This window comes from Pseudoliparis swirei, chromosome 7 (assembly GCF_029220125.1).
Source record: "Pseudoliparis swirei isolate HS2019 ecotype Mariana Trench chromosome 7, NWPU_hadal_v1, whole genome shotgun sequence".
NCBI lineage: Eukaryota > Metazoa > Chordata > Actinopteri > Perciformes > Liparidae > Pseudoliparis > Pseudoliparis swirei.
In genome coordinates, this window is record NC_079394.1 from 17608812 (window position 1) to 17680900 (window position 72089).

The following is a 72089-nucleotide window of genomic DNA, read 5'->3' on the forward strand; positions in this document are numbered from 1 at the left end:
TCTGCCGGTCTGAAGCATCCGTGTTCTGTTAGGCGTCTTCCTCAAAAGGCAAAGACGATAATGTGTGTATTCATAATGTGTGTATTTATAATGTGTGTGTTCATAATGTGTGTGTTCTGCCACCATGAGACACACACACATTACCACTGGACAACATGGACGTCCTTTGACTTGTAAATTCACCCCAAATAAAGCACACAGACTCTCCGGGAGTCACTCTGCAACCTCTGACACCTCGCAGCAAGAAGTGGACCTCACACACACACACACACACACACACAGGAGCAGGACTCACGTGGTCCTCCTGCAGGCGGTGATGCTGGCCACGATGACGCTCTCCAGCCGCGGGCTGGCCACGGCCTTGAATGTGCCGCTCCAGAACTTCTCAAACAGCTGCTTCTCCCCCAGCAGCTGGAAGCCGGCGGTGGAGGAGAAGGTGGAGGAGGAGGTGGAGGAGGTGGAGGAGGTGCTGCCCGGCGGCCCCAGGGACGCGGGGGGGACACAGGGGTCCGGCTGGAGGGAGCACACGGGCTCCATCTACCTCCGGGTTCTGGGTTTCAGAGTCTACTACGCACTCATGGATAAACACACACACACACACACACACTCTCTCTTTCTCTCTATCTCTTCCCCTGACACAATTTCTCTCGCGCCGGAGCTCTCCAAAGTACTGAATCCAAGCCGCTCCGCGCGCCCGGCAGCGGGTCAACCTGTCCACCGCGTGGGGGGGGGGGGGGGGGTGACCCTCTCAACCTGGAGGCTGTGTGTTGTTCTCCCTGATGGTGAAGGGGGGTTGAGGTTCTTTCTCCCCGCCTCTCCTCCACGGTCGCATCTGCCGCTCTTGGAGGGCGCGGGGGTCCGGGGGTCCGCGTCTGTTCGCTGCCGGTCCGCCGCTTTCAGTCCAGAGGGGGGAGAGAGAGAGAGAGAGAGAGAGAGAGAGAGAGAGAGAGAGAGAGAGACTAAACTGGGTTGTCTTTTTCTTTTTTTCTTCTCCTCTCTTTTCTTTTCTTAAGCGCAATGTATTTCTTGTGGGGGGGGGGGGGGGTAGAGGTAGAGAGGAGAACCGCTGAGCAGGTGTCGCGGTGCCGCCGCGGCGTGTCTGAGGAGGGCAGGCGGCAACTAACGTCGGGTCGTTGTGCGCCTGCGCGTGTGCGCGCGTGTGGAAATCGAGTGAAGAGCTCAGCTGAGAGCGGCTGGTTTTGAGTCTCCTAGCTGGTGACGTCAGAGCAGGGGGCTGGACGCTGGGGAGAGGGACCCCCTCTCTCTCTCTCTCTCTCTCTCTCTCTCTCTCTCTGCCTCTCTCTCTCCCTCTCTGCCTCTCTCTCTCTCTCTCTCTCTCTAATCACTCTACTCTACTCTTGATTAGGGTCACGGTCACTTCTCATCCTGACTGTCCCCGGCTCCACTTACTTTCTCTCTTCTTCTTCTTCTTCTTCTTCTTCTTCTTCTTCTTCTTCTATTCTTTGTGTTCTTTGTTTCCTATTTCTCCCTCCTCCGTCCTCCCTCCTTCTGTCCTTCATTTCTTTGTGCCTCCCAACAATTCGATATTTCTTTCAGTAGTGAATCGATTTAAATATTTCTCGTTTTGCAGCTTTTCCAAAGTGACAATTTTCTGTTTTATTTATTTATTTATGAAGAAAGTTTTTTATTTTTATGTGATACGTTGTTGGCCCAATAAGACATTTAGAGAAGTCGCCTTCGGTTCATGAAAACTTTTTTTGAATTTTAAGATATTTGAAATGTTGACGTATTTCCTCAATAGATTAATAATGTTGTCCATGGATTCTGTCCTGTGATGTTACGTTGACTTGTCGCTGCTGCCAGTGACGTCATCATCATGCAGCTGACGACGACTTCACCTGCAGCTGCGAACAGATTGAAGGCAGATGACTTAGAAAGAGTTCATAAAACAATATAAAGTTATTAAATAACTACAAATAGACTACAAATAGTCCTGAAGACGATCAACGACGTCAACGTAACGTTTTAATGAAGCTGTGAGTGAGAATTCATGTCTCCACAGAGTCCTGCAGCACGCTGTAAACTGTCTTTTCTTGTCCTCTTCCCACACACACACACACACACACACACACATACACATCCACATACACACACAAAGGCAGAGTGAATCAGCATAACAAAAGGCTCAGAGAGGACCAGCATGCGGCTGACATAAACCTCCCTCTGGGGGTTTCAGCTTCTCCCTGCCGTCGGATACCTCCTCGTCTCCTCTCCTCTCTCCTCTCCTCTCACCCCCCCCCCCCTCCCCCTCCCAACGCTCCTCTCCTTCTCCCTTTCTCTTCGTCACTGTGTCTCTCATGCTGCGAATCATCTGCTTCAATCGCTGCAACACGTGGGACTCTGGCTTGAAATCTGGGGAGGGACAGACCCCCCCCCCCCACACACACACACACACACACACACACACACACACGTTCAGGCTCCAACAAGCAGCCTGTGTCGTACTTTAAAGGACACTCTCTGCTTGAAGGCGTTTGGAGCTGAAACAGCTGATTATGATGATTGTTGCAAACAGAAATATACCCGTTTTAGCTCCACTCAGGAAGGTGGTGGCACCACGATGCGATGGTGTCACACCACGTTTTTTTGGGGGGGGGGGGGGGGGGAGAGCAATTTGTTTTGTTTGGAGAACAATTTTCTTTTTATATCATTTTTGTTGCCCTTTTTTTTGGAGAGCACAATTTTAAAACTATTTAGATTTTTTTTGGGGAGAGCACATTTGTTTAAGCGAGAATTCTTTTTTTATGAGAACACAATTGTTTTTTGGGAGAGCAATTTGTTTTTTGGGGGGGATTTCTTTTGGGAGATTCTTTTTTTGGAGAGCAATTTCTTTTTGAGAGCAAATTTCTTTTGAAGAGCTATTTTTTTTAGAGGACATTTTTCTGGAGAGCAATTTCTTTTTCAGACCATTTTTTGGGAGAGCAACATTTTTTTTATCAATTTCTTTTTGGAGAGAGAATTTCTTTTTTAGAGCAATTTTTTTAGAGCAATGCTTTTTTGAAAGGAACTTTTTTGGGAGAGCAATTTTTTTTCTATAATTTTTTGGAGAGACATCTTTTTTTGGAGAGCAACATTAGTATTCTTTTAGCATTTTCTTTGGGAAAATTTTTTTTTTCAGAGCACTTTTTTCACAATTTATTATTATTTATTTGCTTTTGGGGGGGGCAGCACTTTCTGTTTAAGAAACATCGTTTTGGGGAGAACACGAATATAGCAGTAATATATATTATTATAATATTTATTTCCATTGAATGGTATATTTGTTACTAACCATACCATAACTTTCCGCGCCCCCTTGGGGCTTAGCCCCCCCTCTCTGTGAATCGTACCAGCGCCCCTGTTGTAACACATTCAGATGTCTGACTCAACATTACTGAAAAACACCAGAAGGCAACAGTGTGTTGTCCACACATAGCGACAACATTGTTACGTAAACTTCTCTTTGCCCCGAGTGAGTTCTTGTAGGCGTGAGCTGGAATTAATACCTCCCCCTCTCTCCACCCCACTAATCGGTATGCACGGAGCCAAAGCGCCTCGTCTGAATTAATAACGCATATATTAGCCGATAACATGAAACCTTGATGTCTAACAGCGGCGGGCCGGCGTGATGATAAGTGGCCGCTCCATCAGCGTGCTCTGCATGACGATGGAGGCAGAGGCAACAACACGGAGTACGTCTCATTTATGGTGAGGAATATCAAACAGACGCTTCCCTCTGCAGCGAGGCGGCGTCCGGGTCGCACTGGAGGGCAGCGGGGGGGGTCTTCCTCCTGTGAGTGTTTTCATGAAGTGCTCTATGCTGGCAGAGTGTTTAGATGCAGCGCTGAGCTGAAGGACACAAAGCTGAGGATGGGGACAAGTGGTTCACCTGCAGAGGGACAATCATGTTCCAGCCTCGGTGTTTCACAGAGAGAGAGTCGTGGGACGACACATGCCATGCTTCATAATCGGAACTCTAATATGCTGAACTCTGTATGTTATGTTCTATGTGAATGTGTTGCTGGGGACCTCATGGATCGCATTGTCCAATTTAGGACACACAACAAACCGCCAACGAGGTATTCAACATCGCTCTGTGATGCAGCGGAGGCGGAGCTTAAGGGCTCTGAAGACTTGAGCGTGTCATCGTTGCCTGACGACCTGTCCAATGGCCAACCGTAACCATCCAAGGTTATTAGCATCTATCAAAATTGGATGCCCAACCTTAGCTAGTCAAGGTCAATGCCCAACCTTAGCTAGACAAGGTCAATGCATAACCTTAGCTAGTCAAGGTCAATGCCCAACCTTAGCTAGTCAAGGTCAATGCCCAACCTTAGCTAGTCAAGGTCAATGCCCAACCTTAGCTAGTCAAGTTAAATGCCCAACCTTAGCTAGTCAAGGTCAATGCCCAACCTTAGCTAGTCAAGTTAAATGCCCAACCTTAGCTAGTCAAGGTCAATGCCCAACCTTAGCTAGTCAAGTTAAATGCCCAACCTTAGCTAGTCAAGGTCAATGCCCAACCTTAGCTAGTCAAGTTAAATGCCCAACCTTAGCCAGTCAAGGTCAATGCATAACCTTATCTAGTCAAGGTCAATGCATAACCTTAGCTAGTAAAGGTCAATGCATAACCTTAGCCAGTCAAGGTCAATGCATAACCTTATCTAGTCAAGGTCAATGCATAACCTTAGCTAGTAAAGGTCAATGCATAACCTTAGCCAGTCAAGGTCAATGCATAACCTTATCTAGTCAAGGTCAATGCATAACCTTAGCTAGTCAAGGCCAATGCATAACCTTATCTAGTCAAGGTCAATGCATAACCTTAGCTAGTCAAGGTCAATGCATAACCTTATCTAGTCAAGGTCAATGCATAACCTTATCTAGTCAAGGTCAATGCATAACCTTAGCCAGTCAAGGTCAATGCATAACCTTATCTAGTCAAGGTCAATGCATAACCTTAGCCAGTTAAGGTCAATGCATAACCTTATCTAGTCAAGGTCAATGCATAACCTTATCTAGTCAAGGTCAATGCATAACCTTAGCTAGTAAAGGTCAATGCATAACCTTAGCTAGTCAAGGTCAATGCATAACCTTATCTAGTCAAGGTCAATGCATAACCTTAGCTAGTCAAGGTCAATGCATAACCTTAGCTAGTCAAGGTCAATGCATAACCTTAGCCAGTCAAGGTCAATGCATAACCTTATCTAGTCAAGGTCAATGCATAACCTTATCTAGTCAAGGTCAATGCATAACCTTAGCTAGTAAAGGTCAATGCATAACCTTATCTAGTCAAGGTCAATGCATAACCTTATCTAGTCAAGGTCAATGCATAACCTTAGCTAGTCAAGGTCAATGCATAACCTTAGCTAGTCAAGGTCAATGCATAACCTTAGCCAGTCAAGGTCAATGCATAACCTTATCTAGTCAAGGTCAATGCATAACCTTAGCTAGTAAAGGTCAATGCATAACCTTATCTAGTCAAGGTCAATGCATAACCTTAGCTAGTCAAGGTCAATGCATAACCTTATCTAGTCAAGGTCAATGCATAACCTTAGCTAGTCAAGGTCAATGCATAACCATATCTAGTCAAGGTCAATGCATAACCTTATCTAGTCAAGGTCAATGCATAACCTTAGCTAGTCAAGGTCAATGCATAACCTTATCTAGTCAAGGTCAATGCATAACCTTATCTAGTCAAGGTCAATGCATAACCTTATCTAGTCAAGGTCAATGCATAACCTTATCTAGTCAAGGTCAATGCATAACCTTATCTAGTAAAGGTCAATGCATAACCTTAGCCAGTCAAGGTCAATGCATAACCTTATCTAGTAAAGGTCAATGCATAACCTTAGACATTCACGGTCAATGCATAACCTTATCTAGTCAAGGTCAATGCATAACCTTATCTAGTAAAGGTCAATGCCCAACCTTAGCTGGCCAAGGTCATGCCCAACCTTAGCCATTGAAGGTCAATTTCTAACATTAGCCATTGGAGGTCTTTGGCTAACCTTAGCCATTGGAGGTACTAAGTTCAAAAACAGATCTGCCAGGTCCGAGTGCTGTAAAAAGGTTCCAGATTCAGAGAGTTATAATATAAAGTATTTTATAAAAGAATAAGGATCACAAAGCATATATATCTGTCCCAGCGGGCACGCTCACGCTTCAACGAGTCCACAGCCTGTGGACTCGTTGAAGCGTGGACTTGCATTGGACTTGCATTTAGCTGCTCTTCACCTGTGGACCACAGGCGAAGAGCAGCTAAATGCAATTCAGTTGAGTGTCTATCGTATTCACGCGAGAGGACAAATGTGATGTGCCTCACCACTTCTACAGTCGTTAAGGCATCCTTTCACTGGGCTTAGAGCCAATCATTTGTTAGTATATTGGTCACATGCATAGACCCTTAATTTTCACAGCAAACTATTGGCTAACCCCTACAGGAGGCGGGCTGATTTGATCTACTGCTCAACAATGCTATTCCCACTAATATAAATCATATTCATTCCTTCACAATAAGAGTTTTCTAAATAAAAATGTCTGCTTCCGGTTAAAACAGATGTTTTGACGATCCCTAGTAGAAACTCCCATTCTGACTCCGCCTCTCAAAGTCAATACATTTCATTCATACTCACGTCATGCCATAGTTATAATAACCATAACACATCTTACAGTCAGTCGTACAGTTGCAAGAATAATACAATAATCATATTTTCATAATACATTCTTTAGAATATCCTTTATAATAGTCTTTAATGATTATCCTAGCTTTCTTATGTATTAATTTAAAACCATAGACTTTCTCATTTTCATGTGCAAGTGTATATAAAAAACATTACAACACTACAGAGGTCATTGGCTAACCTTAGCCATTGAAGGTCATTGGCTAACTTTAGCCATTGAAGGTCATTGGCAGATTTATGAAATGTTATTGGCTTCTCCGCTGTCAGACCTCCTGCTGGCAGTAATTGCAGCTGTTATTGCAGTCGGATTCATATTTAGATTTTCTCTTTTTTTTGTATGTTGCAAATATATTCAACAAGAAATGGAAGAGACGTTTTGTCCAGGGGCGACGTGTTCTTTTTTCTTTTTTATCAATCAGAGTTCAAGTCTGGAAGTTTATTTCTGAAGCAGCTTTTTAAATGTGATTTGTTGTGAAACTCAACAACAACAACAACAACATCAGTATTCCTGAGCCTCACCCTGCCTTCAACACCCTGGACATGACTTTCTTTTTACAGCATTGTTAATTTCATTTCTCTACTTCAAGAGAACTCACCCCGGGTTTTATCTGAGGATCAGCCGTCACCACAGCGTCCGGGCAGACGGCTTATTTCTTATTTTTTGAAGAGATATGACAGTAATAACATTTCTTCGCTGTACTTTATTTCAGCGGTGTTACTATATGTTCAATTATAAGTTGAGATTGACATACAGTTCAAATAATGAGAGAACTGTGGCGTCATTTTTGACAATTTCTGATGTCGTGTTGTCGGCAAAATGATTGATCAGAACGTGCTTCTTCTGACTGCAGCTGAACGTCTCTTCACCTCGAGGGGCTGCCTTATGAATTATAAATACCAAACACATCTCTACTGAAGCTGCACTCCGCATTACTTCAGGCTCATTATTCTGCGAGGCAAGAAGATTTAGTAGATGTCCAAAACTGGGGAATATTAGATGAAGTGGAAGCAAGTGGCTGAATTTTTAAAAAGACCCTTTGCTTGCTCCAAAATAGATAAATGACCTCCGGATGGAGGGCGAGACGGAAAAAAAGTTTGAAAAAAGGTAAAGAAATGATATATTCAGTGTATTCCACCTGAGCATAGACACTGCAGTGAATGAGTGGCCTCATGTTGATGTGCTTGTTGACTGTTTCAGAACCAGCATGTGTATTCATTGTTTTATCCTCTAAAAGGGACCTTATAATACTATTAAATACATGTTCCTTTCACCTTGTATACAGTATATATATGTATATATGTGTGTGTATATATGTATGTATGTATATATGTCTATATATATATATATGTGTCTTTATATGTGTATGTGTATATATATATATATAAATATATGTATGTATATATATGTATGTGTATATATATCCTTTTGCCCTTTTTTGGTATTTTTATGTTTATGCCTGACATTTTTTAATTTGTTTTATGTTAATATATCTGAATGAATAAACAAATATAAGTGAAAAAAAACAGAAACACAAAGTAACAAACAAAACAACCAGAACAAGATGAGTTCAAAGAAACTCAAAGTTAAAGAGACGGTGACATAGCAGAGTTCATTTCAGAAACATGTTTGGGAACCTGTCTCCATTTCTCTCATTTGATATTTAAAGCATTAAATGGTATCAATACATAAAATACATCCCAGCATGCACCGTGTTGTCGGGCTTTCTGCCAACTCAGACACAGCCTCTCTTCAGTGGGGTTTCTCCTCATCAACATGTTAATCACCACATGACCGTCGCTCTTCATCCTGACTCTGTTCTGTATTTGGAGTATCAGCCTGAACATCAATGTGTTCTCATCTTCATCAGAGGAGAAGAGTCTCGCTTCATGAAACCAGTACCGCAGTCCATCTGGCAGTGTCATTACCCATCATGCACTTCTATATAGAGTGACAATCCCTCACGCCCAACCTTACTCTACATCTGCTGGTGGTCACCATAGCAACCTGGAGCTTCACACACTTTAACCTGGAGCTTCACTTTAAGGCGAAGCATCTGGACTTCGAGTGACAGATGTAACAGTTCAAAGCTCTTTGGTTTCTTCAGACGTAGAAACATCTCAGACTCAGATTCACTCAGAACCAAAGCACCAGAAAGTCCATGTGATAGAGCCACAGGAGTCTCCTCTTGCTGGGGGGTCAGTCTGAAGTCTTATCCCCCCCCTGACCCCTCAGGGCCCCACTGAGGTTGCCTGTTAGACGGTGTGAGGCTGTGAGTCTGACTGTCGGGGCTGGAAGCGAAGTAAATGCACAGCACTCTGCAGCAATATGTCCCGTTGCCATGACAATGTAAGAAAATTAACATGACGTGCAACTGTAGGTATTTATTTTTATATATTTGTACTCTTTCTTTTTACTCTTTCCTTGCCAGACGGGAGGTCGTTTTAACGAGGACACAATGAAATAGAGAAATACTTTTGCTCTTCTTTCATGTTTTCTTTTTCATGTTCCACCCTTTAATCCAGAATGTTTCTGATTTATTTATTTTTCTATGTCTCAATGCGCTGGTTACTCTATGTTGAAATGCATTGTGGGTAATTCCCTTGGGCAAAGTCTGCATCTAATGTACACTAACACGATTTATCTAGTGACTCAGAGGTGACTCAGAGGTCGGGAGGGGTAGGGTGAAGGAGAGACCAGGGGCGGAAGGACGTTTCCATGTGTGTGTGTGTGTGTGGGGGGGCCTTCGGGGGCTGATCTTCAGAGCCCCGAAGATCAGCCGAGGGGGGTCACCTGGTGAGATGTCTGTGAGGCTCACACACCTCCGGCCCCGAGGAAGATTAGTATGTGTGTGTGTGGTGAATATATATATATATATATATATATTGTATATATATATAATATATATATTATTAAAGTTTCAGAAGCTGCTTTTTAACGGCCTATCATCATCATCGTCAGTCGTTAAATCTGTAATTCATCACGTTCACTGACGACCCGCTGCAGTCCTGGACCATGTGACCATTCATTCGTGATTAATCTTGAATACCAGAGGGTACTCTGGGTTATGGTTATGGTGGAGATGATGAAATGCCACCTTAATGATGTATGTGGACGACTTTGTTTGCTGTTTATTTAACTTTTATACACACAGCTCTCAGCATGGGTTTAATAATCGCCCTCTTGACGGATGACAGTAGTATATAGGGGACATGTATGCGCGTATACGTACGTGCACGCGCGCAACCTCACATGCACTCTCACGCACGCATATATATGTCCCCTTATTATGCATATTTTTATGGAAAAAAAATAAAAAATTTAAATATATTATTTAAAATATAAAATATGATGACAAATTAAAAATCTACAAAAGAAAATAATTCCCTATAGATAGGAGCTATTGTTTGTACCATTTAAACATTTATAAAACCCTTCCCTGTGTCTTTAATAATACATAGTGTTTAGCAACGTGTTGAAATGACTAAGGGGGTGTGTCACACATGCACTAATCTAACTTTGACAGCATACAGGCACGAGCTGTAGGGGGGCGGGCAGCTAAGGTATGGGGGCGTGTTTGGTGGGGGGAAAAAAAAAAAGGTGTGTCCTAGAGGAGTAGGGAACGATGTTATTGGGTGCATACTACTTATGAATAAGGGGGAGGGAGGGAGGGAGGGAGGGAGGGACTTATACCGGTATGCATATATATAGAGAGGGGTTTTGGGGTAAGAGGGCAGTCTCCAACAGTCTGGTCACTTGTGTGTACTTAGTAGTTGGCTCCTATTACTATTGTTACAGCTATTGCTAACTGCTAACTCTCCTGCTGCTGCTGCTACTGTTTGTGGGAGTGTGTTGGATATCTGCCAGGATTATTTTTCCGATAAAGACAACCCTGCTGGTTCTATAGGTACGTTGGGGTCCTGTAATCCTAATAATATAGATAAGCCAGCAGGTGTCGCTGCAGCCGTGTATACAGATGTGGATACAGTCATACAGGGGCGGCGTACCTCTGATGATGGTCCCCGCGTAGTTGCTGAGCACCTAGGGGTCTATGGGTATGTTTACAAGGTTACCTATGCTAACGGTACTGTAGGGCTAATGAGTACACATATGGGGCGTACCAGATCCCAGGACTACGCGAAGGGCATGTTATTGTCTGTTAGTGACTGGAGACAGTGTCGTTCAGTAATCGGTGGGTCATTTGAGCCGGATAATCCGTCTGATAGTATGACCACAGCCCACTGGTATAGTGAAACAGGGGCTCAAATATACCATATAGATACAGGACCCCTCCCCCGATCACCGCTAGGGTTTCTATTGGTTAGCAGTTGTCTGAACCGTGAATACATGTTGGTGTGTAGAGGGATGACGGGTTATGGTCAGACAACCCACCAGTTCAATAGTAGCGAGTATGATAAGTGGTTTCAGACCACATTCTTTGTTCAATGGTGTGATTGGCAGGCCATGCAGGGTCTGTTCAGCCAGGTTGACAACGCTATCAGGGCAGACAGAGTCTATGAGACTTACGGTGCTCTTAGAAAACGTCTTGTCTACGATGATGCGCCAATTGGTATGCAAATTGGGGTGTCTGCTATCATGCGGACACGGAACTGATAAAGTCGACAAGCCCATGTCATCTAAACGGGGGAAATCAAGGTATGTTTCAACATGTGTATGTTTTTATATGTTAATGTGTTTAAAATTTGATGCATAATTGACACAAATGTTTTTTATTTTATTTTCAGGCGCTGAAAACACAGATGCCAACCACTCATGGGCCGATCAAGTGAAGAACCCCCCTCATACTGACAATACGGACACCGAGGTCACATGCACTGTTGACCCGGTTGCATATTTTATGGCCGGGCATGCTATGACCATACAGCATCATCAGGACACGTGGGAGACCGTGGCAACGAACACCCGAGGGCTTGACATCATCGGACCTCCCGACTCCCCTAAAAAAGAACACCCGTGTTTCACAGAATGTGTTAAAACGGGAGTTCTACGTCTGCTGTCTGCTGCCGTCCAGTACTACAAGGAGAAAAAATGTTACGGATGTTATACTGCTCATCCCAGTCAGATCCACCATCCATGCCTGTGGCCTATACCAGAAGACTTCTACACTGAGCACTATGAGGAGTTGATGTATACCTTGTGGACCGACGATTTCATACCAACAGTGCAAATGTATGTGTCACTCTATGGTATTGAAACAACAGCTGATAGGATCAATGGAGCTGCAGCCATGATATGCCATAATCTGCTTACCGTTGATAATGTGCCCTTAGCGCTTGTAAGCTACGATGACCCCATGCCATCTGAGTATGAGCCCCCAGGGTACAATTGGGCCCTCAGGCTTGAGAAACTATGTGATAGGTGGCTAAAGTCTGTACATCGCCACCCTATAACCGTTGAGTATGCTATTGTTTCTTCTTATGGTATCAAACATGTGTTGTTTATGTGTGGATGCAATAAAACAGCTTGTTACAGTTACTGCCGTGATCATTTCTAACAAACCTTTATCATGGATAGGACACTACAGACGATTTATTACGATCCAGCTCATCCGGGGGGCTTAGGTAGTGTAGCAAAACTTCGTAATGCCGTCAGAGAGCAAACAGGTATTATGCCACAATTATCCAAGGTCAACAATTTTTTATTAGAACAAGATGTTTATACCCTCCATGCCAAAGCAGCTATAAACTTCCCTAGGAATAGAGTACTGGTTAGGGGTATAGACCAACAGTTTCAGGCCGATCTTGTAGATATGATCGAATATTCAGAGGAAAACGATAATGTACGATACCTATTGATGTGTATAGATGTCTTTTCTAAATATGCCTGGGTGAGATGTCTATCTAACAAATCAGCTGCTTCTGTGACAAATGCATTTAAAGACGTTTTGAACGAGGGTCGCGTCCCTGTGAAGTTGCAGACAGATGAGGGGACAGAATTTTATAACAAAAAATTTCAACAGTTAATGGATCAGTATAAAATCAAGCATTTTTCAACATCAAACGAGACAAAGGCTAGCATCATAGAGCGTTTTAACAGAACCTTCAAGACACGCATGTGGAGGTATTTAACGTCTGTTAACTCACGCAGATATGTAGAGGTGGTTCAGGATCTTGTTAATGCCTATAATAACTCTCATCATAGGTCTATAAATATGACACCAAGCACTGTAGATAAAACAATGAAAAAATAGTATTCATGCATCTGTATAAGTTGAAGCCTCAGAAACCCCTGGTTTTTAAATTTAGCAAGGGAGACAACGTAAGAATCTCAAAACTCCGTGGGGTGTTTAGGAAAGGTTATAAGCAGACGTTCACAGATGAGCATTTCATCATATCAGAGTGTCTATCCAGGGATCCGCCTGTTTATAAACTAAGCGATAGTGCCAACGATCCTGTGAGGGGAACCTTTTACGAGGGAGAACTACACAAGGTCATTATAGGTAAAAACAAGACGTTTAAAATAGAAAGCGTATTGACCAGAAAAAAACATCATGGTAAAAATATGGTGTTTGTAAAGTGGCTAGGGTGGCCCCAGAAGTTTAACACATGGATCCCTGAAAAAGACATGGTGCCTGTATAGAAAAGGGTAGGGCCCATCGTTCAAAAGGTCACACACTTGAGCACCATTCATCAGACAACATCGGTACAGTATAGCTATGGATAAGAATGGTTTCTATGTTACACTTCCTAGTAACGCTTCCCTCCTGGTATATCCGAATAATAAGATATGGAATTACAGAACCAAATTAGCAAAAACTATAGTCTTGAGAGAGCCACACGAGGTCGGACTGATTGAGATTCAATATCCCAAAATGTGGAACAGCTTCAACGATAGCGACGCCAGTATTCAAATATCCTACGATATAACAACGGGGGACCGGGCTTCTATCGTCATGACGGTGGGCTATTATGGGTCTATAGAGGAGCTGGTTTACGAGTTTAACGTCCGAATCCGTGCTTTAACCAAAAAGCCTTACAAGGAATACATGTACTATGATAGCTTTAAAAATAGGGTCTACATCAGCGGCCTGGCAAATAGGGACATTGTCATAAATGGCCGTTTGGCTGAGATTCTAGGCTTCGTTCCTAGCACGGTTTTTCCCACAGCTATGGACCCTCTACACCGAAATTACGCCCCACATGCTGCCGATATTCATGGGGGCTGTTATAACATATATGTATATAGCGATATTGTAGACTATCAACTGGTTGGCGATAGCCATGTACCACTCCTGAGATGTATAAATGTGTCTGACGAGGTGCGACGTATACCCACTCTAACTTTTGACAAGCCACACTACACGTCGCTCTCCAAAACGGTGTTTGATGACATTGAGTTAGCTTTAAAAGACGACCAGAACAGATATATACCTTTTTTATACGGTAAAGTGATTGTAAAGCTACATTTTAGACCCATAAAACAGTATTTCTAAAACTATTGAATGATGGGTCGAACCCCCTACGTTCGAGACGATGGCCGTTATATGACATACTACATGAATCAGGCTGGTGGCGACCTACAGGGTTTTATAGGTGCTAGTACCCAGTATGGAAACGGATTGGGAGGTATGTTTCGAAGTCTTTTCAGAATGGCCATACCTCTTTTAAAAAGAGGATTTAACATTGCTAAACCACACCTAAGGACAGCGGCTTCTAATATCATGGGTGATGTTGTCTCGAAAATTACTAAACATAACATGGATAAGCAGGAGGGGCATGGCATGTTAGTGCATATGAAGCGCCCACTGAAACGACCACCAGTGAATAGGGGGCGTTCCCGTACCACAAATAAAAGACGTAAAACAGGCGGTAGAACCAAGAAACCTGTCAAAAAGAAAACAGCAGCCAAACGAAGCAGATCACAGGGAAAACGTGCTCACTTCACTGCTAAAGACATCTTTTAAAAAGAAAAAAAGAAGAAGAAAAAAAGAAAAGAAAAAACAACAAGACCTAAATTAAGAAACTAAGAAGCTATGTCTCTTATACATAAACAATCTGCAGAATGTGTCAAGACAGAGCTGGATCTGTTTACGGTTCCTTACACTCAAACATCCCTCGAGAAATCTACATTTTTAGAAATTCCTCCAGTGTCTGCAATAACGGAGACCGGACCCTTGGAGTTCTACATCTCGTCGAGCGGCGAAGATTATCTTGATTTGAATGATTCATATCTGTCTTTGAGGGTGAAGATTACGAATCCTGACGGGTCTGATTTACCCGCTGCCGCAGATGTAGGATTCATAAACTACCCAGGATGCACCTTATTTTCCCAAGTAGACATCATGCTGGGTGATAGACTCATATCACAATCATCAAATACTTACCCCTACAGAGGAATAATAGAATGTCTGCTCAACTACAGCAAAGACACTCTGGATACACAATTCAGCACCGGATTATTTTGCAAGGACACAGGCTCACATATGAATGTGACCACCATACATGGTGCTAACACAGGGTTATTGGAGCGTGGAAGCTACACGGGGGCTAGCCGGACGGTTGAGCTAATAGCACCGATACATTCTGATCTGTTTTTTCAAGAGAAGTTGTTGCTTAACGGCGTCGATATTTCTCTGAAATTCATACGATCAAAAGATGCATTTGCCCTAATGACAACAGCGGATACGCTGTACAGAGTTAAGATTGTATCAGCCAGTATTTTTGTGAAAAGGTTACTGTGGCACCTCCTGTCAGATTGGCTCATAGCCGCCTACAGCACACAAATGCTAAATATGCTCTTGACAGAGTCGCTTTAAAACTTTTTCCATACCAGCGGGACAAGAGTATGCAATCAGGAGAATTTATACATGGGTCAACTCCTAAATTCATGGTATTATGCTTTGTGGACAATGAAGGATACACAGGTAGCTACGCAAGAAACCCTTTTAATTTTGAACACTATGATTTAGAGTATTTGAGCATCTCTGCAGACGGACAGTCACACCCATCAAGACCATTCCAGCCCTCATTCCAATACGGTCTCTACACTAGAGAATATTACCACATGATTCAAACTACAGGAGGCATTTAAAGGACAGACCGCTGGCCGTCACCCGCCGTGATTTTGGGAATGGTTACTCAATGTTCTGCATTAATCTGGAGCCTGATGAAGGATGTTCGGGGAATGTGTCTCTGATTAGAACAGGCAACGTTGTCTGGAGGCTCGATTCCGTGTACCTCTGCCTAGAACAGTGACGTTGATATGTTATTCAGTGTTTGACTCTGTACTTGAGATATCAAACCAGCGCCAGGTATTGATGGATGCATATTGAGGGGTACCTGTTGAAATACGATGAATACCATAGAGTTGACTAGTATAGTCAGAAAATGCATGATTAATGGAACACGTTTTGTGGGGGTCCTGGCCTGTGATCAATTACCTCAGGCAGAATTATACACGTAGACTGCAATGATGATTGTAAACACCCACGTCTGACAAACCTGGAGAGCATTGGTTGGCAATTTATATCACAAAACACAAACACGGTTACTTTTTCGATAGCTTTGGGCATGCCCCCGACTATGTGGGGTTCCCCAGAGAAATAAAAGAGTTCCTCAATGAAACATGTGAGCACATATCTTATTCGAGAAAACAGGTGCAGAACCATCTAGCCACTACTTGTGGGCAGCATTGTGTGTTTTCTGTGTCATATACAAAAAGGCTGGTCTTATTCTAAAGTGTTGGCCCTTTACGGTAACAATTTGTTTATTAATGATGCGGGTGTTACTCGTTTCGTTAACAAAAGACACTCTACAGATTGTTGTGGCGATTATTTTCCCTGTGTGCAGTGTTCGTAAACATCATGTAATGTATTATCAGATACATTATAAATAAAACATGTGACACCCTGTTATTGCTTAGCCTTTTATTCAGAGTATATGTAATGTATTATCAGATACTTTATAAATAAAACATGTGACACCCAGTTATTGCTTAGCCTTTTATTCAGAGTATATGATATGTACAATTAATACGGGTAATGATAAAACAATGAGGTAGAGTAGTTAAAACAAAAACAATTAATACATGTAATAAAACAACGAGGTAGATCGGTCAAAATAAAAATAGAGCAATACATACACTCATGGATATACACACACACATACATACATGCATATATATATTATAAAAAGACAGGTACAAGTTGTTATACACTGGTAAAAAGCTTAAAAAGTCACCCAAGGCTTAACAGGTCGGCGTGATCTACCCTTTGAGGTCTTGGGGGTCTTAAAAGGGGTGTCATATTCATCAACACTACGTTTATGGGATGTATGTGCTGTGTCCTCATCTGTACTAAAGTTATTTGGGTCATTCATCTTATTTTTGGCTACAATCTGGCGGACCACAGGATTGGGTATAGCCGACAATGGTACATTTAAATCGGCGAGTGTTTTTAAAAAAACAGCCCATCCCTTTGGTCTAGAGCTGTCTAAGACGTTATGGGTAGCTGTGACACCTCACCAAATCATGCAGGTGTGATCCATGAATAATTTGTTTATTAATGATAAGCTCCCCCCTCTCGTTCCACGACACATCGTTTGAGCTGTTTAACGTATCCAGAATACATTCAGCATGTTTTTTGCTTTTTTTAGGCAAATGTTTTATAACACTCCCCAGAACAAGATCCTTTTTAGGCACCATGTCGTAAGTACCCGATTCCTCTTTTGATGCTGTGGGGTTAGCACCAGCATGATTCTCTCCAGGCGGCAGCGACAGAGTCAAGACGCTCTTCTCGCGTTCACCTTGTCTCACAAAATTCAAGTATCTTTGTAAAATACCCGCATATTTTTTAGCTTTTTCATATACGTCCGTGTCCGGTTTTTCTAACACCTCGCTCATGGTTCTATCAAGGTCGTTTTCCACAGACTGTCTTATAGATCCTTGTCGCTGGTCAGGCATAGTGTGCTTTAGAGCGTCCAATTGTTGCTGAGGCACCAGAAACATTTTCTGCGTATGATCCATCTACTTTGCACTCACTGACCACCTCTGATAAGATTAATTATAAAAGGAATAGCCGCCCCCAACAGAGAGAATAAAAAACCACCTGTCTGATTGAGTTTCTTCTTCTTACTAGTGAGTGAACCCTTCTTTGATGCCACCAGTCTAATAAGCTTCTTCTTCTTCTTTAAGAGTTTGTACTGCTTGTCAGTCAAGGGGATATTACCGCTCAAAACATTTAGTGCAATCTCACACAGAGACTTGACAAAATCAGCTCCGGCATTACACACAATGACTCTCCGCACCTTAGGAGACGATTTATATATCAACTCTAACAGAGCAATATTCCTTTGCATACGCAGAGACATTATCTCTTGTGCTTCTTAGCCATGTACACCACGGGGTGGTCTGACAACACAGATGTTCTGAGTCTTAAGTGTTCCGGTGTCATGGCTTTATAGTCTATGAGTAAATAACCAAAGGGTAGATGTGTCGCATCATTAAATGACTCTAAAAAATGTTGCGTGTTACCAGGAAACATTTGTCGTGCCAGTAACATAATCTGACATTTATCCCTAGGATTCTTAAACAAAATGAGGTAGTTTGTGTTTAAACTAATAGTACGACTAGCCTTTCCCTGAATGAATACATTTTGCACTAAATATATACAGCTTAGGTTTCTGTGATGTACATATTTAGTAAAAACATTTTGAACTTCTAGGCTGTTACAGGCATCATTCATTACATCGTCTATGATTAGTAGATTGTTTTGGGTTACGGGTAACAAGTCATCATCACACAGAGATTCGGGTAATCCGTTTACAAAAGTGATCTTGCGTATCTTCAGTAACTGGTCGTAGAGAGGCTGCCAACACGAATATATGTATACCACATTGTCAAAACGCTGCGAAATAACCCTATCTGCGTTGGCAATAATATCCTTGACAAAAAATGTCTTTCCACAGTTTGAAGGACCGCTGACTACCAGACTGAAGGGATGTTGAAAACGAGCGTCAAAACCCAGGGTTATATCAGTAGCCATAGGGGAGCGTGGTGTAATCCGGCATTACTCTCCGCTTGTTGTATACAACTCGCACTTTCTTGAAAACTGTCTCATTTCGCAGATGAAAGTGCCTCTTATCCCGCTTGATGGTGTCAGTGGCAGTCATTAGGGGTGGAGCTGGAGCTTGCTGATTGGCTACAAAAGCGTGTACCATACCTATTAAAGAAGCCGGTGTGACAACCGCAGCGTTTTGTGCCGTCAAAGACACGCCTTTGCATTTCACAGTGGTCTTGCCCTGTTTCGTTGTGTATGCATAACACTTGGGACCCCCCGAGACAAACTCTGTGATGTAATCCTCCTCAGGGGAGCCACACACGTCACCACTGTTGAGTTCATCGGTTAGATCACCGAGATAGGGCCCCAGCGGTGGTACAAGGTCGCCAGCCCCCGATGTGAACACAATGCTGTCTGTGTCACAGTACAACACTCTCTCCTGTAGGGTGTCTAACACATCGTACAGCATCAGTCTAGCATGGGCTGTTGTCATAGCACCTATAAAGACATTTACATCTTTAATGCGAGAACCCCGACTGTCGGCATGTCGCCACTGCACCAACGCCACATCGTCCGATATGAAACAGAACTGACGGACGTCAAACTGGTCGCTGAACATCAGTTGGGTGAATCGTGTCGGATCGGTGATCAGTTCACAGGACGGCATGTTGTTTCTCATGCTGAAACGTCCCCATAAAGAGTTGAGAAGAAGCTTGTTACAACTCCTCATGGCTTTATTGACACATATTTTGGCTGGATCGAGCTGAATGCCCTCTTTCTCAAAATAGTCCGCCACGTATTTTGCTTTTTCAACATCGGTCTTGACGTGACCAGGATACCCCGATGCCTCCTGCTTGCACTTGAGAAACGTGTTTACATATCCCCTAAACAGGGTGTCTGTCTTGGTGGGAAGTGCCACACTTCATCAATGTGTACTATCAGGTATCCTTTTCAAGGGCCTTCTGAGCTCAATGATACCCATACGCCAGAGAGTTGTCTCTACATCACTGTGTGTACATGCTGTAGACTGGTTCAAATCCTCGGCACATGTCCTGCACAAGGGGAACATGAGTTTTCCATGACATCTGTGGGGGAGGACAGGGTGGAACAAGCCTCTTGGGGGGAGTACCACACATTTTACAAACCCAAAATAGTTATCTATAGAATCAAAGTTCTTGAAGATAATCATAGGGTGTCCTACAGGATAAGGCTTGGTACTCTGTACCATGGGATACAGACTTGTAAAGTCGTAGTATCTGATTTTCTCGTCATTTTCAGCACTGACCTTGTGGTACAGTTTCATGGCATTTGTTCGGCCTCCAAAGAGCGCCTCTCGGGGTTTAGCCGCTCAGGCTTTTTATACGTGGCCATGAATGCCTTCACGGAGGCATTGTGACGTTTTAAGGATGCCCACTCGCACTCCCAAATCACCGTGACACGTACACCATGGTGTCTTTGCAGGCTCTGCACTTTGTCCTTAAAGGCATTGTACATTCTACCATAGGTGACCTTGGTAACAGGGTTCACGTCCCCCTGTACGTGACATTTGACACATCCATGATAGAAACACCCTGCAAACTCGTAGCACATCCGCTCCTCAGCATTATAACCATCAACGAGAAGGGGTCAAATGCTTGCTCGCCATGATTGAGGGCGTGTTTGATGTCACAGTTGTTTGACAGCGACAGGTACTCGAGCCATTGAATGGAGGCGTCGGAGAATGTTTTGTTCTGAGTTGTGTATGCCCCATCATACGTCAAAGCTACAGTGTCGCGTGGCAGAAACAGTGTCTTGAACACACCCATACAGGCGGAGGCGAGGGTGGTGTAGCTGAAGGGGTCTAACTCTGTACATTGCATGAAACTACTACGATAGGTTGTGCATGCCCTTCTCAATAGTTCAACGTCATTGACGCAGTACCGTCGATCTCCACTTGGAAGTCAAACGTGCCTCCACAAACTGAGTTGTACCATATCATGAACGTGGCCTTGTCACTGTCGATCATTTCATTGTACCCATAGTCAGACGGTTCAGGATATTTGCCGACATAGTTTTCATGTTCGCAGTGTTAAACCGATGGGGAAAATGTCCTTTGGCTAGGTCGACAAAGCCTAAGGCTTCAGGAGTCCTCGACAGACGCATGGGCAGAAAACTAAAGGAGTCAATCCACCGTTGTTGATAGGCCTGATCAAACATCAAAATGACACGGCTCCCTCTCATAGTTACACTAGGTGTGATACCTTGCTTGACAAAATACTCTAGGAGTATGTAGTTGTCAAAGCCCGACGCATTGTGTGCTATGAATGTGTAGCCTCTGTACTTTGGCATTCGATAACGCCGGACAAATGCCCCAACACACTTTAAAGTTGTGAAACAAAAGCGGTCCCCAGACATCTCCATAGCACACACAAAGTTTGCTTCATGTTTCCCTCCGTGAAACCGGGTCTCGAAATCGAACAGTATATAGTTTGTCTGTGCTACTTTCTTCTCAACAGGTTGAATAAAACAGTTGTGCTCTTTGACACTTTCCAGTCGGGGCTCCCCACAGTGTGTACACTTTTGTGCAGCACACGTGTGGGGTTTTTTGGCCAGTCTGTAGAGCGTCCCGCAGTCGTCACAGTGTTTCAAGGTCTTGCAGGGGATATACTTGTGAACCATTTCAGGTTTTTTGTGCTGTTCGAAGCAGAATTTTGAATTACAGAGGCGTTTACAATCACCACATTTCAGCTTTGCCTCGCCACGGGTCCGACACTCTATGTTGAAACACACATTGCATAGCTGTGAGCAATTGTGATACAATATGGTACTGTATGTTTGATAACAATAGTCGCAAATGTATCTCGCCCCGAAAAAACCCTTCTTGTTTTCGATCAGGTAGTAATGATTATTGTGTAGATATAACCATACTGTTTGAGGGTGTGGAGTGTCTTGGGTCTGAAAACATTCGAGACGTTTACAGCCTACCCGGTTGTGAAAGACTATGATCTTTACACCCAAAAGTCTTTCAAATTTACCAACGTCTGTGAGTGTGATAGGATGGTTTATATCAAAACCGCTGCCTGATGTATCCGTGTAGCGTAGGTCAGTCTATCAACAGCTGAGGTCTGGGGGTATTTATAACGTGCTATACACATGGCAAAGCACAGTTGATTGTCCAGGTTACCCGCATGGTAGAGAAATCGTCCTTTTTTAGACAGTATTTCGTCATAGGTCACCCCTCCCAATTTTAGTCGTTCCCCAACACCTCCACTCCTGTTACGGGCTACTGTGACAATCAGGTCCAACGAATCGTCAGATAACGAGTCATCATTGCTTTGCAATACCCTGGATATTAGCTCAAGAAACAAATCCGCATTGTATGCATCATCGGACCGTAATATGGCTTGCACATCGCTGGCCAGCGACGGCCCTCGCAATACGACATTCAAAACACTACCTCTAGGAGCTGTATTCACAGCTTGGTCGATAGCCCCACCCACAGCATCACGAATCATGGCGGAATCATTTCAATATCCTGAAGCCGTATGTCACGAAAATCAACACGTTGGCGTAGCTCAAAAGCATTAAACAATGGTATATCACGGATAGGTAAACTGCCTGTAACACACCCCCCTGCTGACGCTGTTGTTGTTGCTGATGATGACGAAGGCTGCTCAAGCACACCCCCTCCCTCCTGTGTGCCGTTTGAGGCATTCTGTACGGGTGTAGACCCTCTTTGAACGCACATAGAGTTTGTAGCTTCATCAATCCCTGGGGAGTCGTGTGTCATATCAGGTGGGGTGTCGTGTGTCATATCAGGAGGTGGTTCGACAATGTTTAACAGCTCATCTATGGATACAGCACCGTCATCACACAAGGACCCGTCAATCACACAGGCATTAGGGACACCCCTATTCACTATGGTCGGTGTATTGGGTTCGTTTCGAGCTAACCATTCATTCCATTCATTCTCAAGAGATGACAAAGGCTTTATCAGAGTGTCAATCATTCCCTCGTCAGGGACACTCCTATTCACAATGGTCGGTGGATTGGGGTCGTGTCGTGCTAACCATTCATTCAAGACATCGTCAAGAGCTGTCAAAGGATTTATTAGCGTGTCAATCATTCCCTCGTCAGGGACACTCCTATTCACAATGGTCGGTGGATGGGGGTCGTGTCGTGCTAACCATTCATTCCATTCAATCTCAAGAGCTGACAAAGGATTTATTTGTGTGTGTATAGGGCACGCCAGCTCATCATCATCATCAGGTGTATCTGTTAACCTATCAACAGTAAGGTCCTGAGGGCTATAACGATAGACCTTACGTGGTGGCGACATTATGTGAACAAGCAACACAGTTGAAACAAAGAAAAAACTACATTAGATCGTAATAGCGTATTAAATTTTTTTTTTTTAAATGGAGGCAACAAAAACAAACAACAACAACTGTGGCTCCCCCCTGTGGAGGTGGCTGGTATAACACTGCCGCAGTCTACATCTGTTCAAACATGATTGTGTATTGTGGTTATTAGAGCACGAGTGATTGTGTTGTTGGCATTGCTTCTGAGGACTACCTGTTGCGCAATTCTGACGAGAGTTACACCGAGGGTATTTACCGCATCAATAATGGTTTTATTCTCGACACGGTAGTAGTCAGACAGACCAACCCCAAGGGCACTGATAGCCTCTAAAAGCGTAGTGCTCACGATGGCCGATGCTTGATCCTCAGCCCTGTAACGGGCAGATAGGGTGGAGCCTAAGGTATTGAGTGATGTGTTTAGCACACTAAACTCCCTGTGTATGTCGGCCGACAGACCAACACCGAGTGCATTGATGGCCTCTAAAAGTGTAGTGTTAAAGACGGCCGCCGTTTTATCCGCAGACATGTAACGGTCAGATAGGTCGGCTACCAAGTCAATGTGTGATGTGTCTAGCGTACTAATGCACACCTGTATGTCCCCAAGCAAACCTCTCAATTCTGTATGCTGATTATCGACAACACCCCTCCCATCAACCAGTGGCTCTGGACAGAAGCTGGCCAAAAGCTCTAACACTTCGGATGGTATATCACAGGCCTCTAAACATAGATCTGTTGATGTATGAACCATAGGTTGTATCACCCTCTGTGGGGACGTTGCGTCAAAACCTGAATTTATCTCAATGTCATCGGCGCAGTAGTCGTAGGGTGTATTGTTGACGTTACAGCTGCTGCTGCTGCTGCTGCTGCTGCTGCTGCTGCTGCTGCCTGAGTGGACTTGGGTAATGGAGGCTTTCACAGATCTGTGGAACAATAACAATAAGTTATTTCATTTTGAAAAAAATAATTAAAAAAAAAAAAAAAGTCAACAAGTTAATTAAACACACACACCTTTTAATGGCCTTCTTGGGGACAGTTTGAATCAACTGCTTCGTCTGTGTAGCATATGATGTTGTTGTTGGCTCCTGTGAGGCTTTCACGGTTCTGTGGAACAGCAATAAATTATATTATTACATTTTTCATTTTTGAAAAAATAATTTAAAAAAAAAAAAACACACCTTTTAATGGCCTTCTTGGGGACGGTTTGAATACACCGCTTCGTCTGTGTAGCAATTGTTCTTGTCGTTGGCTCCCGAGGTGTTTGTGTCTCAGAAGAGCATGTATTATCAATGGTCTGCGTCTCCCTTGATAATGGAATCGCCGCTCTATGGGGGGTGAAATAGCATATATATTATATACTGTTTATAAACAAATATGACATGTCATTATGTCTACCCATAACAGACCTGTTATGTATCAGCTTCTTCTTCTTCTTCTTTGGCTGTGGTGATGAGGGTGTATACAACTGAGCACAGCTCAGGGGTTCATCATCTGATGAGGGGATGGCTGATGCTAGGACTGGTCTGCACTGAAAATCCTCTGAGAAAACACATATCTACATCATATATATATATATATATATATATACGGTGGTAATAATACAGGAGCAATATATATATATTACCTGATAGCTGTGCACCAATGTCCTGACGGTATGCTACAGGATGTGTCAATATTTTACCACCCACATGTCTCAAAGGGATCTTTACAGCCTCTGAGAAAACACATATCTATACATATATATCTACAGCTCTATATATATATATATATATATATATATATACGGAGGTAATAATACAGGTTCAATATATTACCTGATAGCTGTGCACCGATGTCCTGACTGTATACAACAGGATGTGTCAATAGTTTAACACAGGCAGATCTCATAGGTGTCTTGAAAGCTGAAGAAATCAAACAAGATAATACCACTTTTTTATTTTTTATTTTATTTTTGCACCATACCACACTATATTAACGTATGGATAATTAGGCAGCCATCATGTAATTAAACCAAATACTCACTGACATCCCCGGTAATAACAGCTATGGCCGCATCTAGTTCTGATGCAGCGTCATTGACCGGTGGGGCGGAGTCAAACGGCGTTGGTGCGCATGTCTTTACGCCTGGAGGAGGACGCCTACGTTTCAGCCTGTCTACAAACACGATAAATCATACATATAGTCCGTGACAAAAACACTATTAGCCCATATCATCATTACTATAATTATTTAATACTCACTACCGGAACATACAGCAGCTGATGGAGGCATATTTTCGGTGTTACCAATATTTATATTATCCATGATCTGCTAATTAATAAAAACACAGCGTCAGTGTATGTTTTATACTAAAAGAGTGATTGAATATATATATTTATATAAAGATGAATTACAATCGAAATATTATACAACAGTATAGTGACCACGTGTCTCCTTGTAGTCCATGGGACTATCTGTACGGTAGCTAGCGGGCACACACACACATCCCAGGCCGTGCGGTACCCTCACGAACAAGACCACTAGACTATTATACAGTAGCACCGGGGCTAACGACCATAGACTGTAGCGCCCCTCCAATGCGGAACACGCCACTATTACAATCGAAACATTATACAACGGCATCGGGACCACATGTGACCATATAGCATCGGAGTGGCTCGGGACCACGTGTGACCATATAGCATCGGAGTGACTAACGGACCGGAGGTTAACGGGGCTAGACTGCCGTGCACGGCACAGGACCCACAGATATATTATACACCATCAGTGGGGGCTGAGCTATGTCATATAGAGCCGGAGGGGCTAACGGACCGGTGTATAACGGTTCTAGACTGAGCCCCGGACATTCAACCGACGCCATGCGGCACCCTCGCTATCCTGTACACAACCCTATTATAATAGATATATTATACAACATTTTATCAAACATAACATCACTTACCTTTTTTTTTAAATTTTTTTTTTTTTGGAGAAAAATTATTCTCAAGGAATGGTCTGCTCCAACGGGTATAGCGACGTGCTTAGCAGGCAGATAACTGTAGACTGTTAATGCTTGAGCTGTCCTTGAGGTACATTTTTAATGAACACACCTCCATCCCTCCCTTCATCCCTCCCCCTTATTCATAAGTAGTATGCACCCAATAACATCGTTCCCTACTCCTCTAGGACACACCTTTTTTTTTTTTTTTTTTTTTTTCCCCCACCAAACACGCCCCCATACCTTAGCTTCCCGCCCCCCTACCGCTCGTGCCTGTATGCTGTCAGAGTTACATTAGTGCATGTGTGACACACCCCCTTAGTCATTTCAACACGTTGCTAAACACTATGTATTATTAAAGACACAGGGAAGGGTTTTATAAATGTTTAAATGGTACAAACAATAGCTCCTATCTATAGGGAATTATTTTCTTTTGTAGATTTTTAATTTGTCATCATATTTTATATTTTAAATAATATATTTAAATTTTTATTTAAATTTTTTATTTTTCCATAAAAATATGCATAATAAGGGGACATATATATGCGTGCGTGAGAGTGCATGTGAGGTTGCGCGCGTGCACGTACGTATACGCGCATACATGTCCCCTATATACTACTGATGACTAATACTTTCCTCTCACGGCTTCATCTTCATCTTCATCTTTATCTTTTATTACAGTCGACAATTAGTAAATCAGGTTGTAGGTGAAGCCGCTCGCCTGAGACTCTTCACTGCGTATGAAATGGAAAGTTAGAGGCTTTGAATATATAAAAGTAGTTTTCTTTATAACAAAATCAGACTCCGGAGGAAGGGTTGCTTAATGTTGGATCACATTTATAAGAAATGTTCTAACATGGTATCATAAATACTTTAATACTACAAACCTAAACCATGCATTGAGTAAAACATTAATACAGCTGTCAAACTTCATTTGCAGGTAACTTACTGAGCATTTACAGTTTAACAAGCCCCGCCCCCTGTTAGCTTGTCGTCTTTCCCGGTGTCTCGTCAGGCTCCAGGTGAAGCATGCACATCAGGTGAGCCAGAAGACACCGACCAATCATCGACTGGCAGCCAGGGGGCGGGGCTTAGCTGTGTGTGTGTGAAATTTATTCTGAACAGGTGCTTTTATTTTTCTTCAACGCAAAAATAAAAGGATTTTTTTCCTCTTCTCCCGACCGTCTTGATTGACAGACGGGATTATCCAATCCCCTTCCAGGGTTTTTTAGGTGCCCTTTCACCGCTGCTTCCCCCACGGTGGATGTGACTCCCCCTCCGGCGGGTCGGTGACGTTTACTGACGGAGCGTCTTCATAATGCATCAACATGGTGGTGTAGAAGAAGGTGTCGTGTGCAGTGGAGGAGAGACTTCCACCATCGAGGGTTGAAGGGAAGATTTTCTTTCCTCGACTACAATATAAAAGGAGATTTTAACACAAAAAATATTTCTATAGTTTTATCCTTCGCCATCTTGGTTTTTAGCCGTCGCCATGTTGGTTTTTATCCGTCGCCATCTTGGTTTTTATCCGTCACCATCTTGGTTTTTATCTGTAGCCATTTTGGTTTCATCTGTCGCCATCTTGGTTTTTAAGGAGGAAATAGTTGATTTCCTTTCTTTTTGGCCACTAGGGGGCAGCTGTGAACACAATATTGAAATACCTTGTGAATATTTATTTTGGAGTTAAGTTAGATATTCATGTTTAATATTCTCTTTGTTTCAGTTGTTTCTAGCCAACGCCGTCTGGTTTTATGCAAACAGACTGAAGCTGTTTTTTGTCATGATGAGGCGTTCTGGAAAATTAGGGGCGACGCAATGTGGGCGACGTGTTTCCAGCGGCGCAATTTTCGCCCCTAGTTGAAATATTTCAACTTTGAGGCGATAATTTCGCAACTCGGGCCAATCAGCTCTTGAGTTGCTCCGCGCGTCATCGCTGTCCCGCCGCTGTTGAATCAGAACAAGACGGACAATAATGTTATGAACACAATAACATATATTATATATAATAATGTTATGAACACAATAACATATATTATATATTAAAATGTTATGAACACAATAACATATATTATATATTATAATGTTATGAACACAATAACAGCGTTGAGATGTTCCGCTCTCGTAGCGCTGGAAGCGGAAGTCTTTCAGACGTAACAGTAACTTCATCGGTGAAAATTGTCACAGTTTCAGCTCCACACCCTCCTCACTCCCCCTCGTCAGTCTGACTTCCTTCACCTGTTCACACACCTGTCTTTGATCACACCCACACCCACACCCACCCACCTTGCCAGATTGTTCTTCCTTTTCTATGCCAGACTCTCCAGCATTTGTTTCTAGACGGATTTCCTGTCGCCGACCCTGCCTGTCCCTAGTTAACCCGCTAGTCCGACTCCCCGAGAACCTACCAGCCCTTCGTCCTGTTGATACTCTGCCTGCCGTTTCCAGAGTGTGGAATATAAGTTCGAAGGATCCCTGGAGTCGAGGGTGCATTTGGGTCTACACACGAGTCGTTACAAAAGTGACCGAGCTGAGTGAGCCTACGGGTGATGTCATGACCCCAAACACGAGGGCGTTCGATGTTCAGACGTTTGTGGGATGTCCACAACAAATATAAAGCAGAACTAGTGGTTAGTTCTTCATGGTGGATGAAGGAGATGATGACGGGCTTTACGGAGACGAGACACAGAGATAAGCCCCGCCCCTCGCGGAGCGTCGCGACGTTTATGGCGTGAACGGGCGAGTAAACACTTTTGCTGTGAATGTACCTTAATCAGGTGATGATTTGATGATTTTACAACCATATTTTACACCATTTTACAACCTGTATGTGTTCTACATCACAGTGTGAACTGTGTCTCTAGAAACCCTAAAAGGCATAGATACAGAGCCCGAGTCCATATTAAGCCTGTTTGTGTTCCTTAAAGTCTGAAACAGTTCTCACTTTGCTTTTTAATCCTCAGGAATTCACATCCACTAAACTCCATAAAACTAAAACTCCAGACGAAGCTTTTATGACCCAAATGTAATAATGAGCTTTAGCTGTGAATAAATAATAAATAATCCTGTTCTGCAGCATGTGGCCATTTAATTGCATTACCTATCAACTTGTCAGAGAAATCCATAGCCCCCCCCCCCACACACACACACATACACACTCACACACACACACACACACACACACACACACACTCATGCACCTCAGCTTCATAACGGCCGTTTGTCAGATCACCAGAACTCTCGTGTATTCATTATTCAAAATGAGAATATGTGGACGAGAGATTCAAATACATTCAGAGGAAACCTCCTGCTGATTCAGAGGCCGCCATGTTTATACTTGAACATTACAATCAATACGTGGCCGCGGGGCTGCAGGACTCCATCAGCGTCCGTCGACTCTCAAGCGTGTCGGTCCGGAACGCCAGCGCTCCGTGCGGTACCGGGGAAAGTTTCCAGAATTCTAAAATAATACTAAGTGTGATTCGCTGCATGTTTCCACCGCTTGTTGCCGTATGGCTGTCGACCGGCGCCGCTGGAGTCCGTTTGAACTGCACGGCCCGCGTCCACCAGTCTTTCGGGTGAGTCGATACCAGAAAACGGTACTGAACCGTATTTTATTAGTCCCGGCACTTCTTCAGAAGGAGAGCGTTTGTTAACGGCCGCGGGCCAAAAAGCAACCAGGAGAGAGAGTCAGGTGGGGAGCTGAGGAACGAAGAGTCCAGCTGCACTGAGCTGCTTTCTGCATCGGCAACATGGTCACCAAAACATCGCACGAGTGTTACAAGTATTTCTACAGGAATTGAATGTGTTTTTCACCTCTTCAACTTCTCACAGAACATCTGAATCTATACTCTTTTTGGTTGTTGTGGACATGCCGTCGCCTCCCTTGCTGCATTACCATGGTCTGCCTGAACGGTTAAGATGGGCTACGGGGAGCGCTGTTTCAGTAAGAGAACGATGTTTATCACAGATCTATCAAAGAAATCACATGAAGACCTCGTTCTGTCCCCAATGCTTCGTTCTGCAGAGCGTCAATGTGCAAAACATGTATACATATATATATATATTAGTGCTGTGAAAAATAACGCGTTAACTCAGTTAATTAAATTACAGGTTTAACTAGTTATTTTCTTTTAACGCATTTAACGCATGCGCAGAATGAGCTTCCAATCCGTCTGTTGTTGGTCGTCTCTAACCAGCAGCGTGTCATTCTGTCTCTACGTGTCGCGTTAACACGACTCCGATCTCCGTCTCGCGCGCCGCAGAGCTCGGATGCCGGCGTGTGCGCGCACATCGGGACGAAAAAAAGTCACGTGCCCCCCCTGTCAACAACTCTTCTCGGAGCTCTTGCCTGTCTTGAGAGCCCTGTAAATGTATATATGTGATTAATCATGATTAATCCACATAAACCTGTGATTAACCTGATTAAAAATTGTCATCGTTTCACAGCCCTAATATATATATATATATATATGTATACATGAACAACTAATGATTATGAAACTAGGGCCTATTACATGGTAAATACTGGAACCAAGATTTATTTTTCACTAAGGTGGCGATAAAGTAGAGTCTCGTGTCACATGAAGAGCTCCAGATGTAGTGCTCCGAGGGGCCGAGGTCCATAATGTACCACTCCTGTTCAATGGGGGGGGGGGGGGACTGAACCCATTCTAATTGATGGGTCCCTTGGCCTGAAGTGTGTGTGTGTCTGTCTGTCTGTGTGTGTGTCTGTGTCTGTCTGTGTGTGTGTGTGTCTGTCTGTCTGTCTGTGTGTGTGTGTGTGTGCGTGTGTGTGTGCGTGTGTGTGTGGTAATGGAGTTCTTGTGCCGGAGGAAGTCGATGTGTGAGGACACTCTCAGAGAAGATGGCCCTGAAAACAAAGTCTCTTCATCAGGATCATAAGTATTGATTGATAATTGATCTCCTGTCTCACTGCCAGTGTCGTTGATACGAGATTCAACCCTAAAATACACTTTACTTTTTACATTCACACCATAGACACAACTACAGGGAGCAACTCAGGGAAATAATGTGGCTTGTTTCTGCTCCAACAATCCCAGAGACATGTCCTGCCCCGATGTGCTGCTTGTTGTTGTTGTTGTTGTAGTTGTTGTTGTTGTTTTCTTTGCCCCCCATTTGGTGACAGACCTGAACAAATGATGTGAAAGAATGTGTAGCTTCTGTATTGGAAAGCACCTCCTGGAGCGACCCCCCCCCCCCACACACACACACACACACAGACATAATGGCTCTCAAGTGTCTCCAGTAATTGTTCTGGATTCACAGCCGAGGAGAAAAGAAAACATTAGTAGGAGGAGAGCTTCGTCGCCCGCTGTCTTCCTCCACAGATTTCCTGAAGATGCTGAAAGGAAGAAAAGAAGAAAAGAAAACAGCAAAAGTTTTAAAAGTCTTATCAGACTCGTGTTTGAGGCCATTTTCCTTTTACTAGAGAAGATCAGGTTCTGGAACTAATGCTGCAGTAACTTGAGTCCACCCTGACAGGCTCCTCCCATTCCTCACCCTGCCAGGCTCCTCCCATTCCTCACCCTGACAGGCTCCTCCCATTCTTCACCTTGACAGGCTCCTCCCATTCCTCACCCTGACAGGCTCCTCCCATTCTTCACCTTGACAGGCTCCTCCCATTCTTCACCCTGACAGGCTCCTCCCATTCCTCACCCTGACAGGCTCCTCCCATTATTCACCTTGACAGGCTCCTCCCATTCCTCACCCTGCCAGGCTCCTCCCATTCTTCACCCTGACAGGCTCCTCCCATTCCTCACCCTGACAGGCTCCTCCCATTCTTCACCCTGACAGGCTCCTCCCATTCCTCACCCTGATAGGCTCCTCCCATTCGTCACCCTGCCAGGCTCCTCCTCGTACTTTATCAATTGGGTCATAGCGTGCAGTTATTAAAGTGCTACCAGTGTGTTTAATAAAGAGATAAAGTGAGCATGGATAGTATTATCTATATAGACACACACATACACACACACACACAATTCAATTCAGTTTATTTGTATAGCCCAATTTTACAAATTACAAATTTGCCTCAGAGTGCTTTACAATCTGTACACATAGACATCCCTGCCCCAAAACCTCACATCGGATCAGATAACCCAAATAACCCTTCACGGGGAAAAAAGGGAAGAAACCTTCAGGAGAGCAACAGAGGAGGATCCCTCTCCAGGATGGACAGATGCAATAGATGTCATGTGTACAGAAGGACAGATTTAGAGTTAAAATACATTCAATGAATATGACAGTGTATGAATAGTTCATAGTAGGCATATTCCACGATGGAGACCTCCACGATCCATCAGACAGATGGCGGTGGGGAGGAGGAGTGGGCGGAGTCTCAACAGTGGGCGGAGTCTCAACAGGACAGTGGCGTAGTCAGGAGCAGGAATTCCACGACCCAGACCTCGATGATCCATCAGGCAGATAGGATCTATGCCGTCTCATAGGGTCCGATGACCCCATGAGACGTGAAGTCAAAAGGACTCCGGGAAGAAAGCAGAGTTAGAAATGTGTGATGGAGAGATGAAAATTCATCCATAAAGAGAGAGGAAAGAGGAGAGAGGTGCTCAGTGCATCCTAAAACGTCCCCCGGCAGCTATAAGCCTATAGCAGCATATCAAGGGGCTGGACCAGGTGAACCTGATTCAGCCCTAACTATAAGCTCTGTCAAAGAGGAAAGTCTTGAGTCGACTCTTAAATGAGGTGACTGTGTCCGCCTCCCGGACTGAAGGTGGAAGCTGGTTCCATAAAAGAGGAGCTTGATAACTAAAGGCTCTGGCTCCCATCCTACTTTTTACACACACACACACACACACACACACACACAGAACTAAAATTAGAACACAATCATCCCCCTATTTATCGAGATTAGGCTCCTCCCCCTCACTTCTCCCTCTGCCAGCTCTGCGTCACACTCGTGTCCCACATTTAAAACTTTTAAATATTCACAGGAGTCCCCAGGAACTGTATTCAACTCCAACAGACAGATATGTCTAACTCTGGAAATGAATTAGCACGAAGAACAGGAGTTTTTCAGAGAAATGATAAGATTGGCTGATATGAGGAGCATATATATATCTTTAATATATAATAAATATATACATAATATCTATATATATCTATATATTGTATATATAATATCTCTATATATTATATATATATATTATATAAATATTATATATATATTATATATATACATTATATATATACATTATATATATTATATAATAAATATATACATAATATCTATATATAGATATTATATATAATATCTATATATATTATATATATATGTATATATATTATATATACATAATATATAAACAGATATTATATATATAATATATATATACATAATATATATAGATATTATATATCTATATATATAATATATATATAGATATTATATATATATATTCTCCTTCCATCTTCTTCTTCTCCTTCCTCTTCTTATTCTTCTTCACCTTATTCCTCTTGTTCTCTTTCTTCCTCTTCTTCATCTTCTTCTTCCCCTTCTTCCTCTTCTTCTTCTGGGTTTAATGGTCAGCTGGCATCAGAACAACAAACTTCTGTTCTTCTCCTCCCAGATGAAGAGAGAACAACTCGTCTTCATCTCTCCGCTCCTCAGCAGTCTGACGTGTAATTCTAGAGGAGCGTTTGTATTTCTTACCTCATTGCTTCACAATCTGTTCATCTTTATTTAATAGAAACTGACTTTACTTTTCCTCTTTTACTTGAACACAAAACTGTGTTACCTCATTGTTTTTGCTTCATTTTTTTATTTTCCGTTCAGTAAAAATCTTCTTTTTTATTTATTTAAACCTCTGGGACTCGTTATGCTCGGTCCTCACACAGAGATAAATATCTTCTCTAACAACACAATCACTTCCTCGTGATGGAGGATTAATTATCCCGTAAACACGATTCAGTTCCTGACTGGCTTTAAATTAACGGAATAATTATCTAATCAGCTTGAGGAAAAGTATTTATTCTCTGAGGTTATAAACCTGTTAAATGGAGACGACACCAGCTTTGGGTATATTATATATAATATATATAATCCATTATTGACCCCTGATCGATTGATTAGAACCTCTGATTGCACATAAACCAGCTTGAATAGGGCAAAAATATCAGTTTCTTTTGTTAATAGACATTCAAATGTATTCGTTTTTTATTAATTAAATAATTGTACTTGATTGTACCCAATTAAAGAATTACAATTATTTTATAAATAATTTTAAACCTCTAACATGTGAATAATATCAACTTGGGATTTTCCAATTTTAAATTAATTAAATTAGACAAAACAAATGAGTTTCATTGGCTGGTAGCGTTCAGGGTGCTTGGCGTCACACCAGCGTCCTCGGGACAGGAAGAGTTTTATTTTTATCCATAAGTATAGAAATATATATAAATACTGTTTATTGACGTATTTCCAATGCCGGCCGACAGCAGAAACCCCCCAAAACATCAAAAACTCTTCTCCCCAACTTGAGACTTTTAAATCCCGTTAAGAGTCGAGAGGAATATTAACTTCTTTCTGCACAGATTTAGTTAGGAAATTATTATTAAACGTGTTTTATTAAAACTATGTTTTACCACGTCTGTGGTTATTTTAACACGTATTATATTCCATATTGATTTTTATCGACAAGTCCAATTTAACTGCTTGATTAGATGAATGATTAAAATGCATCATAATATTTATAATAATATTCATTAGATCGAAACCATGACGACAGCATGGCAGCATAAAGAAAGATAAAATAGAAGTACAAAGTAAAGTGTTGATTTAGGCTCGCAGAATCAGTGATTTATTTTAAATCACTTCTGAAAACCCATTTTTATAAAACAGCTTTTAAGTGACGTCATCCTGTAATGAGTCATTTGCTTCCCCTCGTACGACAACATCTCACATCTCCATCCTGTCGACAGGTCAGAGCATCTTAAGTTCTGGACTGGATCACTCGGTCCTGTCCGGTTCCCCCTAAATACTCCAGAGAACATCAAATTGCTCTTGACTCCACTTATAACATTAACTTTATGACTTTGTGTGTGAATTGTATCGTCAAAAAAGTGATTTATTCTGGTAGGTTGTTTGTCTTTACCTCTAGGGGGCGCTTCAGGAGCCTCGGTTCCAGTCCTGGAGTTCGGGGACATAGCTTAGCGAGTTGAAGGGATGATAATATTTTCTTATTTTATCACTCAAGCATATATCATACACGTCCACACTTAACATGCTTATCATCTTCATTCAGCAGAGCAGCAGCTACGTCCTCTTCTGTTAACCATGGAGATAAGACGTCACTCCATCATTAATGTGGCCGGATGTTGGATTTACAAAATACTTTCAACCCTCATGAATATCTGCTCTGCTCTCGGCTAACTTTGAAAAGTTAATAACGTTACCCGGACAATGAAAGTCAATTAAATGAGTTATTCAAGTCATATTACACAGTTGTAAAAAAAGAGCCTGGAATCAATGCAACATTGCAAAAAAGGCTTCATCTGCTGCTTGAAACAAACATTTAAAAAATATATACTTGAAGCCGACTTTACTTTCAGCTTAACTTGGAATGTCAAGTAAAAAGAAAGAATCTCTTTCCATGGAAGATAACTAAGCCAACACAACAACACAATGTGCTTCTGAATGAAAAGGAACGCGAGAGGTCCACGTCTAAGTGCTTTTCTTTTAGCCCCAGAATATGAATAACAATGAGCATCCATCATTGTTTTTCAAGATTCAAGATTCAAGATGTTTTATTTGTCACATACACACACAGGGTGTGCAGTGAAATGAAAGTGGCAATGCTCAGCAGGAATGTGCAAGGGCAACAAGTACACACTATTTACAAATAAAAACAACACAATATTTACAGTAAGTGTGTGTGTGTGTGTGTGTGTGTGTGTGCCTAAGAGGGGCAGTTGTGTGGGTCTATGTGGGGGTCCTGGTGAGGTCGGAGTTCACAATCCTGATGGCCTGAGGAAAGAAACTCCGTCTCAGTCTCTCTGTTCTTGCAGCGTGACTACGGAGGCGCCTGCCTGACCGCAGCAGCTGAAACAGTCTGTTGTTGGGGTGGTGAGGATCCTTCATGATCCTGCCGGCTCTGGTTCTGCACCTCCTGGTGTACAAGTCCTGCAGGGTGGGAGTGTAGTTCCAATAGTGCGCTCAGCCGAACGCACTACTCTCTGCAGAGCCTTCCTGTCCTGAGCGGAGCAGTTGCCAAACCAGGCTGTGATGCTTCCTGTCAGGACGCTCTCTACAGCTCCAGAGTAGAAGGACTGAAGGATCCTCTGGGAAACTTTAAATTTCCTCAGCTGCCTGAGGTGGTAGAGGCGCTGCCTTGCCTTTCTCACCAGAGTGTCTGTGTTTGTTGACCATGTCAGATCCTCGGTGATGTGGACTCCCAGGTATTTATACCGCTCACCCTCTCCACAGTAGTCCCGTTAATCCCCAGTGGTGAGTACGTCCTCTGTTGTTGTACCTTCCTAAAGTCCACAATCAGCTCCTTAGTTTTGGTGACATTCATGATGAGGCTGTTGTCCCGGCACCAGAGTGACAGATCAGCAACTTCCTCCAGGTAGGCCTTCTCGTCGTTGTCGGAGATCAGGCCCACCACCACTGTGTCATCCGCAAACTTGATGATGGTGTTGAGCTGAACCTGGCCACACAGTCATGTGTGTACAGGGAGTACAGTAGGGGCTGAGGACGCAACCCTGGGGGATCCTGTGTTCAGGGTGAGGGATTTGAGGTGTGTCTGCCCACCTGACCACCTGTGGCCTGGCGGTCAGGAAGTCCAGGATCCAAGCACACAGGGGTGTTCAGTCCCAGCTCAATCAGCTTGCCGGCCAGTCTGGAGGGACTATGGTGTTGAAAGCTGAACTATAATCAATGAACAGTAGTCTCACATAGCCCCCTCTGGCTGTCCAGATGAGAGAGTGTGGTGTGCAGTACCTGGGAGACAGCATCATCCGTGGATCTGTTTGGGCGATAAGCAAACTGCAGCGGGTCCATGGAGGAAGGGAGGAACGCGCAGATGTAGTCCTTTATCAGCCTCTCAGCATTTCATGACCACCGAGGTGAGGGCCACCGGTCGGTAGTCATTCATACATGCTGGAGAAGCATTCTTGGGCACAGGGACAATAGTGGATCTCTTGAAGCAGGCTGGACCACGGTCTCAGCCAGTCAGGGGTTGAATATTGTGGTGAACACTGGAGCTAGCTGGTTAGCACAGGTCTTCAGTACTCGCCCAGATATGCCATCTGGACCTGCAGCTTTCCTGGTGTTCACCCTCAACAGAGCCCTCCTCACACTGTGCTCGGTCACAGAGAGTGTGTGTTCATCCCCAGCGGTAGAACTCACCTCGGCTCGCTTAAGTGTTGTTGTTAGCGGCGAGCTAGCGCTGTTGTTGCTAGCCTCAAACCGTGCATAAAATGAGTTCAGGTCGTCCGCTAGGGATGCGTCGGCACTCACCATTGCGCGGGTCTGCTCCGTAGTTTGTGATAGTCCGTAGCCCCTGCCATAGGCGCCTGGTGTCGCGCTGCTCCATCTGTGATTCCACTCTGTCTCGGTACCTCCTTTTGGCGTCCTTCACCGCCTCCTCAGTCCATAGACCGCTGCCTTGTACTCGTCCATGTTGCCGGATACAAGACCGGAGTTATAGGCAGCAGTACGGGCGTCACAGCTTCACGGATGGATCTATCAACCCACGGCTTTTGATTAGGAAAGACCCTAACTTTTACCGTGGGGACGATGGTGTCCGTTAAGCGTTGCTATGAGGCTCATTGCTACTTCGCTGACGTCACTGGAACTGGATTGGATCATGTCCCAGTCGACAATACTCAGAGCGTCCTGTAGCTCAGCCTCTGATTGGTCAGACCACCGCATTCGTTCCTCGTCACTACCGCTTCCAGCGATCCTTTGTTTATACTCCGGAAGCAGAAAAATGGCGGCATGGTCTGATTTCCTAACGGAGGAGAGAGACAGCCTTATAGCCTCTCTTGAATGGCGTATAGCAGTGGTCCAACGTTCTTTCCTCTGGTAGCACACGTAATGTGCTGGTGAAAGTTCGGCATGACTTTTAGGTTTGCCTTGTTAAAGTCCCCAGCCACCACCACAGCCGTCGGGATACTTGTTCTGATGCCGACATAACACATCATGTAGGTCCGATAGTGCTACGTCGGTGTCCGCTTGTGGTGGAATGTAGACGGCTGTGGTGATGACCGAGCTGAACTCCGGAAGGTAGAATGGACGGCATGAGATCGTCAGATGTTCCAGGTTCGGCGGCAGGAACGAGAAAGAGTCTTAATGTTCTTGGGATCGCACCACATGTTGTTCGTCATGAAGCAGACCCTCCACCCTTAGATTTCCCAGACTCTTCCGTTCTGTCTGCACGGAAAACAGAGAAGGACTCGGTTGGACATATGGCTCGATCCGGCACCAGCGGGTTCAGCCAAGTTTCCGCCAGACAAAAGATGTTACAATCCCGCATGTCCCGTTGGAATCTGATCCTTGCCCTAAAATCATCCATCTTATTTTCCAGAGACTGGACGTTAGCAAGAAGGATGCTGGGCAGAGGTGGACGGTGGGCTTGAACTCTCAGTCTGTTCGAATTCCGCTCCGTTTCCCTCGATGTTTCGTCGTCTTCCCGTAGTAGCGGCTCCACTGCTGTTGTTGTGGTTCGCCAGACGATCTCTGCCGGCCACGCTGGATCGATGGAAAAAGTGGACAAAAACCCTTGTTTTGCGCAAAAGTTTATGTCCAAAAGTGTGCTGCGGTCGTATGTTGTTAGTGCCGATGTGTTTGTGGCAAAGAAAATATTAAAAATAAACACAAAAACTAAAAGAGCGCACAATCTCCGCGGAGCTGCCGCGACGGCGACTGGACACTGCCGCGCCATCTGTTGAGAGCAGAAGTCAGTGAAGTCAGCGCCAGTAAGTGACCGTCCTGTTTCTTAAGGCTATGAACTGGTAGATGGACTCAAGTCTCTGAGGGTTCTTCACGTTTCAGCCCCCGAGAGTCCAAATTGTGGAAAGTGCAAAGTTTGTCTGAACTCGGGTCCCAATAGTGTGTTGTTGTTTTTTATAGTTGTGTTGTGTTGTTTTGTTTTAATTGTGTTGTGTTTTTGTACTTGTGTTGTTGTACTTGTGTTGTGTTGTTTTTTGTGCTTGTGTTGTGTCGTGCACAGACGGTACATCACACACCTCAGGGGTGGAGAGAAGCACCAAATAGAACCAACCGCATGTCCAGTGTTGGAAACAGCTCAATTTACCCTTAATTTCTTCCTAAGTCTCGCCCCTTTTTTCACAGTGCTCGATAGCAGTTGAGCAAACTTTGTACCCGACAGAACCTCGGACACCTTTCCTTGTGTGTCCTTGTCTGATTGTTCGTATAGTTGGTTGTTATGCTGTTATGTAATTTTTTATTTAGACGTTGTTGTTTTTGATTGACTGGTGTAACTTGTAAAAACTTAAAATAAAATCATTGAAAGAAAGGACCTCGGACATCTTTCCCCTTTTCCTGTTATAGTTTGATATTGTTGGTCTTTTTCAAAAACAATTAGCTAACTAGCCAGCTACCGCATAGCTAGCTAACGTAAAGCTACATAACAAGTAGTTAGCTTAATGTCAAATCACCAAAACTAAAAGGTCCTGATTTTCGCCAAACTTAAAATAAAAATTAACTTTTTATTCATATTATGCTTAATTACTTATTAGCTGACACAATATAACAATATAAATACACATACATAATCGTCTGAATTCAACCAATGAGTCGTCAAGGGTGTTGCTAGCACGCTTGTTGGCGTACCGGTCAGTATGCTCACGGTTAGCCGCCGTGCCGAAGAGATAGTCAGTCTTTTATAAAACGGCAATGAAACGCTGCAAGGTTTTATTTAAGGACACGCACAGTGGTAAAGCCGATATAAAACCACCAGATACAAGTCACTGCATGTATTTCTCTGTCAGGTTCAATGCTGCCACTAAGTTACTTTTGAAGGTATTTATTTGTGATATGTCGCACTACATGGAACATCTCAGAATGATAAGTTACCCAAGTAAAAGTTATCATCCTGACTATATTCTATACGGTTTGTTGTATTTAGTCGTAAATTATTGATTAAAATGTTCCAGCTGATGAAGGAACGAGTTGAAGGTTAATTCAAGTTCTAAAGACGCGTTAAGCGTTGCGAATATTCACGTCTCACGTGAGTTTACTCGCCTGACCGTTTGTGGCTTTTCGCTTCACTCGTGCGAGGGGCGTGGCTTAGAGGGGCGTGGCTTATCGCTGTGGCTTTACTCCGTGGAAACAGTTATATTTTCCTTCATCCACTATGAAGAACTAACCACTAGTTCGGTTTCAAAAGGTTATATTAAACAAAGTTAAAAACCCAAATAATGATGTATAAAATGTACACACCATATCAAGCATTAAAGCATTGACTAGTCAATCAATACAAATGTGCTTTAATTTACATTATACATACATATTAAATGTATCGTGTGTAGTTCACTGGACTCTATTGAACATGTTGATAGTTTAGCTGGAGGACAACAGGAGTGATGCAACATGTTGTTCACACAATGTTTACGACCACAAAGACTAATAATGAATCACGAGGGAAAACGAGTTCCCTTCACACTCGGTTGGTTCTGGTGAAGGGCAAAGTTGACAGGGTGGGGGGGGACATTACAATTGATCACTGGGTAGAACCTGATCGATCCCCCCCCCCCCCCCCCTCCAAAATATATATGAACTAGTTTGGTTTCCAGTAATTAGACAGTACTTGTAGTCTTTTTAAATCACATTTAAAGATATACATTGATTTAATAAAAACATAAATGAATGAATAAATACCTGTTTTACATACCTGAGCCATTGCAATATGTTTGCTGCTGATAACTCACTGATGATAATATCTCCCGTGTTTTCCGCTGCATTATTTATTCAAAACAAAACTGTTGATGCTAATCCTGGAGTTGACTCCGGAGCCGGTTCCCCTCAGAAGCTCCGAGGAGTTTAATCTGCATACTTCACACCGCATGCCACAGCTGGTGTTAAAATGCTCATTAGGAAAAAATATCCGTCATAAAGCTGGAGCTTTGATTCAGACGTGTTGATGTTCACTAACTCCACGCGGCTTCAGAAACATTGACTCCGTTTTCTCTACTCAGATACAGATTAGTTCCTCTGTGATCCGCCATGTGAGCTCCACGGGGCTTTGGGTCGACCAACCTCACGAAGATCTCTCAACAGTGGGGGGAACGCTGTTATTACAATGGCGTGGAGTTATTTTAAAATGTATTTCAAAGTGAAAGATTTATCTTAAAGTGACTCGGTGCCCGCGTGTGTGTGTGTGTGTGGGGGGGGGGGGGGGGGGGTTGAGGGGGTAGTCGTATCTCTGAGTTCTTCGAGGAGGAGATAAGGCGTTCGGAGCTTCCTACCACGACAGGACCTCCAGGAGTCTCATCTCAATCGGCCCTCAGGGTAGAGAGTAAATCAATGCCCGTCCGCCCGGATCCCTGAACGCCTCTCAAGGGTTTCACTCGATCTTCTTATTAAATTGAAAATATGTTTCAGAGTTTGAACGTCACGGTGGCGTATTCAAATCGGGGTACAAAACGTCCTCGGCTGTGTTTCATGGTGGTCTTTAAAATAACAAATACATTTACGTGGCGTTTGACCTCTCCATTATGATAGCAGACTTTTAGCCAACAAGAAGGTGATGCAGGACAGAATAACAATGGACTAACTTTTGAGAGTAGTTGATTGGCTGATGACGACTAATACCTCTTTCCTCTTGACCTCCGTTAGCCAGCAACACTCGCTTGCGTTAGCTTGTACCTGTGTAGCCTGGATCATCACGAACCCACGACCCTGAGCTTTGATTGTTTGTTAAACTTCCTGCTATTAAATATTGTTAAACTTAATTCACCGCATCTGGAGCCTGATTTCCATCATCTGCGAAGTGCCCAGTATCTGAACCTTTAGACTACCGGGAACACAGAGACGTGGAGTCCAGCTGTGCCGTGGAGGTAAAGAGCCGTAGACACAGGCTCTGTGTGTGTTCACGACTTCCGTAGAATGAAACAGGTTTTAGGTGACGGGTTTGAGGCAGCACGGTGTAACGTGTGCTGTATATGCACTCATATTTATTTTAAACATTTAAACCCAACACGTCCATGTATTTCCTTTAGGTCTCCGTCCCTACCGTCCATCTAGAGATGGGAAAAAAGAGGTTTTAGGTCTGCGGGGCTTAGCACCTGGCCATGGGGTTAGATTTGTTCTGTGAGAGGGTCATTTTGATCTAAAGAGCTTAGCTTTATTTTTCAGGTGATAGCCCGTCCCCGCCCGGTTCTAACCATGTGTCTGCTGTCTCTGTGGCCCCCGGAATCGTCCTGTTATAGGCGTTTAAAAAACGCTCAGTGTCGCCACTAGTGGCCGTTCTTTATAAAAGTATAACTCCTCCAAAAAACAACCCCTCAGACTCCATACTTCGCACAGACAGTCTCTGCGGGGAACAGCACGAGGTCATGGGGTGTATTGTTCTGTGGGAGGGTCATTCTGATTTAAACATGCCAGAGTTTCGGCCTCTCTTTCCGTTTCTCTTGGAACTTGCTGCAGACTGATCTGGTCTACGGGAACCTTTTAATCTCTTTAGGTGTTTTTAAAAATATATTAAAAGAGTTGGAGGAGGTTCATCTGGTTGTCGATGTTTTCTTTGACTGAGGTGTGTGCTCCTGTGTGAACTGTTATGATGACTTGAGTCTTAGTTTTGGTTTTATTCGTGCTGTGATCTAAAAAAATGATCTCTCTTTTTTAATATTGTGTGTCACTCTTTGATGCTGTATTGTCTGTAATGTTGTGTAATGTGCTGCTGCTGCTGCTGTCTGGACCAGGACTCTCTGGTAAAGGAGATGTTTAATCTCAATAAGGCTTTACCTGGTTAAATAAATAATAACATTTTTTATATCTTCTTGTGTATAAAAGTAAAATCACCTTCTGGGCAGAACGGATGACACGCTGCAGTCTGCCTTTGTCACTGGCAGTGGCAGCAGCGTACCAGATGGTGATGCAGGAGGAGAGGATGGACTCAATGATGCAGGTGTAGAAGTGCACCATTATTGTCTTTGGCAGGTTGAACTTCTTCAGCTGCCGCAGAAAGTACATCCTCTGTTGAGCTCTTTTGGCGAGGGAGCTGATGTTCAGCTCCCACTTGAGGTCCTGGGAGATGATGGTGCCCAGGAAGCGGAAGGACTCTGCAGTGTCGACTGGGGAGTCACTCAGGGTGATGGGGGTGGGTGGGGCTGGGTTCCTTCTGAAGTCTACGACCATCTCCACTGTCTTCAGAGCATTTAGCTCCAGGTTGTTCTGCCCACACCAGCTCACCAGATGATCAATCTCCCACCTGTAAGCGGACTCGTCCCCCCCAGAGATGAGCCCAATGAGGGTGGTGTCGTCCGCGAACTTCAGGAGCTTGACGGACTGGGGACTGGAGGTGCAGCTGTTGGTGTACAGGGAGAAGAGTAGAGGGGAAAGAACTCAGCCCTGAGGGGAACCGGTGCTTATAGTCCTGGAGTCAGAGACGTGCTTCCCCAGCCTCACGCGTTGCCTCCTGTCAGACAGGAAGTCGGTGATCCACCTGCAGGTGGAGTCAGGCACGCTCAGCTGGGAGAGCTTGTCCTGAAGCAGAGCCGGAATGATGGTGTTGAAGGCAGAGCTGAAGTCAACAAACAGGATCCTGGCGTAGGTTCCTGAGGAGTCCAGGTGCTGGAGGATGAAGTGTAGGGCCATGTTGACTGCATCGTCTACAGACCTGTTGGCTCTGTAGGCAAACTGCAGGGGGTCCAGTAGAGGGTCAGTGATGGCTTTGAGGTGAACCAGCACCAGACGCTCAAATGCCTTCATAACCACAGAGGTCAGGGCGACGGGTCTGTAGTCGTTGAGTCCAGTGACTTTTGTTTTTTTGGGGACGGGGATAATGGTGGAGGTCTTGAAGCAGGCTGGTACGTGGCATGTCTCCAGTGAGTTGTTAAAAATGTCTGTGAACACCGGAGACAGCTGATCAGCACAGTGCTTCAGGATTGATGGAGAGACAGAGTCTGGCCCGGCTGCTTTGCGGGGGTTCTGTCTCTTAAAAAGTCTGTTGACGTCTCTCTCAAGGATGGAGAGAGTTGTCACTGTGGAGGGGGGGGGGGGGGAGGGAGGGGGCTCTGAGGTGGGCAGTTGTGAGGCGCAGGCCTCTGCTGTGGCGGGGGCGGTGCAGTTGATGGGCTGGGGCTGGAGGGAGGTGTCAAGAACTCAACATTGACTAAATATGAGTCTAGTTGTCTTCCAGATATTTCATGATCAACTCTAATCTTCTGCGGCGCTGTAGAAGCTTTTAGCTCGTTTGTCCTGAGCAGAGCCAGCAGCGGCAACCCACCCCTAAAATATACCACCACGACCACGCCTCATAAAGACGACCTGCAAAGCACATTTAAAAAAGTCAAATAAAAAATGGCTGAAGGAGATATTTAAAAGAGCAAATAAAGTCTTCTGTGAAGTGTGAGGGAAACAAGGCGTCCTGCCATGGCATCTCATGTGTTTGTGTTAGTGTGACACACGCACGCACACACACACAGCGCTGCATTAAACTCTAGTGAAACGAAGCCTTTAGTGCTCCACGCGCTGTAACCTTGATTTTGCTGAGACAGTTGGCCCGGGTACAAAGTCAGTGGGTTTTATTTCTTTTTTTACTTTTTATTCTCTTTCTTTGTCCTTTTATTTTATCTACAAGTGGCATATGGTTCTTGTCACTGGGCGTCCTTATCAACGGCTGCCCAGAGCCCAGTTCCCATCCATGACCCCCCTGGGAGCGAGAGCACTGGATGAGTGCATACAGACACACACACATATACACACATATACACATGTACACGCACATACACACATAGACAAACACACACACAGACACACACACATACTCATATACACACACATTTATACACATATACACACACACATACACACTCATATACACGTATACGCACACACACATACATACACACATGCACATACACTCACACACACACCTAGACACACATACATACACACACACACCCCTACACACACACATACACACACAGACACACACCCCTACACAGACACACACACACACGTACACATATACATATACACACATAAACACAGAGACATACACACATACACACACACACACACACACACTCCAGCCTCCACGGTTTCCATGAGACTCCCGGGGTGTAAATGAGGTGCTGGGATCACGTGGTGGTCTCAGGCTTCGTCCCGTTTCTCACCTCAACCCTTCGGCTCATTTCACGACCGACTGCAGCGGCACAAGATTGCAACAAAAGGTGAGTCACAGAGAAACGACTCCAGCAGGGAGTGAACACAACCATCCGTCTCTGGAGAAACAGTCGCTCACAAACTGCTGTAAAACACACATATCATCAGGAAGTGTTTTCAACACTTTACAACATATAAGTCAGAGTTCACACAAAGAACACACAACCTACCAACAGTGTGCAGAACAATGCAACTACAAAACACAACAACTGAGTCAAAGAACACGTCACCCTTAAACAATCATTTGTTCATCAGTTACTCGCCGCATGTGATCGTGAGTTCTTGAACGGAGGATACAGACCTCTTGATGTATTGAAGTAAATGAGGGCGCTTCAAATAACAGAGAAATTAAATCAAGACATCGGTTCAAAACTCCCACACAACTCACGCTCTGTGGTCCAAGTCTCATTGTTTGTTTTCTTACACAACTGATACGACAGATACTTTTAAACACTTCCTCCACATTTTCATGTTTACTCATCCGCATGTGGCTGACTCAGGCTGTCTGAGGAGCCGAGGCAAAACACTGTTTTAAAAAGCACAAAGAAAGTACCTTAGAGGGCACTTCATCATGTTTTCTCCACTAGGACATCTGACACCCTCTGTGTTTTCTCCACTCGAAGTAGATACGGCACTTGTTTAAGTTTTCTCCAAGAGAAGGAGATCTGGCACTTCCTCATGTTTTCTCCACTAGAAGGACATCCGGCACTTCCTCATGTTTTCTCTACTATGAGGACATCGGGCACTTCATGTTTTCTCCACTAGAAGGAGATCCGGCACTCCTTCATGTTTTCTCTACTATGAGGACATCCGGCACTTCATGTTTTCTCAACAAGAAGGAGATCTGGCACTTCTTCATGTTTTCTCCACGAGGACATCCGGCACTCCCTCATGTTTTCTCCACTAAGACATCTGGCACTCCCTCATGTTTTCTCCACGAGGACATCCGGCACTCCCTCATGTTTTCTCCACCAGGACATCCGGCACTCCCATATGTTTTCTCCACGAGGACATCCGGCACTCCCTCATGTTTTCTCCACCAGGACATCCGGCACTCCCTCAGGTTTTCTCCACTAAGACATCCGGCACTCCCTCATGTTTTCTCCGATGGAATGAAATCTGGCACTTCCTCATGTTTTTCCATGAAGAGATGCAGCACTTCATTACGTTTTCTTCACTAAAAGGTGATCAGGCACTTCATTATGTTTTCTCCGATGGAGGAGCATAACAAGAGGTGCTCCATCATGTTTTCTCCACTAGTATTATCCTTTTTGCTGCGGCTTGTTCTACCATGAATCCATGCATGAGACGGTCATGGCTGGCACGTCGTAAATAGTAATGAAGTATTCCGTAAACACGAAGCAGTTAGTGAAAAGGCATCAGGTGTTTCACCAATGCATCGCTAAGAGTGACCGCAGCCTCGACACTAATAAGAGCTGATCCTCAGTCAGTTATTGCTGAAGGTGCGTTACAGTCACAATGTATGGATGCAGCATGTTAAAAAATGTTCATAATGAATGTGTCTTCAGTTGAACCTCGGTAAATTCCATGATGCTGATTGAACTAGAGACAGAAAAAAAGCAGATATTTAAAAGGAGGTTTTTTCAAAGTGAATTTATATATGGTTTTAAAATTAAGATTAGAGATGGCACGATCTCCTGTATGAGTATGATGTGTGTGCATTAACTGGTTTGTGGCCCTAGGAACCAGAGTGGTATTTGATGTAATGTTCCTAAAACAGGTTAGAAGTACTAGTGACAAATCCACTTTAATATATTACATTAACAATCCTTTTCCCTGAGCTGCTCATTAGACGTAATGGATAACCGTTCATGCTAAGCGTGGTGAAGAAGACGAGGGAGAAAAGGATGCTTTGAGGAAGGAAAATCACGTCGGTATGCTAAACTCAAACGCAGCATGATTAGCTTTACATGCAGTCAAAGTGCAGCATGTCTTCATGTATCAGCATGAATACAGTTGACGTGTCACCTCTGGCTCAGACCTGACTGACAGCTCCGTCTGTGGCCTGGAGACATGTAGAGGGGGATGTATGTAGAGGGGGATGTATGTAGAGAGTGATGTATGTAGAGGGTGATGTATCTAGAGGGTGATGTATGTAGAGGGTGATGTATCTAGAGGGTGATGCATGTAGAGGGTGATGTATGTAGAGGGTGATGTATCTAGAGGGTGATGCATGTAGAGGGTGATGTATGTAGAGGGTGATGTATCTAGAGGGTGATGTATGTAGAGGGTGATGTATCTAGAGGGTGATGTATGTAGAGGGTGATGTATATAGAGGGTGATGTATGTAGAGGGTGATGTATCTAGAGGGTGATGTATATAGAGGGTGATGTATGTAGAGGGTCATGTATATAGAGGGTGATGTATGTAGAGGGTGATGTATGTAGAGGGTGACGTATCTAGAGGGTGATGTATGTAGAGGGTGATGTATCTAGAGGGTGATGTATGTAGAGGGTGATGTATATAGAGGGTGACGTATGTAGAGGGTGATGTATGTAGAGGCTGACATATCTAGAGGGTGATGTATGTAGAGGGTGATGTACATAGAGGGTGATGCATGTAGAGGGTGATGTATATAGAGGGTGATGTATCTAGAGGGTGATGTATATAGAGGGTGATGTATGTAGAGGGTGATGTATGTAGAGGGTGACGTATCTAGAGGGTGATGTATGTAGAGGGTGACGTATCTAGAGGGTGATGTATGTAGAGGGTGATGTATCTAGAGGGTGATGTATGTAGAGGGTGATGTATATAGAGGGTGATGTATGTAGAGGGTGATGTATCTAGAGGGTGATGTATGTAGAGGGTGATGTATCTAGAGGGTGATGTATGTAGAGGGTGATGTATATAGAGGGTGATGTATGTAGAGGGTGATGTATCTAGAGGGTGATGTATATAGAGGGTGATGTATGTAGAGGGTCATGTATATAGAGGGTGATGTATGTAGAGGGTGATGTATGTAGAGGGTGACATATCTAGAGGGTGATGTATGTAGAGGGTGATGTATCTAGAGGGTGATGTATGTAGAGGGTGATGTATATAGAGGGTGACGTATCTAGAGGGTGATGTATGTAGAGGGTGATGTATGTAGAGGCTGACATATCTAGAGGGTGATGTATCTAGAGGGTGATGTATGTAGAGGGTGATGTACATAGAGGGTGATGCATGTAGAGGGTGATGTATCTAGAGGGTGATGTATCTAGAGGGTGATGTATATAGAGGGTGATGTATGTAGAGGGTGATGTATATAGAGGGTGATGTATGTAGAGGGTGATGTATATAGAGGGTGATGTATGTAGAGGGTGATGTATGTAGAGGGTGACGTATCTAGAGGTTGATGTATGTAGAGGGTGATGTATATAGAGGGTTATGTATGTAGAGGGTGATGTATGTAGAGGCTGACGTATCTAGAGGGTGATGTATGTAGAGGGTGATGTATATAGAGGGTGATGTATGTAGAGGGTGATGTATGTAGAGGGTGACGTATTTAGAGGGTGATGTATGTAGAGGGTGACGTATCTAGAGGGTGATGTATGTAGAGGGTGATGTATCTAGAGGGTGATGTATATAGAGGGTGATGTATATAGAGGGTGATGTATGTAGAGGGTGATGTATGTAGAGGGTGATGTATGTAGAGGGTGACGTATCTAGAGGTTGATGTATGTAGAGGGTGATGTATATAGAGGGTTATGTATGTAGAGGGTGATGTATGTAGAGGCTGACGTATCTAGAGGGTGATGTATCTAGAGGGTGATGTATGTAGAGGGTGATGTATGTAGAGGGTGATGTATGTAGAGTATGATGTATGTAGAGGGTGATGTATGTAGAGGGTGATGTATGTAGAGGGTGACGTATCTAGAGGGTGATGTATGTAGAGGGTGATGTATATAGAGGGTGACGTATCTAGAGGGTGATGTATGTAGAGGGTGATGTATGTAAAGGCTGACATATCTAGAGGGTGATGTATCTAGAGGGTGATGTATGTAGAGGGTGATGTATGTAGAGGGTGATGTATCTAGAGGGTGATGTATGTAGAGGGTGATGTATGTAGACGGTGATGTATCTAGAGGGTGATGTATGAAGAGGGTGATGTATGTAGAGGGTGATGTATCTAGAGGGTAATGTATGAAGAGGGTGATCTATGTAGAGGGTGATATATGTAGAGGGTGATGTATGTAGAGGGTGATGTGTAGAGGGTGATGTATCTAGAGGGTGATGTATGTAGAGGGTGATGTATGTAGAGGGTGATGTATCTAGAGGGTGATGCATGTAGAGGGTGATGTATGTAGAGGGTGATGTATGTAGAGGGTGATGTATCTAGAGGGTGATGTATGAAGAGGGTGATCTATGTAGAGGGTGATGTATGTAGAGGGTGATGTATCTAGAGGGTGATGTATGAAGAGGGTGATCTATGTAGAGGGTGATATATGTAGAGGGTGATGTATGTAGAGGGTGATGTATCTAGAGGGTGATGTATGTAGAGGGTGACGTATGTAGAGGGTGATGTGTCTAGAGAGTGATGTATCTAGAGGGTGATGTATGTAGAGGGTGATGCATGTAGGGGGTGATGTATGTAGAGGGTGATGTATATAGAGGGTGATGTATGTAGAGGGTGATGTACGTAGAGGGTGATGCATGTAGGGGGTGATGTATGTAGAGGGTGATGTACGTAGAGGGTGATGTATGTAGAGGGTGATGTACGTAGAGGGTGATGTATGTAAAGGGTGATGTATCTAGAGGGTGATGCATGTAGAGGGTGATGTATGTAGAGGGTGATGCATGTAGAGGGTGATGTATGTAGAGGGTGATGTAGAGGGTGATGCATGTAGAGGGTGATGTATGTAGAGGGTGATGCATGTAGAGGGTGATGTATGTAGAGGGTGATGTATGTAGAGGGTGATGCATGTAGAGGGTGATGTATGTAGAGGGTGATGTATCTAGAGGGTGATGCATGTAGAGGGTGATGCATTGTAGAGGGTGATGTATGTAGAGGGTGATTTATGTAGAGGGTGATGTATGTAGAGGGTGATGTATGTAGAGGGTGATGCATGTATAGGGTGATGTATGTAGAGGGTGATGTATGTAGAGGGTGATGCATGTAGAGGGTGATGTATGTAGAGGGTGATGTATCTAGAGGGTGATGTATGTAGAGGGTGATGTATCTAGAGGGTGATGCATGTAGAGGGTGATGTATGTAGAGGGTGATGTACGTAGAGGGTGATGTATGTAGAGGGTGATGTATCTAGAGGGTGATGCATGTAGAGGGTGATGTATGTAGAGGGTGATGTATCTAGAGGGTGATGCATGTAGAGGGTGATGCATGTAGAGGGTGATGTATGTAGAGGGTGATGTATCTAGAGGGTGATGTATGTAGAGGGTGATGTATATAGAGGGTGATGTATGTAGAGGGTGATGTATCTAGAGGGTGATGTATATAGAGGGTGATGTATGTAGAGGGTCATGTATATAGAGGGTGATGTATGTAGAGGGTGATGTATGTAGAGGGTGACGTATCTAGAGGGTGATGTATGTAGAGGGTGATGTATCTAGAGGGTGATGTATGTAGAGGGTGATGTATATAGAGGGTGACGTATCTAGAGGGTGATGTATGTAGAGGGTGATGTATGTAGAGGCTGACATATCTAGAGGGTGATGTATCTAGAGGGTGATGTATGTAGAGGGTGATGTACATAGAGGGTGATGCATGTAGAGGGTGATGTATCTAGAGGGTGATGTATCTAGAGGGTGATGTATATAGAGGGTGATGTATGTAGAGGGTGATGTATATAGAGGGTGATGTATGTAGAGGGTGACGTATGTAGAGGGTGATGTATCTAGAGGGTGATGTATGTAGAGGGTGATGTATATAGAGGGTGATGTATGTAGAGGGTGATGTATATAGAGGGTGATGTATGTAGAGGGTGATGTATATAGAGGGTGATGTATGTAGAGGGTGATGTATGTAGAGGGTGACGTATCTAGAGGGTGATGTATGTAGAGGGTGACGTATCTAGAGGGTGATGTATGTAGAGGGTGATGTACCTAGAGGGTGATGTATATAGAGGGTGATGTATCTAGAGGGTGATGTATATAGAGGGTGATGTATGTAGAGGGTGATGTATATAGAGGGTGATGTATCTAGAGGGTGATGTATATAGAGGGTGATGAATGTAGAGGGTGACATATCTAGAGGGTGATGTATGTAGAGGGTGATGTATATAGAGGGTGACATATCTAGAGGGTGATGTATGTAGAGGCTGACATATCTAGAGGGTGATGTATCTAGAGGGTGATGTATGTAGAGGGTGATGTATGTAGAGGGTGATGTATGTAGAGGGTGATGTATATAGAGGGTGATGTATCTAGAGGGTGATGTATGTAGAGGGTGATGTATGTAGAGGGTGATGTATGTAGAGGGTGATGTATCTAGAGGGTGATGTATGTAGAGGGTGATGTATCTAGAGGGTGATGTATATAGAGGGTGATGTATGTAGAGGGTGATGTATATAGAGGGTGATGTATGCAGAGGGTGACGTATCTAGATGGTGATGTATGTAGAGGGTGATGTATCTAGAGGGTGATGTATGTTGAGGGTGATGTATATAGAGGGTGATGTATCTAGAGGGTGATGTATATAAAGGGTGATGTATGTAGAGGGTGATGTATATAGAGGGTGATGTATGTAGAGGGTGATGTATGTAGAGGGTGACGTATCTAGAGGGTGATGTATGTAGAGGGTGACGTATCTAGAGGGTGATGTATGTAGAGGGTGATGTATCTAGAGGGTGATGTATATAGAGGGTGATGTATGTAGAGGGTGACGTATCTAGAGGTTGATGTATGTAGAGGGTGATGTATGTAGAGGGTGATGTATGTAGAGGGTGATGTATGTAGAGGGTGATGTATATAGAGGGTGACGTATCTAGAGGGTGATGTATGTAGAGGGTGATGTATGTAAAGGCTGACATATCTAGAGGGTGATGTATCTAGAGGGTGATGTATCTAGAGGGTGATGTATGTAGAGGGTGATGTATGTAGAGGGTGATGTATCTAGAGGGTGATGTATGTAGAGGGTGATGTATGTAGACGGTGATGTATCTAGAGGGTGATGTATGAAGAGGGTGATGTATGTAGAGGGTGATGTATCTAGAGGGTAATGTATGAAGAGGGTGATCTATGTAGAGGGTGATATATGTAGAGGGTGATGTATGTAGAGGGTGATGTATGTAGAGGGTGATGTATCTAGAGGGTGATGTATGTAGAGGGTGATGTATGTAGAGGGTGATGTATCTAGAGGGTGATGCATGTAGAGGGTGATGTATGTAGAGGGTGATGTATGTAGAGGGTGATGTATCTAGAGGGTGATGTATGAAGAGGGTGATCTATGTAGAGGGTGATGTATGTAGAGGGTGATGTATCTAGAGGGTGATGTATGAAGAGGGTGATCTATGTAGAGGGTGATATATGTAGAGGGTGATGTATGTAGAGGGTGATGTATCTAGAGGGTGATGTATGTAGAGGGTGACGTATGTAGAGGGTGATGTGTCTAGAGAGTGATGTATCTAGAGGGTGATGTATGTAGAGGGTGATGCATGTAGGGGGTGATGTATGTAGAGGGTGATGTATGTAGAGGGTGATGTACGTAGAGGGTGATGCATGTAGGGGGTGATGTATGTAGAGGGTGATGTACGTAGAGGGTGATGTATGTAGAGGGTGATGTATGTAGAGGGTGATGTACGTAGAGGGTGATGTATGTAAAGGGTGATGTATCTAGAGGGTGATGCATGTAGAGGGTGATGTATGTAGAGGGTGATGCATGTAGAGGGTGATGTATGTAGAGGGTGATGCATGTAGAGGGTGATGTATGTAGAGGGTGATGTATGTAGAGGGTGATGTATGTAGAGGGTGATGCATGTAGAGGGTGATGTATGTAGAGGGTGATGTATGTAGAGGGTGATGTATCTAGAGGGTGATGCATGTAGAGGGTGATGCATTGTAGAGGGTGACGTATGTAGAGGGTGATGTATGTAGAGGGTGATTTATGTAGAGGGTGATGTATGTAGAGGGTGATGTATGTAGAGGGTGATGCATGTAGAGGGTGATGTATGTAGAGGGTGATGTATGTAGAGGGTGATGCATGTAGAGGGTGATGTATGTAGAGGGTGATGTATCTAGAGGGTGATGTATGTAGAGGGTGATGTATCTAGAGGGTGATGCATGTAGAGGGTGATGTATGTAGAGGGTGATGTACGTAGAGGGTGATGTATGTAGAGGGTGATGTATCTAGAGGGTGATGCATGTAGAGGGTGATGTATGTAGAGGGTGATGTATCTAGAGGGTGATGCATGTAGAGGGTGATGCATGTAGAGGGTGATGTATGTAGAGGGTGATGTATGTAGAGGGTGATGCATGTAGAGGGTGATGTATGTAGAGGGTGATGTATGCTAAGTGGTATTATGTTAATATGCTACGCTGGATCGTTTATGCCTCGTTTTCACATCAGTTTCTACTGAAGTCTTTTTTCATCCATGTCTTTAGTTACGACACAATTTAGCTCATTAACTTTCTTGCTGAGATATTGAGATGTAGAGATTAAGACCCAATTACAATCCATATAAATTGTGTCAAGCTGACCTTTCGCCAGAGAGGAAAGTACTAATAAATATCAGGATCAGTAATACTTTATAGATCCCCAGGGGGAATTTGGGTTACTTTACACATATATAGAATAGAAATATATATAACAGATAAATTACAAGATTAAATCTATAAGGAATAAATGTGTAAAATATGTGCATTATACTACAACAATGAATCTGAAAATTATGAATAAGTGTAAATAATGCTGGATAAAAGGTGATTTATGCTAAGGTGTGTGAAGATGTAAGACTAGTGTAAATAAATCAGAATTTCAATGTCACACGTAAATCTATCATGAATTATGCTGATTGTATAAAATGGGGAAAACCCCACTTTTTAAGACTATTTCCTCGACATAAAGGGTATACTACTCCTAAATACAATGTTTCCTTTTATCCAGGAATTTAAAAAATAAAATTAGGACAATATTAAATGCAGTTTGTGTTCGTCAAGTAGTCACAGGGAACCGTTACATCACCTGACAAACACAAAGCGGGGTGGATCCTGGTCAGGAAGAGCAGGTTTGATGTAGAAAACTTCCTGTTGGAGGGTTTTATAACCTTCATGTGAAGCAAGAGGCTGTAACCCCAAGTCAGGAAACAACATCTCATTAACAACAGTTGTTGAACGAAAAATAGAGCGCAGTAGATTTGACTTGACGGTATTTATCATAGTAAAAGATCTTGCGTCGTTGCGGGTTCTTTGGATTAATTTTCCCTTTACATTATTCAAGAACTTAATCTAAATCAAGGAAATCGGTCGTAAAAAAATCCAATAAATATTACATCAGTTTTGAATGGGGAATGACTGAGAAATGAGGCGTTCAGATTATGGGACTGTCTGATGATGTTTGAGAACTTCCTCTCGCCCATTATAGATATGACTGAATTAAACTATGACAGATGCATTAATGAAGACCAATGATCTCGTTCCCTAAGAAACCTTTTCGTTAAAAATCCCCCCGAGAAAGATACAGGGGACTTTTTACCTGCAAATGAGGAGAAGACCATGTTATACCCTTCAGGATAATACCATGTTCTACCCCTAAGGAGAACACCATGTTTACCCTTCAGGATAATACCATGTTCTACCCCTGAGGAGAATACCATGTTTACCCTTCAGGATAATACCATGTTCTACCCTTGAGAAGAATACCATGTTATACCCATCCTGTGATCTATTGGAGTTGTTAAACACGTTTTAACGGATAATCACGAGCAATGAAAGGAAGAGTTTGTAAATCATCCTCAATGGAGGTTACATAACAGCAAGTGAGCCTACTGCTTCTGCTTGTCCTCTGGCTGTATAGGAGTGACCTTTATGCGACCTTTATGTGACACCCTTGTAGGGAACACAGGTTCCTGAAAGATCACGTGGATGCTGACCGGCAGTATTTCCGAGCACTCTGTCACCCTGATGTCAAGGAGGCTTTAATGAGAGTGAACTCCTTGTTCCTGCAAAGCAGCCTTCACTCCCAGCTGCACTGACTGAGGCTCTTACAAATGTACGGCCGAGAGATAGTTGATCTTCAACATGAAGGATTTGGAAAATTATGTTTTTTTTAAAATGGCACATGAATAGCAAAATAAGTCAGAATTTTCAATTGTCCAGAATGTCATCCGCTGAAGACGTTTTGTGTCTTGGAAGATGATCGGAGTAAAAACTGTCTGCAGCCGAACGAAATCTGTGGGAAAAGTAACGTGTCAAATATCACAGAGATGCAGCCAGGGATATTAACAGGTATTATGAGTTAAACACGACATCCCTAAGTGGGAACCGCCACAATTAAAGAGGTGGAGCTCCTCCAAGTCGGACGGGAAGACTCGACGGAGCCTCAAACGGTCCAGTGATGGTTTTCAACATGGCCGTGTGACAAACTTTTACATTTTTCAGCACATTGAAGCTGTAACAACAGTATGCAACAGTTCATATCTGGACCCAAAAGCAATTAACACGAATCCAGGGCTCTTTTATCTTTTTTTTAAAGCTCCTGGAAACAGCAGGCAGAGTAAAGGTAACTCAGAAGGCTGGGAGGTTCACCGGGAGTCGGCCGAGTGGGTTAAACGGGAATAGGCAACAGGAGATCAGTCTCTGAACAAGTGTTGGAGAATCTGGCATGGAAAAAAATTAAGAAAGAGAGAACAATCTGCCAAGGCCTGTCTGGAAGGGAGGAACCTGAATAGGGACTTGATTAGTGATCAGAGGCAGGTGAGTGAACAGGTGAAGGGAGTTAGACTGACGAGGTGGGCGTGACTGAGTGAGGAGGTGTGGAGCTGGACTGTGACAGGAACATGGTTCTGAAAACATTTGAGGCAAACAATAAGCATCCAGTGTGACAGGAGTGTTGATTTGTTTCTTCGTCAGCACCGCCTAGTGTGACCTGTTTAATTGGAGAGGTGCTAACCCGATGTATCGTTTGGCAATAGCTCACAAAAACCCCAAAGGCTGCCAAAACATTGGAGATCGTATCCCGTCTACATCCAGGATATGGTCAAACCGGACACCACAAACGTTCACTCCATTCGGCATCTACCAATCGACTTGTGACTCCGTCACTGACCTCAGGATAGCAGGAAGCCTCTCCGTCTTCTCCGACTATACCTTGAATAAAAACAGATGAGCACTTGAATGGCACTTATGGTATTTTTTTTGTTTGGCTTTCTAGAAGAGATTTTACTTTCTTGATTCTTGTTCTGAATCGCTTTGGATAAAAGCGTCGGCTAAATGACGTGTAATGTAATGTAAAACACATTCGATCCCGTGCCTTCCAAGAGAAACTTTAAGAACTCGTGGAACTACACAGGAGTTTCGTTAGCAATCTGTGAACTTATTAAATCTGATCATTTAAGCTGGCGTCATGTGAACTGTGTTATGTGCAATGCCACAACAAATATCTTGACGGATGTCTCGACAGTAACTAACGGGCGAGGGGGCGACCTGGAAAAAAGAAGAAGTAATAATCGCACCAACAAACAATCACAAAAAACTGCTCTTTCTTTCTTTCAATCAATCATTTTATTTTAAGTTTTTACAAGTTACACATTACCTGACAACAAAAAAACAACAACAAATAAATGAAACAGCACAACAACCAACTATACGAACAATCAGACAAAGACAGAAAAACACGGACATTAATCGAACATAAATCCTCATCCTCCAGATTGAACCTACTACGATTATGTACAACATGCGCGCTCCACAGGAAGCCAGGCACATCGACAACCAAGGCTAAAAAGAAAAAGGCTACAACAGAATTGCAGAACAGGAGAGCTGCTCTCAGAGAAACGTTAGCGCCTCACTTCAATGCCGTGAATCACGTTTCGGCTTCATCGGTGACGGAGGCCGTGGAGGCCACTGAGTGGGAAGCTCTGTCTACACAACAGAGCAGAGAGACATTTACAGTCATTATCCTTTGCCGGGTGCGTTTGGACGAACCTTGAATTCTTCCTTTTTCTCTTCAATAAAAACTCACGCTCGGCCTACGAGAACGAGTTAGCGCTGATGAAGAGCGCGGCGGCGACGGCGGCTATCAGGTGAAGTGCACATTATCACAACCCCCGGCGCCGGTTTCCAGTGGATACCAAATTGAAATCAAGTGAAGCAGACGAGGAGGGGGGATGTTTTTATCCGTCTCATATCCTCGACCTTTCCACACCGTATCTTTCTACCCCAGCGTGAAAGAAAACGCAGCGCAGGTGGAAACAAACACTCGTGACGGCCAGAAGGGGATCGAGGATCGAGATGGAAACCATTTAATTTCCGCAGAGATTAGAGGGAGACATTTGCATTCGCTCTGACAATGAAAGAGGAACCTTGTTCTTTCCCCAGTGTCGGTGTAGAGCTCCTTGAACACGGTGGTTGTCTTTGAGAGGAATATTGAACTGGTGGACCTGCATACTGAAAAATTCGGTTCAGTAGCCTAATATTTTTTTGCATTTGGGCAATGAGCGTGTGAAGGTTGTCAATAAAAAAAATATTTGTTCACATTAATAAAGTTGCAGCTTGACGTATAAATTTGTCGTAGTATCTAATGAAACACAATATTTGAGCCCATTAAAGTTTTAAGAGGGATTTTAATCAAATCCTTCACATCTGATTGGACCACTTAAGTCACTAAATACAATAAAGTTAGATATTCAAATTGGCCGGTTCTAGTTTACGTAAGCACACTTCATATGTTATACAAAAATAAAAAGATGATTGAATTTTAATGTAAAAATACAAATAATTATAATTTTAGTATACACTATTAAATTGGTGCACATTACAACCAGGAATGTGATTTAAAACTTTTAAAAGGACTTTTTTTGGGGGGCTTCATTTGCCTCTTGATTAGGACAACTTGTCTCTATTGTGACTGATTTAAATAGAAGACTATCACGAAGTATAAGCAAGTATAAATGATATGACCAGAACACTAAAAACACCTTCATGATTGAGAGGAAAAGTCTCTTTATTTATCTCTAAAAGGGCACTGCGGCGTCGCCTCCGAGTGATGGACGCTCGCCCCGTTGCTCTCCACTATCATTTCTTTTTGCATGTGCGTGTGCTTCGGATGAATCTCACTTTGGGGGGCAGTGGTGGATTCTGATGAATGGTGGAGGTAATGGCGGCTGACAGCGCGGCCTGGCCCTCGAGCCGAGACGAGTCAGGGAGCCCGCCAGTCTCTTCCCGAATTATGACGTCTGATTTTCATCTGGCACCCGTTTTTTCTTGCAGTATGGCCGACGGTCACTAGCTCCTTCTTGTTCTCACATTCCCCCCCTCACTCCTTCTTTTCTTCACTTCTCAGACACTATTGAGCACTCTTTTCTCCTTCTTCTTGTGTCTCCCCTCTCCTTCCTCCATTGCCATACCTCCCCCCCTCGCTCCATCATCCTTGACTCTCAGCGGCACATATCTGTGGATAACTAATGATAATGGACTCTGCTCCCCGATGTGGGAATTCTGCAATCAGCCAAGTCTGCGTGACATGTGTGTTGATGGCCTTAATTTTCTCAGACTTGAATGCCCCTAAAGATCATCAGCAGTGACAGAGCACACACAGAAACACTGCCAGCAAAGAAAGATGGATTCATTCTTGCCGGCTACACGAAAACAACTGCTGACTGGATGAGTTACGTGTCAAGTCTTTTCTCTCTCTCTCCTGTATTTGCAGATTTTACCCAGTTACAGATATTCTGGTGGTATGTTTTGAGTGTGATAATCTCCTCAAAGCGTCCTTAATGCGTCTGCTGCAGATTCTGGTGACTCGAGACAGGGGGGACGGCGGATGAATTTATCAGGCATTGATATTTTAGAAGTAGTATTTATCTTTGTCCTCTGAAGAAGCTCATTTCACACCCGATAAATAAAACGTAACCGGTGGATTTATTATTTTTACATGCGCTGCTCAGTCGACATCGAAGTTGTCGGTCCACCGGCGAGCGGTTCGGAATCATTTCAACGGACAAAATCAGCCGGCGTTCTCGAGCCTCAATATGCACGACGAAACATGAAACATAAATAAACGTACCTTGCAGGCTTGCGTACAACCGTGAGGAAAATGAGTCCTCTCGAAATAATATTAATCTTCATAAAAAAGAAGCACTTTACTGTAATATCAGTTTAAACTGAAATCTTTGAGCCGAGCACAGAAACTTCAAACGTCTTCTCTCGAGAGATTTTCACAACTAAATGTATGCCAGCAAAACATAGGCCGTAAACATAGGTCATATCAATAATCATGTGAAGCAGTTGTACATATAATACGATGTAAATAGGCATATTACATAAATAATAATTATGGCCGTAAAATCCCATACCTTTTTTTTTTGACAATATTTTCTTGATTTTCAAAGGGAAAACCACCCTCAGTCTGGGTTCATGGTGAAGGTTTTTTACCCCAAAAGGTTATTCAAGGATGACATCTCAGAAACATGTCAGCACATTGTTTTTCTACCGTAACATAACGTAACATACCGTCACGTATCGTAACGTATCGTAACCGTAACATAACGTAACATATCATACCGTAACATATCGTGCCGTAACATATCGTACCGTAACATACCGTCACATATCGTACCGTAACATATCGTATCGTAACATATCGTATCGTAACGTATCGTAACATAACGGAACATATCATAACGTATCGGAACATATCGTAACGTATTGTAACATACCGTAACGTATCGTAACATAACGTATCGTAACATAACGTATCGTAACATAACGTATCGTAACATATCGTAACATAATGCAACGTATCGTAATATATCGTAACATAATGCTACATCAAATAAAGACAAACTACCAGAATCCTCTTCTTGTTGGTAAGTGTTGCGTCAGGAGTCAAAACCATGGAAAGAGCTGCTGTAAAAAAATCATTTAATTTTGCCACCACATGTTTTCTTGTGCCTTTCCATCACTGTAGTTTCTGTCTATTTCCTCTTCCAAGTGGGGCTTGCATCTCCACGGCCAGCCATCAGCTCTTCAAAGGAAACAAGAAGCCTGAAAGCCGGATACTGTTTCTCTCTCAGCGACGTGGAAACACATCCAAGCTTCTAAGAGGCGTCTGCTTTGAGGATGCTGTTGTCACAGTGCCGTTTGTGATCTAGCTAAAGGTACCTCGCTCCCGCCTCCTCCGTCCTCTGCGACTGGAGAAAAACATGTTAGCTGTGATGAAGGTTGATAAGTAGAAATGTGGGGAGAAGGGGAAGCATGGTTTGTTTTTTTATTGAGAAAACAAGACACAATTTGCTCGCCTCCCTGAGTCAGATAAGCAAGCGTGAGATAAACCACTCTGAGGCTCTCAGGTGGTGCTGTTTATAATTTAACTTCAGTCACAGGCACTTAAGCAAAGGATTTGGGAATTTATTGTTGTACTTAGTCGAGGCTGTGCCGTTTTGGATTCTGCCGAGAGAACAAATCCCAAAGCATAAATCACATAAAAAGGCTCCGGGGTTCCCATCAAGCACATTTTAATCTAAATGTGAACGGTATTAGATGTGACATTGGAATTGGAACCAAATCTTCTTTCTCACGCTGTGTAAAAGCACTTCATTGTTTCTTCAATCTAAAAGAGAACCAAAAAAAGAACAGTGCTAAAATGATTAGTCCAATTATCATTTTGAAGACTTGAAACTAGCAATTGAGACGATAAACTCATGTTTACAATGTGAGGTAATACATCGAGTGAGAAGTAGAGTCATTTACTCATGGAGTTCTTTTTGCAATCAGAGGAGTCGCCCCCCTGCTGGCCATTAGTACTATTGCATGATTAAAAAACTTCCCAATTGCCCTACTTTTCAGACCCGGATGCTGCCGCCTGGCAATAGACAGAACATCTTCTCTTTCTAGCTTCTCAATTGTAAGGATTTGTGGTTTTCTAAGTTTGAAATAATGTTAGACTGTTGACTATTAGTTTCCAACAAATATACCAAAACATTTTTCTAAAATACCCAAATGAGCCTTAAGATGATGCTGAATGCTAACCGAGTTCTCCGTGGTCAAAGTCTTACACATTTTAAACATCCAACCACCTCCCCTGACCTCTGTGTAATGAAGTAACGTCACACTTTCTGAATTGAAAGAAGCGTTGCTAGTTAGCATAATCCAGGCAGGGATTAAAAAATGTTCAGTAAACATTTAAGACACCTAAGTAGTAATAACACATTTGGTAAAGTCAGTGTCTGAGTTCCATTTATTTTAAAGCTTAGGATTTGTGAGAGTATTATAATGAACATGCCTCATGGTAAGATTTCTCCTTGGGCCACATCTTTTGTAATATCTATGTAACCTTTTAGAGATATGTTGCTCCACCCGGCCGAATAAGAACAACTGGAGCACACCACCTCCGTCCGATCTCACTGGGGGAAATGAAACACGGCTTCCAGCTCGGCTCGTATGGGGAGCTGATGGTGTCAGGGGGAGCTGATGGTGTCAGGGGGAGCTGATGGTGTCAGGGGGAGGTGTGTGTCTTCAGCCTGAACCGTGTGTGAAGGGTTTTTGGGGCTCCGCCAGGCTGCAGATGCAGAAACACAGCTGTCCTCATGCTGATAGCTGCTCTGCACCTACAGGATGAGGATGGACGCCCGGTTCTGTAATGTGTCAGAGGGGGAGGAGTCGGCAGGGTGCCAACGGGTGTCACAGGTGACTTAGGGTGCCGACTAGAAGCTGAAAGCAGAAGACGAGAGGTGGTAGATGAAGCCCGCACTGTAAACACATTCAACGTAACGACCTAATAATTCACTAAATCTTGCTGCGGTGTCAAATCCCAGAGCACAGATGGCGGTGAGCGGGGAGCAGCGTCTTCCTGCAGCTTTAATGGTTTTCATCTGGTAGGAAACCAATTGTGCCTGACAGATGTAATATGAAGAGCTTCAGTCGGTTGAGGCACAACAGAGCGACTCCTTTTGCATTTTGATGTACGACATTAGTCCGTCCAAACCTCCCGAGGTCAGGCTGCTGGATGGAACATGTTGGTTGGGATTATATAACGATACCTTCTGAGAGATGAAGTGTTGGTATTGGATGACAAAGGACGAGTGAGTTATCTCCCATCATATGTTGATGGGTTGGATTTCTATCGTTTTTTAAACTGTTGCTTCAGTGTTTTCTATGATGTTTATTTTTCGCTGCCTTATTGACTGTAAGGGGAGCCAGAAGAGACAAACAAGTGGAATTGAACTCTTCTTTGTTTGAATTGAGACCTGAGAAATTGTCATTCAACCACACAAATCAACACATGTATGATAACCAACAATCAAGCAGCACATACAGTACAGACAGGCAGATTTATGCCTTCAACTTCTTCTCAAACATACACACAGAATCCTTTCTGTAAAGTGAACCTCGATAACATTCAGCCGCTGAAACTCAAAGATTAAAAACAAACGCAAAGACACAACTTGTCAGAGGATTAGGAAAGTTTCAATTCACACTGAACTGAACTCGGAGCCACCGGCTAAAACTCACCAGTTTAATATAATTCAAAGATCTGCCCAAACAAAGCGGATTATAATATACATTACCAAGCGTCTTCTAAAGTTAAAGACTCATGAGGCCAAGACATTACATCCAAAGCGACTTACAATCATACACCGTAGACACAGCTACAGGGAACAATGCAGGGTTAAGTGTCTTGCTCAAGGAAACATCGACTAGGGCAGAGATTGAACCGCCAACCCCCTGATTGAAAGACAGACCTGCTAACCACTGACCCAGAGTTACCCTAGACACACCGAGTCTGTTTATTTATTACTTCCTTATTCACATTGATCAACATGACTGTAAATGTGCCAGTGAAAGACAAAATGTTCAACTGTCATCATCTTCTTCTTTATTTATTATTAAATCAGACAGAATCTGTGAATCACTTTTCCATGTTGTGGAAAATCTGCACCTCACGATTAACGTCTGATTCCACATTCATTGACGGCACCGCAGGTTGTTGTGTCTAGCGGAGCAGAGCGTGAGGGCGTGGCGCCGGGCACGATGAGGAGCGGCAGACCACGACCGTCCTCTACCTCGAGCTGCACAGGTTCTCATTGCCCCAACGCAACCATAACAAATTTAAAGCAACCGCAATCTTTCCCTGACATTCACCACACCGAACATACGGTACAGGAGAGGGTGTAGAGAGAACTTAGTTAAAGGTTGGACGTATTTGGTCCAATCTTCCAGTCCTGGGGTAGAAGAGGGTTCAGTCGGGTATTCAGAAAGAAAAACACGGATACGATGAAGACAGATATCTGACTTAATCGCCAGAAACATTACTATAGGTAATACCATGAGTAATACTATGAGTAGGTGCCAGTCCAATGTGCTGGTGTGAGACGAACCAATGCAGACAAACTCCTCCGCCATGAGTCCTCAAAGGGATGAAGAGAGTAACCAACGTCGTAATGAGAATCCTGGACAGGAAGCCGGGTGCTTTGCTTCCGCCCCGCGGTCAGGAATGGCCACTATACATCAGCGGCTTCATTTCTTCGGAAGCTTTGAGACATCTCATCACGGCAGAAGCTCCTTCAGTCACCGTGAAGCCCGGTCGAGGCAGTTTGGTGATTCTCAGAGTGAGAGAAATGCAAAGTGGCAGAGCCTTCAGTGTTCAGCGGATATAAAACCCCGGGTAACGAGTAGTTTCTCTAAGAGTTAACTAATGTTTAGGAGTGGTGAAGAGAAGACGTCACAGGGAAACATGAGACAGGGACTGTTGAGGGTACAGGATCTTTTTTCCACTTCACCCTGTAATTGTCACGACTCAAGAAGCAGGACCCAAGAGCACGACTCCAAAGTTCAGGGGTATCAAAAAGGGTTTATAAGAAAAACAGAAAATCACAGCTATGCTAGAAAATGACTTTGAACAAAGTACAAAACAAAATCACAACTATGTTGGAAAAGCAAACTAGGACAAAAAACTACACTGTAAAGAACGATCATGACGAGACAAGAGACAAGACGATCTGACACAAGACACAGGTAGACACAGGCTTAAATACATGAGGAAACGGGGAACAGGTGGACACAATCAGGGGTGGAGCAGACAATCACACTAACGAGGAAACACCAGTGCAGGAAATAAAGTTTCTGAAATGAGAGAGGACAGTGACTACAAAATAAAAGCAGACATGGAAAACAGGACTTAAACCTAAAACTTAACACAATCGACGAGACATGACAGTAATGTGTGGTGTGATGGTTAAAGTGGTTAAATGGTGCTTTTGGCAAATCATTCACACAAAAGTTGAATTTCTTTTAAAACACAATCAACTGAAAAACTAGTTATGTTTAAAATCAGTTGAAATCAAAATGGAAAATATGTTACGTATATATATTTGCTCGTCGGTGCTGGATAACGGTGTGAACATACAGGGTGTGCAATTTGCTGAAAGACTCTGGCATGAATTGAAGGTAATGACATTGAACAAAAGGAAATGTTTCCCACTGCCAGACAGTGCTTGTTCATAACGAGCCGTACGGTTCAAGGAATGAATACATAATTAAAGAAAGAATGAAGTCTCAAGTGCAATGTGTTGTTGCAAAGCCCAGCGGATCCCGTTAGGAACCAATCATAAAACACCTGCTTAGGTTTAGGCAACAACAGCAATTTGTGGAAAAAACCCATCATGGTCGGCTTAAAATAAGTCATTCCAAAACAACTGTAAATAACCCAATTTGTGCTTTGGCTTTGGAAACTGCTGTGCTTGTTTGTTTGTTTCTTTGTTTGTGTGTTTTTTGCATGTCTTTGACAGCCTTTAAGCAAGATGTGTCTCGTTTCCTGTTATGAGAGTTTTGAGTTGCTTTTATCTTGAAGGCGGCTCGTGGAGTTAAAAAGGAAGTTGCATTGTGTGCAGATTCAATGCAACTGTTATGGCCAATAAGTCCGATTTAAATACAAAACAAAGACGCGAAAGGTGTTTAGTGCTCCTCCGAAGAGGCACGAGGTTACTCTAAATGGTACATGTAATAACTGTGTATCTTAGCATAACCGTTGGATTCATGTGCGTGTGCTATATAAATGCTAACGAAGAGTAAACTAACACATAAATCTACTTTTTGGGCCTTTGTTGTTTCGCCCCGTTGTGTTAATCCTTTCATGTGTGGTTCTGACGTGTGCCGTCCCCACATGACAGACTTCACTTTTCTAAATAATGATGAGTAATAAAGAGGACAAGTTTCCTTTGAAATATATTCGCTAAAATTCAGGTACAGTGCTTGAGAAAATTCACTTTTCACCTCGAGTAAGACAGCTTTAATTTTTAAATCATGCTTTTAGTTCAGGTCTTCCATCTTGCGAAGTTGAACTGTAGCTTTGCCACGCAGCTCGGTGGCCGTTAGTTACAGTACTAAATCTCATGGATGGCTCTATTAGAGTAATTGCTTGGAAAGAACAAGGAGACTTTTTTTGTGGACACCTCTAAAATTCCATTGATAGATTATAGCTTCATACTGATGAGATTAGTCTTTAAGTGACGTGTTGGCGAGTAGTTTCAAACCGAATGAGTTCCTGAGAGCAGCAATGGTTCAATTATCATAATTGAAATTATGCAAACTGTCTGTAATTGTAGTTTTGAGGCAAAGCAAGACTTGATTTTTAAATTTATTTCATTTAAGCAATACTCAGTCGTACATTTCTGTGGGTGTTCTTGACAGTGGTCGCCACACAAATATATAAATGATCCGTTTAAAGTAGGGCTGTGAAACGATTAACATTTTTAATCGGATTAATCACAGGTTTCTGTGGATTAATCATGATTAATCACATATTTCCGATATTCTCGGTATATTTTGTGAGAACATAGAGATTTATGACAAAAGACGGATATATACATTTATACATTCTTCTATACAATGGTGCTGCAACTCAGCAGTTATTTAGCAGTTTTCTTCCATATGGAACATTAATACATCTTCATCCTAAACAGAATGTTTAACCCTCCTGTTACCTTAGGGTCAATTTGACCCCATTCAATGTTTAATGTGGTGTTCTTTGGGGTCAATTTGACCCCAGGCTGTTTTTCACTGTGTCAAACATATAAGAAATATCAACTTTTTTATTTATTTAAAGGGCTATTTAGGTAGTCAACAAACAAACATAAAGTACCTCACACTTAAACTTGGGAAGCAATATTAATTCTAATAATTTTCTGGAGGTTTTAATTGCTGGGGTCAAATTGACCCCGAGGGTAAAATATGTTAGTAAATGTAAAGGTAACAGGAGGGTTAAACAGAACATTTTTCTCTTGTTTGTCAACCATTAACTCCACCATGATACAACCTAAAGGCCTCTAGTCTTCCTCTAGCAGCTGCTGAGGCAAACTGACTGTGTGGGTTTTCTTCATGAACTGGGCCGTGATGAAAGGGACGGCGGGGACACCGCTGCAAAGCTGAAACCTCACCGGCCCGGACAGGTGGACAGATTGACAAGTGACTTTTTTTTGCTCGGTCCCGATGCGCGCACGGAGCTCTGTGGCGCGCGAGACGGAGATCGATAAGTGTTAACGCAACGCGTAATAAAAGAACAAAGACGTGCTATAGAGAACATGTCAGGGGGCGGGCCAATCTCTTTAATGTCATGCGATCTACCGACACTACGCCGCGATCGACTGGCAGGTCGCGATCGACGTGTTGAGACCCTGATCTACAGGAAGTAAAAGTCGTAACAAGGTTTCCGAAGGTGAACCTGCGGAAGGATCATTACCGATGAACAGACCGTCTGCATTAGAGCGGACATAGTTCAGGTTGAAGAGGTGTATTGGAAGCTCATTTTGCAAGTGACTTTTTTTTCGTCCCGATGTGCGCGCACACGCCGGCATCCGAGCTCTGGGGTGCGCGAGACGGAGGTCGGAGTCATGTTAACGCGACACTAGAGACAGAATGACATGCTGCTGGAGAGACGACCAACAACAGACGGATTGGAAGCTCATTCTGCGCATGCGTTAAATGCGGTTTTTTTTTAAACGAAGTTAAACCTGTAATTGAATTAACTGAGTTAACGCGTTATTTTTCACAGCACTAGTTTAAAGGTGAGACCAATGCAAATGAAGGAAGTGAGCAATGCTCTACTTCAGTGGTCACCAACCTTTTTGAGCCCAAGATCCCTGACCTGCGCCTTCATGACCGGCAAGATCTACCTTTGAGGCGTTGAGAGAAAACGACTGTCCAGACTGGACTTACAACTTTTTATTTGGCCTAATTGTCATTTTGGTCCAGCGTTCAAATTGATGTGACCAGGTACACAGAATTTAAGTGTAATATAACAAGTAAGATATTTGTTAACCGCACACAATATGAACAAGAAAAAACACATTTGCAATGAGCAGCTGGATGAACTACCAATATAAATGTTGTATTTATTTACATTACAACACGACACTGACAACATGATCAGTCAGTACAACTCATGTAAGTTCAGCTCTCATCATAATGCCATCAAGCCATGTGACTCCAGTCAGTGTGATGGCTGTGACTGAACTCTGTCTGTGAGCTTGTAGTTAGTTCATAATCACAGACAGCCAGTCTGAGGCAGTCTGTCAGCTGCTGTCAGTAATCCAGCTCCTGGTCTTTGATTTGGTGATTTTCTCAACTCCACTGACGAGTTTTTCGGGGCAAAATTGGTATTCATGAAAGTTTTCTCATCTGGGACTGGTTCTGAACTCAGACCGTTGGTGATTACGTTCACATCAGCTCGACAGACATCCTCAGATTTCAATAATTTTCATAATAATAAATATGAGAATCACCATTTGTGACTCCTGCATCTGTCCCTTTTCAAATAATAGAATAAATGCAATTGCAATGACTTTCAAATAAACCAGATTGCTCTATCAGACAAGAACAAAAAGCTCAATATTGAGCTTTTGTTTTGAAGGACAACAGCAGAAAAGCCCAACTCACGGAGGTAAGACCTGGCAAGTCGCCAAGAATCTCGGCTGTCGCGCATGCGCAGGCGTAACCTGTTAATGCCGTAATGTAAACATGTACACGAAGGTACAGGCATTTCAACATGTATTTATTGATGACTTAGTTTTATGTCGGTGTACTTTGAGCTTGTGTAATATGTGAAGTTATCAATAAAGGTCTTTCTGCATTTCCCCTGCGCCCCACCTGTAGTGGTACGTTCCCCTCTTTCGGGCGCACAGCTGACAACACGGCTGTGTAAGCGAACCCGTTTTCAGGCGTTCATGAATCAGGCGGAGATCTTTTCTGACCTCGATCTTCCAGTCAGAAAGAAAACATTTCAGAAGACACCTCAGAAAATGTTCTAAAACAAGGAACAATGTGTTTCTGAATTTATTTTCATTTTATTTTGGAGATCGACAGGGAACGTCTCCGAGATCGACCGGTCGATCGCGATCGACGGGTTGGCGACCACTGCTCTACTTCTACACTTGAGGTCAGACCCACCTGTCTCACGCTGTTTTATGATTTTAAATGAAGTCAAATGATTCCATCCAAGCCATCAAACTCGTAAACGTGGTCACCATCAAGGACAAGCCGGTGGTTACGATCTCCCTGCTCCTTCACCTCCTCTTCCTCCTCTTCCACCACCTCGACTCCTTCAGGCGGTGCAGAAGATCATCCATCTGTGCGTGTGCGCTTTTGACTTGAGCTGCAAATAGGCCCTAACTGCCTCCCTGCAGTTCCTGCCGACACACATGATTATCATTGCGACGATTGAAGCATCGAGTCATGCGACCCTCGGGGGGCTTATCTCCTCCGTCACTGCCACTGACCATCTTGTTAGCCCAATCCTGCCCAGTGGACGGGGTGGTCGGTGTTCTCCTTGCCAGGAGGCGGTTGACCCTCATGCAAAGTGTAAGAACAAGCTCTGTGGATTTGTTTCTTCTCTCCCAGAAGTTTGGTTTCAAAAGCCAAACTGACTGTTCTCCTGCAGGCTTAATATTATTACACCAGAAATTTGGACCACTAAGGGTCCCGCAGCGTACCTCGCAAATGCGTCAAAATACATCAAAACGTGCGGCCAGATCAGGAATCGTGTGGAATGACCTTTCTAAGAGATCGGACCGGCGTTTAACCCCCAAAACGCCAAAAAACTGCCCGAAATTATCCCATTCATTTGAATGGGGTTCCGGAAGAGAAAACGCTAACCAACGCTAATCTTTGTTGCCGCAGTGACTCGCCATATTTTAAGCCACAGAAATGATTTAAAGTTTAAAACATTAACTAAAGGATGGAGTTTATTTGATCAATTGGACATTTCTTCATAGCTAGCACAGATTCCATGGAATCTTTGTTCGAGTTTCAGAGTTTATAATGGGTTTGTACGGCACGGAATCTTCAGATCTAGAGTGACAGAGCCAGAGTGAGAGGGAACAACTGAAAGTCCTAAAAAAGAAAACATATTTTGTCAAAAGTCTCAAAATGTTCACTCTTTTTACACCATTTATGGATCAGAACGTAGGAAATCTTGTGTTCGTCCTCACATGTGTGGATGGAATCCACAATGTTTCCCACATGTGTCTGGAGGAGCCTTCACGAGGGAGCAAGCCCACCTCTCTGCCCATCCGAGTCAATCCGCCCGCCCCACCTCCAGAATAATCACACGTTTGTTCTTTTTATTTTATCTCACTTTGATCCATTTTAAAAGATGCAACGCTAAAAAACCTCAATGTGTATTTTAAGCCCCGTTTCTCTCTTTCCTCGAGCCGTCGCACACACAACTAACTTCTCTCCAAACCGTCTAATTAACAGGATACTTGAGAAGTTTATCATTACTCAGCAGCACACTTCATCATTTCTTTGAGAGTGTGTTTTTTTGGAGTGTGAAATCGCTCAACTGAATTAACTTTTTTTTTCTTTTTCTGCAATGTAATCGGCGGATAATGGGCTCAGAGCTGGAGGCGTGGATGATAATTTCACATCAATTAATGCTATTCAGGGAAGTCCCAATAATGTATTGCTGCTACACCAACACAACCATATTGCTTTCATTTTCAGTGTAATTAAGGGCCTGCAGATCTCATCATGAATCTTAATCAGGAATCCATGCATTTATAAATGTAAGATCTTTAATGTATTTACAAAACACTTTCATTCTGCTGCTTGGGGGATAAATAATAAAATATGGAACAAATGTAAGGACCTGCACTTAAAGTGACCAAAGTCTATTAATGATGAGGAACGAGGGAAACACATGTGGCTTCCATATGAATCAATGGCTTAAAAAGCATTTTGATTGTTAAGCAAAGTTTCATGAATAAATGATGTTGACCCCATGACATGTTTCATGTTGACCCCATTACATGTTTCATGCTCTGGAGGACAGGCAGGGAGACATCGGCTGTAACTTTTCATTACTATTCATTTTAGAAGACTTTGCAATTTCTAATCGATGGTATATGAACATAATGTATTATCGTAGCTTGAAATAAAACTTTATTGAGCTTTAAAGGACACATGAATGCATTAATAATTAGGAATGGGCAAATCTGCATTATTTGTATTGATGTCTTTCTTTTAATACATCAACAATACTTTTGAACTGTTACTCAACTTATTCATTGAGATATTGCTTCTTTTATTTAATGGTGACATTAAATATATATATTTATATACAGACTATCGATATGGAACAGTATTGTGTTCTCTGGGATTTGGAATTTTATAATCGTTTCCACGAGGTTGTATGTGTCCTTATGTAACTGGGATGCCGAATAGTCCGTGGATTAGGAAATCTAAATACTCGGCTGTATAATAAGCCTCAGATACTTTCGGACGTCCTGGTGGAATCTTCTGTGGTTTGATCGACTTTTCTGGTTCTTTGTGAATCTTTGGGTAATATAACGTATTCTCGCCCTGGGGGTCGGAGATCCTGCCAAATATACCTTTTGTTTAAAATGTATGAACTTCTTTTCGTATAGCATTTGTAAAAATGTTCCTTCCACTTCTGGATTTGTGTTTAGACAAATAGGTTTCTTTAATTTAGTGTAATATGTTGTATCATTTAGTTCAGTCTATAGTCTTTTGCCCTTCTAGATTGAGTCTATTTTTCAATATTAGCTGTCGGCCTGAATAATGCCTTTAACTTCTTGTGGTAACTGCTGGTGGAGGGACTGATGGAGGGACTGATGGAGGGACTGATAGAGGGACCGGTGGAGGGTCTAGTGGAGGGAGTGGTGGAGGGACTGGTGGAGGGAGTGGTGGAGGGACTGGTGGAGGGATTGATTGATTGATTGATTGATTGATATATTTATTTGTCGTTTGCCAGAGTACAGGTACAAAAGCATCGAAATTACAAGAAAGGGTGGATGAAAGATTACAGCATAACATGAGGGAAGAAGGCGAGAAAAAACACCAACCCCCCGACTATGCCCCGAGAGGGGTACAGTGTGGGAGCAGGAAAAACACCTTAGCACATAAGCACATACATTTTAGACATGACTTGCAACGAGTAGGAAGGGGAGGGAGGTAATCCAACAACTGGGTGATCTAAGCCCATCCATTGGGGGCAGAAGGTAACCAGCACCGACAAGCAGCCAGGCGGTCCGGCGCCATCACAGCAGCGCCAGCCACAGCCCGTCCGGT

The 72089-nt window shown here is 43.3% G+C and overlaps 2 long non-coding RNA genes across 5 annotated transcripts; one reads left to right on the forward strand and one right to left on the reverse strand.

Moving 5' to 3' along the window:
* The first annotated feature begins 10588 nt into the window (after positions 1-10588).
* LOC130196900 (uncharacterized) lies at positions 10589-12171 on the forward strand. The gene is made up of 2 exons (XR_008832343.1): positions 10589-11331; positions 11421-12171. It is a non-coding gene; the product is annotated as an uncharacterized LOC130196900 (long non-coding RNA).
* Positions 12172-24482: 12311 nt separating this feature from the next.
* Positions 24483-25660, reverse strand: LOC130197267 (uncharacterized). Of its 4 annotated transcripts, none has more exons than XR_008832416.1 (4): positions 25051-25660; positions 24843-24929; positions 24653-24685; positions 24483-24567 (listed from the first exon to the last, which is right to left on the reverse strand). It is a non-coding gene; the product is annotated as an uncharacterized LOC130197267 (long non-coding RNA). The 4 variants fall into 4 exon arrangements; XR_008832415.1 differs by having other exon boundaries at positions 24483-24583; XR_008832413.1 differs by having other exon boundaries at positions 24653-24742.
* Positions 25661-72089: the final 46429 nt, after the last annotated feature.